Source organism: Podarcis liolepis (assembly GCF_965112155.1).
Source record: "Podarcis liolepis genome assembly, chromosome: 6".
NCBI lineage: Eukaryota > Metazoa > Chordata > Lepidosauria > Squamata > Lacertidae > Podarcis > Podarcis liolepis.
The window spans coordinates 82499860-82568794 of record NC_139559.1 but is presented as its reverse complement, the minus strand read 5'-3'; the positions used below and the strand labels follow the sequence as shown (position 1 = coordinate 82568794).

Sequence of the window (68935 nt, the reverse complement as noted above, 5' to 3'; positions counted from 1 at the left end):
GGCTTGCATTTTGTTTTTTAACCAAGCTTATTATGGCAATGTGCATAAAAGCTGATTTGCCTACTGGCACAGCGCCTTCACAATAATCAAAACAACTCCTAAGTTCCAGCTAAAACAAACTTGGTTAAGGAAAACATCAACAACTTCCAAGAAAATATTGCATCTCCATTTAAAAATATTGATACGCTCCTTGCCCGCATTTCATCCATTTGCTGCACTTACTGGAAGAGGAGGAAAACAGATCCTGCAGAGAATGAGGTCTGTATCCAGTGAGGCTAAAAATGGCAGCAAGGATCTCTGAAACAATATAATACCGATGTCAGCATTACAGCTCGTAGCAGATCTTGAACTGGATGCAACCAGTTTGTTAGTATCAAGTGTTAGCCAAAGGGAAAAAAACAGCAAGGATGTCAGGCACACAAACCGAGGGAGTCCCCTTGCACCAATAAGACAGAACCAGGCAGGTGTGGCACTGTGCTCTAAACCACTGAGCCTCTTGGGCTTGCTGATCAGAAGTTCAGCGGTTCAAATCCCCGCGATGGAGTGAGCTCCCGTTGCTCTGTCCCAGTTTCTGCCAACCTAGCAATTTGAAAGCATGCCAGTGCAAGTAGATAAATAGGTACCGCTGTGACGGGAAAGTAAACAGTGTTTCCATGCGCTCTGGTTTCCATCATGGTGTTCCGTTGCGCCAGAAGTGGTTAAGTCATGTTGGCCACGTGACCCAGAAAGCTGTCTGTGGACAAACGCCAGCTCCCTTGGCCTGAAAGTGAGATGAGCGCTGCAACCCCATTAGTCTCCTGTGACTGGACTTCACCGTCCAGGGGTCCTTTAGCTTTACCCTTTTATAATTACACATTGACCCCTAAAAAGGCTTTTGGGAGGGATTTGCTTGCTGGTTTCAGAATTTAAAGGCAGACTACATGTTACTGTAAGAGCCAGGTGCATGAGGTTTGGGGTCCCAAGTCATGTAAGAGTTCATAGTTTAAAATCGGCACATAAAACCGGGCTCATATTGGTTGCTTGTGCAGCCAGACCAGAAACAATGTGATATGTTAGGATTGTGTGATCCCCAGTGACACTGGCCACACATGATACATTACTGAACTATTTAATACTGAACTGAGGGTTTTTTCATATTAGCTTGGTCATGATCACTGCAGATGGTAACAGCAGTCACGAAATTAAAAGACGCCTGCTTCTTGGGAGAAAAGTGATGATAAACCTAGACAGCATCTTAAAAAGCAGAGACATCACATTGCCAACAAAGGCCTGTATAGTTGAAGCTATGGTTTTCCCAGTAGTGATGTATGGAAGTGAGAGCTGGACCATAAAGAAGGCTGATTGCCGAAGAATTGATGCTTTTGAATTATGGTGCTGGAGGAGACTCTTGAGAGTCCCATGGACTGCAAGAAGATCAAACCTCTCCATTCTGAAGGAAATAAGCCCTGAGTGCTCACTGGAAGGACAGATCCTGAAGCTGAGGCTCCAATACTTTGGCCACCTCATGAGACGAGAAGACTCCCTGGAAAAGACCCTGATGTTGGGAAAGATTGAGGGCACAAGGAGAAGGGGACGGCAGAGGACGAGATGGTTGGACAGTGTTCTCGAAGCTACCAGCATGAGTTTGACCAAACTGCGGGAGGCAGTGAAAGACAGGAGTGCCTGGCGTGCTCTGGTTCATGGGGTCACGAAGAGTCGGACACGACTAAACAACTAAACAAACAAAAAAGAAACAGAAATAACATTTATGGATAAAGTCATATTGATAAGATGCCTCTCGGTTGTATGGGTTCTTGCAACATTACGGTAGAAATGGATTAGTTGAGCTCTGTTAGTTGCTTTTCCTATCCTTTTACAAAAATGAAAAAGTTAACACAGCTCAACAATCCACCAACAAGCCAAAGAGCTATCCTTGCTCACCATACATGAACTACCTGCATATCACAGATGTTTACTAAACTATATATCAGGCCTGTGCTGAACTCAGGTATTTTGTTTATGACCATACACAGAAGGTGAGCAAACCTTGCTCCATACCTCTCACCTACCCTCTCCCCTTCTCCTGCTACCAACTTATTTCATTTCACTTTAGTTTGTGTTTGCCGTGTCCATGAAAACTAAAAACATTTAATAAAACACTTTAGGAAAAAGAAGAGAAAGGGAGCACAGGAGAATGGTCCAAACATATCTAGTGGTTGCTTTCATAAATGATTATAAACTATGATTTATTGTTCAGCGTACTAGCCTGGGCAAACCCCCAAGCTTATGAGCTTCTTCCTTGCCTTCTTTTCCTTTTCTGAGATGGCTGTGAGGAGATTGGAAACTTTTGCTACTGTTTTTGTCTAACCACTATTTGCATCATGTCAAAACCCAAACTGACTCAAAAGTGTTGGCTTGTTATCTGGGTATATGTTGGTGTGTATTGTGTAGTGCTCCCGAAAAGAGCCATCTCCAAACCTCAATGTAATTTAAGAGAATAACCTTGCATGGAGTCTGTGGTCTAACACAAGTGATAAATAGATTAGATTAATGAAGGACTGCTATCTTTCCCATGAATACATATGAGAAATGTCCCATTATAGTAACTGGGACTTCTCAGTAGATATGTTTAAAAGAAGGCAGCTGAATAGCTGCATTAACATATTTTAAGCAATTCACTTGCATTGCTTTGTTAACTATAAACAATCATGACAATCAACAGGAAAATAAATTTAAAATATCTATGGGGGCGGGAGAAGAAATATGTTAGTTAGAAAAGTTCACTGAGCAGGTTATTTAAAACAAATGTTTAAGACTGTCTTTCTTTGTTGTTATAACCTACCAAATACTGAACATTGTAGAAGCTGGCCTTGTCTTTCAATACAGGTAAATTGTGAAATGACGGCAACAAATTTAAATGGGCAGGGAAGAGAACAGATAGTGTATGGCACAAGATTGTTTTAGCTTGTTCTAGTTAGGACAGGGTAAGGAATATATGCTGATGGAGGAAGATTGATAATAACAGGCACTGCAAACAGTTTGGTGGACTCAACTCCTGGGAGCAGAGAACTTCAGGCATGGGATAAAATTTGCAAAATTCAGGAATGAACTATCTGCAACCATTCTTCAGAAACTGAATCCACAGATGCATTTTGCCATAAGAACCAATGTTTAAAACATCCCTGTGGGTCTCTGCAAGAGTGCTCGTCATACATCTTCTAGCAGCAGGATTTAAAATGTAAATAAACCAGTAAGCCAGGGACTTGTTCTGAACAACTGGCACAGCTGAGCTGTTGAATCGTTCAACCTTGGCTGTGGTCAGGTTGGCAACCCAACAAACTGGATATCTAATTTTAAAAAGGGCGAAGCAAATGTAATGATCGACAGGCAGGCATATTGTGGGTTGTTATATTAACTGCAGGATATGCTTTATTTTAATGCCAAGGGTGTTCCTTAAATGTTCCAGGCACTCAAAGAGAGCAACAGGGAACACACTGCATCATGTGCTCCCATTTTTATTCCCTCTGCTGTTGTGGATGTCATCAGTAGTACTAAACATGCACCACAGTCAAAAACTAGGCTGTTGTTTCATCCCACAAAGTATGTCTAGTACAGTGGAACCTTGGGTTAAGAACTTAATTCGTTCTGGAGGTCCGTTCTTAACCTGAAGCTGTTCTTAACTTGAAGCACCACTTTAGCTAATGGGGCCTCCTGCTGCCGCCACACCGCCGGAGCATGATTTCTGTTCTCATCCTGAAGCAAAGTTCTTAACCTGAGGTACTATTTCTGGGTTAGTAGAGTCTGTAACCTGAAGCATCTGTAACCCGAGGTACCACTGTACAGTGGTGACATTTTGTTGTGTAAGAAAGTTTTGCATCCCTCCCTCTGCTCTCCCCATGTGCTAACCTAAATCAGTTCTGGGCAAATTTGGGGTGGGCACAGAGGACTCGTGGGTAAAGGAGAGGGAGTGGACATTCCATTGTGCAAGTAGAAATCCTTGAACTGCTGGAAGTACTTCATTAGATGCCCCACTAGACTTTTGTGTACTCTGTTCAGAACCATATTGTGCTATCTCCATATTATCTTACATTCTTTTGAACTGGGTGTAAAGTCCATCAGTTAAGGCCAAAGATACTATGATATATGCAAAGAATTACATTCCTCTGGTGAATGAAGAAGGAAGTGAAGCTTGTGCTTTGTCTGCAGTTGACTGCAGGTCAACAATGATAAATGAACTTATGATTATTCCTGGACTAGTGATGGGAGGGTTTCTTGTTTTTGCTATTATTTGCTATTTTTCTGTGTTTTTATATTGTAAACCACTGTGTGATCTTTGGATGAAGGTTGATATGGAAATGTACCTAATAAATAAAATCTTGGTACATTGGGACACGGGTGGTGCTGTGGGTTAAACCACAGAGCCTAGGACTTGCTGATCAAAAGGTCTGCAGTTTGAATCCCCACAACGGGGTGAGCTCCCATTGCTCGGTCCCTGCTCCTGCCAACCTAGCAGTTCGAAAGCACGTCAAAGTGCAAGTAGATAAATAGGTACCGCTCTGGCTGGAAGGTAAATGGCGTTTCCGTGCGCTGCTCTGGTTCGCCAGAAGCGGCTTAGTCATGCTGGCCACATGACTCCGGAAGCTGTACGCTGGCTCCCTCGGCCAGTAAAGCGAGATGAGCTCCGCAACCCCAGAGTCGGCCACGACTGGACCTAATGGTCAGGGGTCCCTTTACCTTTACATTGGCCACACATGTCAACGGGGATGTACGGATAAAGCCCGCATTGCCAGGTCCACTTACCTGTGCTATCATCTGTTTTCAAATGGACATACTGTGGGGTGATGCAAAGTCAATCTGCAATGAGCCTTTGTTTTCAGAATGCAACCAATTGTTCAAAAAGCACGTTTCAGTTTCAGAAAATGTGGAATGGATCTAGATTACAGTTGAGCAATTTAGAAAAAAAAACCACAAGTGCTTGGACTGACAATAAAATTATATATATATATATATATATATATATATATATATATATATGTGTGTGTGTGTGTGTGTGTGTGTGTGTGTGTGTGTGTGTGTGCAACCTCAGTCTCATGATCTGATGTTTTCACTTGTTTAGCTTCCAAGTGAAGCTAAATGGTGATCAGACTACACACCTAATTAAATGGTTACATATCTCTTAACTTAAAATGGACTGCTATTCTTTCTCTTCCCCTTTTTAAAGTTTTTCTTTTACTCTGTTTGTTGATCTGTGCAAACATCAGGTTTCTCAAAACATTTAAACAGAAAACTCTAGGCTTAAAATTTCTACCTTTACCTATTGTTAAAGAAATACATCTGGGTTTAGAAAATCTTCATTGTAACAACAGTAACATACTAAAGGACGTAAAAAAAAGTTAAGAAAGCAATTTCCCCAGCCATTTATGGTACCACAAATATCTGTCTGATCTTCTGCCTCCCTACCATGCTGTCATGTCTAGTTAGCAAACATTGCAGAAGGACTGTTTGTTTTCATGTTCTTAGGCCAAAACTAACGATAAACTTAATTTCAGCTGGCCAAAGTTTAGAGGAGGCTTTAACCATAAAGCCAGCTGGAATGAGGGGCTGGATATTTATGAAAAGTGAGGAGAGAGCAAAGAACAGAGTAAGAGGGCAGAAGACTCCAAAACTCCAAAGGGGAAAGAATGGGATATTTCAGCTTCTAAGACTTCAATCCAGTGCACCCATTCAGTTTAATGGATCTCAACCTTTGGGTAAACTTATTCAAGACTGGGTTGCTGCTAAGAGGTCTTTAAAAAAACCAAACAGAATGACTACTTTTTTCTCATTTGTTCTCATTGAGGTGTATTATACCTTTGCATCTCTCTTCCCCCAAAAGAATCATACAGAGATGGTAGGAATATTTTGGGGAAAGCAGATAATTCAATCTTCTCATTAGAAGAGTGATCCTGAGCCTTGCTTTTGTACACCAAATCTACTATTCTGAAAATATAGAACATCTCTAGATGGTGGCAGAATTGGGGGGGGGGGGTAAAAGCTATTATTTCATTTTATAATGTATATAAAACAGAACGATTATAACAGACAAAAATTGGAAGATGAAATACAAAACCATAAAATAGGCATGCAGAATGAGTAGTTGCCCATGGGTTAAAATAAAGTCCAGGTAAAGATTACCAGCATTTTCAGATCATCAGACATAGCTCCAGATTCACCAGGCTTGTGAATGACGAAGGCTTGTCTTGAAAATGATGCTTCCTTTTTAATAAATAAATAAATTTAAAATTAAATAAATAACTGGATATCTTCTACAGGCCTTTTGTGCATCCCTGTGTGTGCAGGGTTCCTTCATGCAGAATTGAAAGCACAAGGAGGCTCGTTTTGCTGCCTGAAACAAAATAATAATAATAATAATAATAATAATAATAATAATAATAATAATAATAATAATTTATTATTTATACCCCGCCCATCTGGCTGGGCCTCCCCAGCCACTCTGGGCGGCTTCCATAAAAACCAAAAATACAGTAAAATATCACACGTTAAAAACTTCCCTGAACAGGGCTGCCTTAAGATGTCTTCTGAATGTCAGGTAGTTGTTTATCACTTTGACATCTGCTGGAAGGGCGTTCCACAGGGCGGGCACCACTACCGAGAAGGCTCTCTGCCTGGTTCCCTGTAGCTTTGCTTCTCGCAATGAGGGAACCGCCAGAAGGCCCTCGGCGCTGGACCTCAGCGTCCGGGCAGAATGATGGGGGTGGAGACGCTCCTTCGGGTATACTGGACCGAGGCCGTTTAGGGCTTTAAAGGCAACATTTGACTCTAAGACTTAAATGTTAAGTTCGATGGCCAGGAAATAAGTCCTAATGAATTCTGTAGAATTCACTTATGAATAAGCACACTTAGCAATAGGTAGTTGCTGCAATCTTGTGCACACTTCCTTGAGATTATGCTTCACTGTCTTTTTCCAAGGAAGCCTACATCATTGATTTGTTTAGATTGCTTTAAGCAGTTGCTTTTAAAGGTGTTCGGGAACAATGTAAACGGTGGCTTTTAATTACAGATATGAGCCTAGGCAACAATTTTATTTTCAATTATCCCCAATTTAGTATTACATCTGAACCCCCAAAAAACTGTGGTTAATATTAAGTTTCCTGAAACAAGCCAGCTTCATAAACCATGGTTTGAAATCGGCTTGTTTTAGTAAACCATAGTTCTAACTAACCACAGTTTGTCTGTGTTCAAATGTAACACTACACTGCTGTCAGTGAAATGCAAACAAAAGCTGCTGATTTCATCCTCACATACATTCTGCATGGCTGCGTGTGCTTTACTGAGGCTTGCATAGTCTTATAGTTTATCATTGCACTGAAACCATTCTTTAATGTTACAGATGCTGTCAGAGGTGGAATTGCACCCAATTTTCCCCAAGACATTTAACTTCCATTATATTTCATCCATAAAAGCAGGCCCATCTGTGCTGCTACTAGCCTTCCTTTTCTATTGCAAAGGTCTCTACTTTGTTCTCCCACGTATTGAGACCACTCCCTGAATTTTGCAATCAATTGCCCATTCAAGTCATGTGTGCACACAATGCATATACTGGTGTAAAATGTACATAACATTCATATATTAGTGAAAATAGCATATAAAATACATTTTATTAGGGAAAACTGCTTTGCAAAAAAGAAAAAAAAGTATGTTAGGCAAAAATTCATGGGGGGGGGGGAGAATAAATCCACACTAACATTCTGATGAACTTTCTGAGGGCTTTTAAAAAGAAAAGTTGCAAACTGTGGAAAACTGAACTTTTGTGGGGAAATGATAAACTGGAAGACTGGCAGATTTACCCATTCCTACCTGCTGTCTTCTGCAATTTTCTGCTGCTCCTTTACTGTTTTAGTGTTATACTTTAAGATTTATTTTAGATTGTTACTTCATTTTAAATTGTAAATACATGTTTTTATCCTTGCAGCCAGCTGCCTTGAGTTGAAATGTTTCAAATAAATAAGTACCGTACATTTACGTGCAGCACCCAACACAGTGGTACCTCGGGTTACATACGCTTCAGGTTACAGACTCTGCTAACCCAGAAATAGTACCTCGGGTTAAGAACTTTGCTTCAGGATGAGAACAGAAATCGTGCTCCGGCGGCACAGCGGCAGCAGGAGGCCCCATTAGCTAAAGTGGTGCTTCAGGTTAAGAACAGTTTCAGGTTAAGAACGGACCTCTGGAACGAATTAAGTACTTAACCCGAGGTACCACTGTACCTTGTTGACCTTATGTAAACGATGCAGGTCCCCTCCCCCAATAATATTTTCAGAAGAACTGAACAAGATGTAATGAACCATGTTTGGCGTTAGTGTTGGTGGGGAACGAGGAATAGGTGTAAATGTTAGCAGCCCATATGGTAAAATTCTGGAACCTCTGTGAAATCTGGCATCCTTTAGGCAGTTTGTAGCCCAGTGCAACTCTGTTTGAGTTTTCTGGGAAATTCCCAATGAAAATAGCCACATATGTGAAGCGTGAAAGAGTGAAAGCAAACAGAGCAGGAAGGACAGAGGCAGTTGAGAAATTGGGGAAGTATTTTCTACTTCGTTTGCATAATTCTCTGCCAAAAGAAAAGGCTGATTGTGTGCATGTTGCAACAGGGTTAGAGGGGGAAGTGATTGGCGAAGTGAGAAGAAAAAGCTTAAGCAAGGTCATTCCTTGGCACATTCAGGAGAGGCTAAGTGGATGTAGCAGAGACTAAGAGGCAACCAGGCAGAATCCGTTTGCAAAGGGTGTCAACCCTTTGCAAGGCTCGGTAACGATGCCACATTTGCTGAGCTATACTGCTCTGCTTCTGCTGTGGATATGTTGCTCTGCGCAGAAGGGTAAGTAGTTGAATTTTAAACCGATGCAGAAAATAGATCTCAGTGTTTGAATGATGTGGTTGATACGCCTGTATTTTACTTCTCTAAGGCTGCAATCCTAAATACCGTATTTTTTGCTCTATAAGACGCACCAGACCACAAGACGCACCTAGTTTTCGGAGGAGGAAAACAAGAAAAAAAATATTCTGAATCTCAGAAGCCAGAAGAGCAAGAGGGATCGCTGCGCAGTGAAAGCAGCAATCCCTCTTGCTGTTCTGGCTTCTGGGATAGCTGCGCAGCCTGCATTTACTCCATAAGACGCACACACATTTCCCCTTACTTTTTAGGAGGGAAAAAGTGAGTCTTATAGAGCAAAAAACACGGTACTCCTAATTCATTGGGATTTGGCTACAAAAGTTGTACGAGTTCCAGATTCATTCCTTTCAGATTTCCATTGTGCAGTTAAAGATGTGAGTGGTTTGACTCCGCTGTAGTTTCAGGGATGCTTGAGAAGAGAGCTGCGCAGTGTGACCCTAAACACGTTTATTCAGAAGTATGTCCCGCTAAGTTCAATGGGTTTTTTCTCTCATGTGATTGTTCTTACCATCTTATCAAGGTAGGAGTTCTACTAGAAAGGGGAGCATTGTAACCCACCCTGCCTCCAGAGAATCAGAAATGAAGACTTGGACCATATTAAGAGGCATTTTTGTGTGCATGCATGGAGATGCTTGAGCATCAGCTGTAAACCAGTTAGGAGTAAGTTCCATTGAAGACTCTGGATTGCAGCTGCAACTTCTGAGTAGACTGCAAATACTACATTGTTAGTATATACAAAATGGTAGAACCACCCAGCTGAAAATACACCATATTAAGTAGAAACCAATTTTCCATCTCACTGAACTTTGAGAGTGTGTGTTGTTATGCACAACTGAAGTGTGAACAGAAAACAGAGGGGCTAAAAGCAGGTATACGGATCCAAGAAATTTTGCATAAACATAGAAGTGGAGAGGGTTTTGCATATTCATTTGCTTTGCAAAAAAGAAGAAGAAGAAGCGGTGCATTTGATGTCATTGCTGAGGTTTTGTCTGTATAGGTATGATGGCATAGGGCAGCGTTGTTGTTGTTTAGTCGTTTAGTCGTGTCCGACTCTTTGTGACCCCCTGGACCAGAGCATGCCAGGCACTCCTGTCTTCCACTGCCTCCCACAGTTTGGTCAAACTCATGTTAGTAACTTCGAGAACACTATCCAACCATCTTATCCTCTGTCGTCGCCTTCTCCTTGTGCCCTTCATCTTTCCCAACATCAGGGTCTTTCCAGGGAGTCTTCTCTTCTCAGGAGGTGGCCAAAGTACTGGAGTGTCAGCTTCAGGATCTGTCCTTTCAGTGAGCACTCAGGGCTGATTTCCTTAAGAATGGATAGGTTTGATCTTTTTGCAGTCCATGGGACTCTCAAGAGTCTCCTCCAGCACCATAATTCAAAAGCATCAATTCTTTGGTGATCAGTGTTCCTTTACCTTTAATGGTTGTATGAAAGAAGACGTTCTTCTAGGTGTTGCTTGTTATGGTTGGGGACTGCATTTGCTGAAAGGTGGAGAAGCAAATGGTACAACATATTGGAAATGTGGCTTAACACCAGCAGACTATAATGTATGTATGGTGGTCATGTCCTGGTATAGTCACCTTTTTCTGGATCCAGTTAAAGAGAGGCATTAATAGAGCAACAAAATGCGAAATTTGTGAAAGAATTGTGCTTTTCTGTTTTTTGGAAAACAAAATACAAGCTTAAAATTAGTACTCATATCTGTTCCATTACATTGCAAGAACAGTGTCTCTTTTATATTTGTAGTGCAGAATGTCACATGTAAACATTTTGCCCTGAAACCCTGGGAAGCCACTGTCAGTCAGTGTAGCCAGTGTTTCACAAACTTGGGTCCCTTGCTGTTGTTGGACTACAACTCCCATCATCCCTGACCACTGGTCCTGCTAGCTAAGGATGATGGGAGTTGTCGTCCAACAACAGCAGGGGACTTAAGCTTGTGAAACACCGATGTGAACAATACTGAGCTAGATTGAACTACGACAGCTTACTATTCCATATTGTGTCAGAGTATTTTTTTATAAAAAGTATGCAAGCAGAAAAATATTTAGCAAGTGTCAGGGGCTGCCTCAGGTCTCAGCTCACAAAAGACCAACGCCAAGCTCTTCTTATATACAAGAATGTTTATTGCAGTTCATTATTGATTCCACAACCGAGGCGCGCAGCCCCGCATCTCTAACGTCAGACATTTGAAGTCCCCTCTGAGTCGGTCCCTCCTCTACACCAACTTAAGAGGCTTGTGCTAGACCACCTCTTCCTGTCTTTCCTTTTCCGCAGGGTCTTTCTGCCCCCCTGGGTTCCTTCCCTCCTGCTCTCTGCTGAAGCGGATTCCTCAGATGCCTGTTCCCCCCTCCTTCGTGCTTTGGGGCTAGGCTCCTCCTCCGGGCTTTCTCCATTTCCGTGCGCCTCCACATTTGAACTTGGCGCGCGTTCGCTACCCCTGACCTTCCTTTTGACACTTACACTACTCCCTGTACTACTCTCCGCCTCTTCCGGCAGGACGTCCTGCCCCGATCTCCTTCCCCTGTCTCTTTCCTGCTCCGCTCCGTGTGTCACACTGGGAACTCCCCTCTCTTCCCTTCGTTCCTGCTGGGAAGCCGGCCCCGATCTCCCACTCCCGCTCGGGGTTTCCCTGCTGCTTCCCTGCTCCTGGCAGGTCCCCCCTGTGACCCCCCTTGTCCTGACTAGGGGCGCCCCTCCTGAGAATCCTCCGATTCACTTGAGAGACTCATGGAAGATCTCAAGTCATTGTCATCCTCTTCCTCACTGTCCTGGGATTCTTCCTCGTCGCTCTCCGTCTCCTCCCTCACCTGTGCCTCTGTCTCTGAACCCCTGACAGCAAGTATCTATTGCCGCTGTTATTTCTAAAAATTAGTTACAATCCACCTTCTTAGCAATGAATGCTTATTCTGTGCATTCTTTAATAGCCCATCTTCAAAATATTTCTGTGTCACCGTGTGCTTTGTATCAACTTGAGATGTTCAAACTAGTTATTTTAGGGCTTATTGGTAACTTTCTTAATGGGTACAAAATATTGATCAGATGCCATAGCTGCCATTATGCACTATGCAATGAACATGAATGTCCCAAAGCAGGGGATATGGTTAGGATGGGGGATAACCTTAGAAAAAATATTGTTTTGGCAAGCAAATTCCAGCTGGTCGCTAACATTTGGAAGTATTTATCATACAATGTGACCCCCCCCCCCACTATACTGTGGTTATTTTAGCATCTTACATAGGAAAAAACCCATAAACACTCTCCTCTACTCTGGGAAGGAAAATGGAACAACAATAAATTAAATAACTAACCATTTGCTACCTTTTCATAGTGCCCAGTATTAGCCAGCACACTGTGCCAGACAAATGTGGTTACTGTGGGCATAGAGGGCTACTTTTGCAAATATTATGTGGCTGTTGTGTAGTCAATGCTTGAAACCTTATGAGCCATCACTGGGTAGCCATTTTTGACAGCATTCCCATGGCAACTGTAATGTGTGAACCAGTCCTAATTTGTGCACTCTGCCTCCAACCTCTCTCTCTCTCTCTCTCTCTCTCTCTCTCTCTCTCTCTCACACACACACACACACACACACACACACACACACAACACCAGCTAGATTATTCAGATCTTGCCTTGTAAATACCCTTATATTGCCATGAACTGCAAACCTCGATTGGAAGTCGACGTTGGGCAAGAATGTAGTTAATCATTAGTTACGAGAGAGTCAGGCTATGCTCCTTTTTGTCAGTGCTCAAGTCCAATTTTTCATGCTGTGCTCCCAGGTATAACAGAACAAATAATATTGTAGACTTCCATTTATATCCGTTGCTCATCGGATATTCTTGTGGGTGGTAATGGGGAAATAAGTGAGTATTTCCTAGATAAGAATTCTTCGTCTGCAGTGTTGATCAGGATTCCTGTTTAGATTAAAATAACCAGGAACAGCAATCTTTTCCATGCTGTCAAATCACAAAGAGTTTTTGCTGATAACTGTTTTGAAAACCATTCTTCACCCAGAATGTTTTCTAACATGTTCTGAAATGTTTCCATTATATAAAGGCAAAGGAAGGCATGCATGTTTGGGGATCTTTTTGAAAAGCAAAATTCATACATTTAAAATCTGAAAAGAAGCTGAAAGCCCATGGCTGTTGTGCTTCTAATGCTATTAGCCAGCAGGGCTGCATGCTATGCAACAGCACTTAGCAGGAGCTAAGCTGAAATTCCTTAGGACACTTTTTCTGAGAGAAATTTCCAAGACCCCCCCCTTTCCCCCCAACTCCTGGCAGAAAAGACAGGCACCCCCACCACCGAATTTCCTCTGAATATTCTTCACCCTATTTTTGTTGCAACTTTCACACCTCCCCCCAACCCAAAGCTCTGGCATTGTAGAGAAGGCAAAAATAGTGGGTGGGCTGTCGACACCATTGCCTCTGCTCCTGTTTAATAATAATAATAATTTATTATTTATACCCTGCCCATCTGGCTGAGTCTCCCCAGCCACTCTGGGCGGTTCCCAATCAAATGTTAAAAACAGCACAACATTAAATACACAAATATTAAATATTAAAAACTTCCCTGAACAGGACTGCCTTCAGATGTCTTTTAAAGATAGGATAGCTGCTTATTTCCTTCACATCTGAAGAGAGGGTGTTCCACAGGGTGGGTGCCACTACTGAGAAGGCCCTCTGTCTGGTTCCCTGTAACCTCACTTCTCGCAATGAGGGAACCACCAGAAAGCTCTGGGCGCTGGATCTCAGTGGGGCTGAGCGATGGGGGTGGAGATGCTCCTTCAGGTATACAGGACCGAGGCCGTTTAGGGCTTTAAAGGTCAGCACCAACACTTTGAATTGTGCTCAGAAATGTACTGGGAGCCAATGCAGATATCTCAGGACCGGTGTTATGTGGCCCCAGCGGCCAGCCCCAGTCACCAATCTAGCTGCCGCATTCTGGATTAATTGCAGTTTCCGGGTCACCTTCAAAGGTAGCTCCACGTGGAGCACATTGCAGTAGTCCAAGCGGGAGATAACTAGAGCATGCACCACTCTGGCGAGACAGTCCGTGGGCAGATAGGGTCTTCGCCTGCGTACCAGGTGGAGCTGGTAGACAGCCGCCCTTGACACAGAATTAACCTGCGCCTCTGTGGTTTAAAGTGACCACAATGAGAAGCCTAAGATATAAAGGAAGGAAAACATTGTGCTACTGCTACCAGTGAGTCTCACTCCTATTAGAGCTGAGTCCTGTTGGAAAATGTCTTCTCCCTGTGAAGAAAGTTGCTGAAATGGCCCTTCCATCTTCTTCAGCCACAAATGAAGTGGAGAATTCCAAGAGACAATTTGCACAGGGCTCTAAATTATAATGTGAGCCTGTGAGGCCCAGTAAACTAGGTCTCTTTCTCTCTCTCTCTCTCTCTCTCTCTCTCTCTCTCTCTCTCTCTCTGTATGTCACTGTATAAAATTGTACACTGTATAAAATTCCTTCTCTCCCCTGCTATCACATCATTAAGTCTGTGGTGCAAGTATGGGAACACTTCTCATGTGTACATGCCCCGAAGCCCAGTCCCTTTGGCTCTTAAGAGCTGCTGTAGGCAAAGGAAGTGTTTGCCCTGAGGGGAGTGGGAGAGAGCTGTTGAACCAGCTGCCGTTGGTAAAAGGCCATTTCTAGCCCCCAAGGCTCCCTGAGCCTCCAGTGGCCGAACTGGATGCAGACGCACCCCCCACAAACTGCAAGTCCCTTCACGGGGAGTGTGACCCCATCCAAGATAGGCAACTGACCAACTTCTCAGACATAGGAACGACTCACCCACAGTGCCAGGATTCAAGCTCAGCTTGTTTTCCCACATCCATTTCAGCACTGCATCCCGGCAGTGGTCCAGGGACTATGCAGCCTCTCCTGATTCAGAGAAATAGAACTGAGTGTCATCTGCATACTGAGGGCATCTAACCCCCAAACTCCTAATGACTGCTCCCAATGGCTTCATGTAGATATTAAATAGCACTGGAGCGTAATAGTTCCATATAACACCAGTCCTGAAAGACCTACATTGGATCCCAGTATGGTTCCAAGCACAATTCAAAGTGTTGGTGCTGACCTTTAAAGCCCTAAACAGCCTCGGCCCAGTATACCTGAAGGAGCGTCTCCACCCCCACCGTTCCGCCCGGACCCTGAGGTCCAGTGCCGAGGGCCTTCTGGCGGTTCCTTCACTGCGAGATGTGAGGTCACAGGGAACCAGGCAGAGGGCCTTCTCAGTAGTGGCACCTGCCCTGTGGAATGCCCTCCCTTCAGCTATCAAGGAAACAAACAACTATCTGACTTTTAGAAGACATCTGAAGGCAGTCCTGTTTAGGGAAGTTTTTTATGTTTGATGTGTTATCGTGTTTTTAATAATCTGTTGGGAGCCATATAAGTAATAAATTAATAATAATAATGATGATGATGATGATGATAATTTTATCCCCTGCAGCACCCCATAAATTAGCCACCAGGGCCCAAAAGCCACTCTTCTACTGCTACACTCTAGACTTGGTGCATTGGAAGCACTGTCATACCGTGGCCCCAATTCCCATTCCCCAGAGTTGGTTCAAGAGGATGTCATGGTCTATGGTCTCAAACACCGATGACTGATCCAGAAGCTGGAGCAAGGTCACAATCCCCTTGTCCCACTCTCTGCAAAAAAGGTCATTCATCAGTTTGACCGAAACCGTGGCCAGGTCTGAACCCAGATTGGAATGGATCTAAATAATCTTTGTCCTCCAAGAATGCTTGGGGCTGCCCCACCACGGTCCTCTCCACCCCCAGCCCTAAAAGGGGCTTGTGGCAGTTGGTTGCCACACCCCCTGCCCCCACCTGCCTTGCCACACTCCCGGGTCCTGGGACTCCCCATGAGGGAGCTGTCCCTGAAGGAAGAACTGTAAGAGCCTCCTTCCACCTGCCTTGCTCTACCCTCTAGTCTCTGCTTCTCAATGTGTATTGTATTATTTTATGTACTGTGGCTTGCCATTGTTTTATTGATTATAGTTTAGATATTTCTTGTAACTGTTGAGTGGATTTCTGCTCAACTTTTATATGTTGATATTATTATTTTATACTATTCTAAAGATGGTTGAATGTTCCTTTTTTGATGTAGGTTGCCTATTTTAAAGTTGTTTTCTCACATTTTTGTATTGCATTAGATTGTTATAAGATGCACATTTTTTGTTTCTTCAGCTTGTAAACCGCCTTGAGTATTGTAAAATAGAAAGACGGTATACAAATTAAAAATGATGATGATGGGCCAACTGCGTTGCAGGGGGTTAGACTAGAAGACCCTGGGGTCCCTTCAAACTCTACAGTTCTATGGTTCTATGGACAGGGGACTAGGGGGCATGTGGTCGGACACATTTCCTTGACTATATCAGCTGATTGCTGCCAGGGAACTGCCATCAGAGGCAAGAGGAGAGGTAAGACGCTCCAATGATGCAGGGGAGGGAACTAGCAAGGAGAGAGAGAGAGCTTCCGCTGGGGAAGGAAATCCAGGGGACACCAGGGAGAAAGGGGAGGCTGAGAGTACTGTGGAGAGGAGGCTCCGAGACTCTTCCAGTGAAATCAGCAGAGAGAGCACAGGACCTCCGCTTGGCACGCCCACACTGCACAGAAGGCTTCCGCGCAGAGAATCTAGGAGGAGACTTGGCGTCAAAGAATTTCTATGTTGGAGGAAGTTTAGGAGACGCCCACTCATGGATTGTGCCAGTGACTAAGACAGTCGCGTTGTAAGGGCTGTCAAACCAGGGAAAGGTTTAGCTATACAACCAGCTTGGAGCAGTTTGCAGTTTACGCACAAGCAACCCCAATTCCCATTACAATTGCATAAGGTGAAACTGCAAAACATCCTCGATAACAGCAATGCATACTGTATTGGCCCAAACAGAAGACGCACTTCAGGGTGGTAGTGCTGGGAGGCGGGTGCACCCAGTTCTGAATATAAGCCACACTTGAACTTTTCACAGTCGGAATTTGGAAACAAAAAGTGTGGCTTATATTCGGGCCAGTATGATATTTCAGCCGGAGCTTCAGTAAGTGCAGAGTCAAGATCACTCCAAAGTTGAATGACTTAATCTTCAAAGTGTAGAGCCAGTTGGTCACAGTGGGTCTTTGGGGGATCCACCGGTTTCTCCCCTACGCAACACATTCCTTCACATGATGCATATGAGCTTTCAGAGGGATATCACTGGCTGCTGTTGGATACAATGCATTCGTGCAAACAGCCCCATAGAAAAGATTCCCATCTGCCTTGCACTTTATACGCTATTGATTGCCTGCAGAATGGAATTTGGGCATTCTCAGATCGTGCCCGGAGGTGTAGCAGTGTTAGTCTCTTGCAGCAAAATCAGCAGAGAGTCTTCTGGTGACTGGATAGCTCAGTTGGTTAGAGCGTGGTGCTGGTCACACCAAGGTTGCAGGTTCGGTCCCCATATGGGACAGTTGCATATTCTGGCATTGCAGAGGGTTGGACTAGATGATCCTCAGGGTCCCTTCCATCTCTACTATTCTATGACTATCTTAAAGTATAGCATTTATAATGCCATGTACCTTTGCAGACTGAAGTCATCAAATTCATGAAGTGTCATTGAGTTGCATGGTTTGTTGGGGAGAGGTGGACCTGTAAATAGTGAGGTTGGAAGCAAAATGGTGATGATTATGCTATTGGCCAGGACAATTTGCAAAAAAAATAATTACTCACATGATTTCTCAAATCATGAAAAAGTTGGAGACTTTTTTTTTACAGAGAAATATCCGCATATCAAACAAAAGAAACAAATCTTGAAAAATAAAGAAAACAAGTTTGAATGGGTCTTTCATAGTCTTTAATCATACAGTGCATCCTTTGGATAGTATGACTGCACCCTCTAGTGGGAGCAATAGTACTATATAAAATCCAACCTCACACTTGAAAAAGAGAGAGCTGAATCTTTTTTCAATAATAGTCTGAGGCTATGCTCCAGTGACTACAAATGTAGTATTAAGTCAGATGAATCAGTTTCATTCCTAAACCACTGAGCTCACGTAGCCTTGTGTAGGATCACGCCGTTCAGTTAATTGATTGGCAGAGTTGAATTGCCTTGCACTAGTCTGGTTTTGTATGGGATGTTAGGGGAGGAAGAGTACCTCTGGTAGGGGGCCATCGTGCCTGTTCTGGGGTAGTTTGACCATAGTTGGTCTCCACCCTGCACTCAGCTCTCGCCTGTGGCTCCTAGAATAAGACAAGCTCTAATGGATTGAGTGGATGAGGTCAACAGTGGGTCCAATGGTCATGAAGGTGATTTCTGCACGTGCTGTAGAAAGAGGTGAGGGGCAATGAAGTTTGTCTAGGACAGGGGTTCTCAACCTGTGGGTCCCCAGATGTTGGACTACAACTCCCATCATCCCTAGCTAGCAAGGCCAGAGCTCAGGGATGGGAGTTGTAGTCCAACAACATCTGGGGACCCACAAGTTGAGAACCACTGGTCTAGGAGAAGGAAGTCTCTGATCCTAAACCTCCATTGCCTTGTGGGATAGCTTCAGGAGAGGGAAAGGCTAAGCAGTAAACACTACACAAATCCAGAGTAGAGTCCCTAATTTGGATGAATGGCACCTTGTACACCTCCTTATGGCAACTCCTGCAGCCAAGTTGGTGCTAAAAGTATTGCTCTGTTTTCCTTTGGACCACATCAGCATGGCTAGTCTCAGCAGCCCAGGCTTGCGCACCAGAGGTCACTTCAGTGCTGCTAAGGTAGCAGTCTGACTTCACCCCCCAGAAGCAGACTCCATTGTCTCTCGAGACAGAAGGATGCCAACAACCGTCCGGTTGTACATGGGCCACTCCCTTTAAAATGACACCAGTATCACTTCATGAGCACAAACCTCCTCCTTCCCCCTGTCATCATTAACCAAATGTTAATTCACTAATGTATTAATTCCATAAAGTTCACTATTCATCAATAATAATAATAATAATAAATTTTATTTATATCCCGCCCTCCCCAGCCGAAGCCGGGCTCAGGGTGGCTAACAACAATAAAACAGTACGAAAGTACAGCATAAACAACATTCTAAAATCATTCATTATAAAATTAATTAATTCAAGCCACTGGCAACCATTGGGCCAGAGCTCCACGAGAATTGCCGAGGGAGGGAGTCAGGCTGTGCCCTGGCCAAAGGCCTGGTGGAACAGCTGTGTCTTGCAGGCCCTGCGGAAAAATGTCAAGTCCTGCAGGGCCCTGGTCTCTTGTGACAGAGTGTTCCACCAGATCGGAGGCACAGCCAAAAAAGCCCTGGCTCTAGTTGAGGCCAGCCTAACTTCTCTGTGGCCTGGGACCTTCAAGATGTTTTTATTTGAAGACCGTAAGTTTCTCTGTGGGGCATACCAGGAGAGGCGGTCCCGTAGGTACGAGGGTCCTAGGCCGTATAGGGCTTTAAAGGTTAAAACCAGCACCTTAAACCTGATCCTGTACTCCACCGGGAGCCAGTGCAGCTGGTATAGCACCGGGTGAATGTGATCTCGCAGCGAAGACCTCGTAAGGAGTCTCGCTGCAGCATTCTGCACCCGCTGGAGTTTCTGGGTCAGTCTCAAGGGCAGCCCCACGTAGAGCGAGTTACAATAATCCAGTCTGGGGGTGACCGTCGCGTGGATCACAGTGGCTAGGTCAGGGCGAGAGAGGTAAGGAGTCATTAAAGAGAATGTATTGAACTTGAAACTTGAATCCAAACAAACAAAATGTACTTGTCAGTGTTATCTCAGTTCTTGATTACTTTTATATAGAGTTTAGAGGGAAAGTTTCAGGCTTCTAAAAGTAATTCCTCTAACCTGAATTTAAAGCTTTTAATCATTCTTCTATTACTATTTCTCCTCCTTTCTGTGCCACATTTCCACAAAATTGTGCCCCAAATGGCTTACAACATATCAGATGAACAATAACCATTCAAAACAGATAAAGACAAACAATTAGAAATAATACTAACATCAATAATAAAAAAGATCAATCTGTACAACATTGTGTAAAACAATGCAAAGGATTGCTTCAATGAAACAATATTGCATAAAACAATACAAGTTAACTAACCTAATTTAATGGCTTAAATTTGATGAAGAAACATCCACATCTCTTGACGTCACAGCCATTAACAGCAGCTCTTCAGTTGAACACCACTCAAGATATCTAACAGCCTTTCTGCAATCTGTTTCACATGTTAATCCCAGCCGTGCGCTGCTCTGGTTTTGCCAGAAGCGGCTTAGTCGTGCTGGCCACATGACCCAGAAAAACTGTCTGCGGACAAACGTTGGCTCCCTCAGCCAGCAAAGCGAGATGAGCACCGCAACCCCAGAGTCGTTCACGACTGGACTTAACTGTCAGGGGTCCTTTACTTTATTGCATTGCATCTAACTGGGTGGGGTGTAGGTCTAAGAAACTTAATTCTTCACTAAGCCTCCCTGAAGAACACTCCTGGAACAACCTTTTTAGACTCAAATTCTCTTGATCAATATTAGCCCGTTATCACTGTCACCTTCCTGGGTAAGGTATTCAAGTGATTAGTGTCCTTGCTGAATTAGCGTGTTGCCGGATAAGACCAGTATTTTGTGAGAATCCCAGCAACGGGGTATTCTGAACACTTTCCACTGAGGGACAGCAATGTACTTTCTGTTCAAACCTGATTTATAGTACAATGAAGCGAGATTAGGTAGCAATCACAGTTACGAAGCCAGAGTTTTTATCGCTTTATTCATTGCTCTTTTTTCTTCAGATACTTTAAATGTTTGTGTACAGGACCTGGAAGTCATACTTGATTGATGCTTTCCCCCCCCTCACTCGCATCTAGGTGGAAATGACTGTGGACCACCCCCAAGAAGAGACCGTGAAGAACTTGCAAAATTACCAGGCAAACCATCCTATTCCCATGGGGAAGAAGTAGTCTACAACTGCCGGCCTGGATATATCAAACTTGGGCGCCTTAAATTTCAGTGCAATGATGGAGAATGGGTGCAATCTGTACCACATGTGGAGTGCAGAAGTAAGTAAAAGCATAACTTTGCAGAATTCAGAATCACAGGCAATTGAAATATTTTGAGCAGTTAATTTTTCTCTCTCTGTGATAATCATTGGGATGACTCATTTTTTTAGCGTTCTAACAGAGACCACAAGGTTCTATTTCAGTTTGTAGGCACTATCTCCTTTTTTTGTTTGACATTTGGATTCCATTATTTGTTTCCACTCAGAGAGGTGGAGAAATATTATCATTTTCCTTTTTAACTGAAAGCTGAATACTGCCTACACTACTTCTCTTCTCCTTCTTCTTTGGTGATCACTCACAGCCAAGAAAGATTGTCTTCCATAAACACGGTTTTAAAAGTGAGTCCGTAAGTGACTGTGGAGGCCAGTTCTGGATCCACATGTCCTTCCACAGTGGGGACATAGGTTTCCGGGTGGGAGCTGATGACAGTGAGGGTTTGTCAAGCGTGCCTTCCTCTTAGTGCATTTCTCTCTTTCGTCCTGAGTTCAAGCATCTTCAAAGCCCATGACACCTTTGGGAAAGGCTGTTCTCCAATTGGAGCACTTGCAGGCCAGCGTTTCCCAGCTGTCAGTGTTTATACTACATTTTTAAAGATTTGCCTTGAGAGAGTCTTTGAACCTCTTTTGCTGACCACCAGCATTACACTTTCCATTTTTAAGTTTAGACTAGAGTAGTTGCTTTAGAAGATGATATTCAGGTATCTGCACAACATGACCAGTCCAACAAAGTTGATGTTGAAGAATCATTGCACACACAAACACGGACACACACGGAAGCTGAGGGCCAAATACAATGTTATGAAGAAAAGTTGTTTGCCACCACAAACAGCTCCGTATCTCCCTGGTTATGACTTCTAAAAGAAGGTGCTTGAAGCAACTTAAGACTTCCACCCCAATCTTTCTACGAGAGGCACCTGGTGAATCAGAGCAGGAGTGTGGGAATTTTGAGCTCAGTGATGTTGCATGCCTTCTATTTCTTCATGGAGAGACAAGGAGATGAAAGGCTGTTCTTCACTATCTCATATATTCCTCCTAACATTGCATGGTTCTCAAATGCCATGTTTTTCTAACCAGAAGTGTTATAATGCACTACATTTCACTTTTTCTTAATTTCCAGAAAAGCCATGCGGACATCCTGGAGATATTCAGTCTGGCTCTTTTGATATTGTTAATGAAAACGAATTTGTCTTTGGTGCTCGTGTTGTGTATCGATGTGATGATGGGTAAGTCTCCCCTCCCCTTCAGATATTTAATCATGGTAGTATTTTTAGGACAGCTGCTTTATGATTAAAAACTCTATTGATTTTAAAAACTCATTTTTTTAAAAAATAGAACATCAGGTGTATATTATATGCTTAAATGGGTGGTTGTACTTGGGTAGTGCTGGGGTGCCTGACTGCTCTTGGGCTAAGGCACCCATTTCACCGCAAAGTATTTCAGTCAGAACAAAACAAGTGGCTGCAAATTATTTTTGTCAACTTTGCCTAGTGTGCAAGCTGCAGCTGTTCCTGAATATCTGTGTTATCCCTAGAAACAAGTAGAAAATGCTCTTTCTTTTCCAGAAGCCTCATCATGTTTCAAAGTAATATTACAGAAGCTGATCCACTCATGTAATTCTATGGTTTTAAAAAGTTTCAGTTTATTTTTTTAAAAAATGTACTTCCAGGTACAAGATGCTCAGTCATACAAATTACCGTGATTGTCGTGCGGATGGATGGAGCAATGATGTCCCTCACTGTGAAGGTAAGTGGACCTTCAGAGATCTTGACTGAAATTCAGAGTACATCGGAATTGTCTAAGGTTCTATAAGGTAAAAAGGTAAAGGGACCCCTGACCATTAGGTCCAGTCGTGGCAGACTCTGGGGTTGTGGCGCTCATCTCGCTTTATTGGCCGAGGGAGCCGGCGTACAGCTTCCGGGTCATGTGGCCAGCATGACTAAGCCGCTTCTGACGAACCAGAGCAGCACACGGAAACGCTGTTTACCTTCCCGCTGGAGCGGTACCTATTTATCTACTTGCACTTTGACGTGCTTTCGAACTGCTAGGTTGGCAAGAGCAGGGACCGAGCAACGGGACCTCACCCCCTCGCGGAGATTCGAACCGCCAACCTTCTGATCTGCAAGTCCTAAGCTCTGTGGTTTAACCCACAGCGCCACCCGCGTCCCCGTTGTCTAAGGTAGCTTCCACCCTGTGTATATCTGGAAGTTCTTTCTATATGTGTGCGGGGACTGAATCTGAGCCTTTGTCCTTTAATTGTTTTACTTGGAGCCAGAAGCATTTCTCTTTTGTTCGCACAGCTCCCAGGATTCCATAGTGTTATAAGTTTGTTGGTGCCAGACCACCATCATCTCCAGGCTGAGCAAGTGTTAGAATTCAATGAAGGCTTGGGATGTTAAAACTGGGTTCCAGACCCATGTGTATTAGGCTGTATGCTAGGCACTTCTAATCCCCTGGAATCAGCAAGTGTTAAAAGGTAGTTAAATTCAGCTAGCCTCCTGTGTTGAGATGGGCCATTAAGACAACAAAAGTCAAAGGAGTCACCGTGAGATGGCCTCTCCCTCAAAAGATAAAGCCACAGAGCTTAGGTTAGAAAGGTTAGAGTTAGGTGTTATATGACGGAGAAGCAGAAAAGCAGGAGGGAGAGCACAATATTTGATGCCTGTTTGAATCCAAAGTTGTGTCTATGGGAGACACCAGACCCCTTTGGGTGTTGATGCTGTGAATCCCTCCATCATAGACTCAGGTTCTATGTATGTGTAAATAAACCATAGATCACAAAACAGAGCAGTCACCCCTGTGTCTCATTCCCAAATTGTGAGAATCTATGAATATTGGTCTACTTTTTTGTGGAGAAATAGCTTCTTCTTTGCTAATGGAAACATTGACATAGCTAGCAATTCATACTGTAGAGATTGAAGATTTACTGGTTTTAAAAGGAATATTTGGCTGCTGTGATAGCCAACGCTTTGGCTATAGATTGTATGTTATGGCCAATGGCAAATATAAGAAAAACTGAACAGAAAATCTTGTGTGTATTAAATCCACACACAGCCAGGTTTAATTTTGATAGATCTGCTCAATAATTCAATCTGGGCCGGGCTTCCTGTTTCCTGTGTGCAAAGGGATAGATGCCTGTCTCAACACAGTGAAGAGAGACAGACGGAAATAATCAGAAAATGATGGTGAAATTGCATTTTCTGCATTCCTCTTCAGTTGATAAATAGTACATTTGAATGTCTTCTGTTGAGTACATTCGATCCCAAATGCCCTGGAACACTTCTGAAACACCACAAAGTGTTTGTTCCAGTTTGTGAACGTTCTTTTGGAACCTGAACATCTGACGGGGCTTACAGGGCTTCTGATTGGCTGCAGGAGCTTCCTGCAGCCAATCAGAAGCTGCAATTTGGTTTTCAAATGTTTTGGAAGTTGAATGGCCTTCCGGAATGGCTCCCGTTCGACTTCCAAGGTACAACTGTATTATGGTTGTAGTAATTATGCTACTCATTTTCTGCTGTTTCTCTTTATCACCTTCAAAAAATATCTTGCTAAACTTTGCATGACGTTGTTATTTGTTTTATAGTGACGAAGTGTTTCCCAGTAAAAGCACCAGAAAATGGAAGAATCCTTATGACTGGAGTACAAGACTTAGACCAGGAATTTCTGTTTGGCCAGGTGTTACGATTTGAATGCTCTGCAAGTTTCAAAATCCAGGGGTCCGAACAAATCTTTTGCACAGCTCATGGAAACTGGAGTGACGATGTACCAAGATGTGTAGGTTAGTTGGGAGGAGGGGATAAAACGAACAATCAAAAGCAGCAGAAGATGCGTTAAAGCTCAGTGCTTAAAACCTCTTTTGCATGCCAAAAATTATCACCAAAGAGTTTGTATAAAATTATAGGGCTGTTCGTTTAAAATTAGATCCATCAATTCCATACCCTCCAACATTTCTCTGATGAAAATAGGGATGTTCCGTTGCATAATGTTAATTTTACTATTTATACCCCACATATCTTATTGGGTTGTCCCAGACACTCTGGGCAGCTTCCAACATATATAAAAACTTAATAACATTTTAAAAACTGATGAAAATAAGGACATCCTAAGGAAAAGTGGGACATTCCAGAATCAAATCAGAAACCAAGATGGCTTCTCTAAATCAGGGACATCCCTGGGAAATAGGAACATCCCTGGGAAATAGGGTCTGCAGTTCCCCTTAGCTTTACGTAACTAAATCAACAATTTAATGAGTCCTTGAATTTATTGATGGTGTGCTAACATGTGTCCCTTATCACATGTGATGTTCATGTGTACATGTGCCATCAATAGAAGCATGTCTTCCAATACTTGGGGGTCAAAAGATGGTTCACCATGGGGACATTTTATTTCTTACAGTAACAGGGGGAGATTGGCAGTAGAGGTACAAAACCGAGGCTTATACATACTTATCACAGAACAATAAGCAAGTGTGCAACTGCCTATAACTATAACCACAGAGTAGAGCCTGGAGAGAAAGAGAGGGAGGTGGGGAAAGCTACTGGCACATTATAAAGCAAGAAGAGTTTGCTAGGGATCTGGCACACTGTAATAGAGACCTAGATTTCATGGAACAACCCTGACATGTAAATTAAAAGGATTTTGTACATGCATAGGTTCCTTTGAGCCTGACATGATGTGGTTTCCAAAGCAAGCACCTTGGATTCTCCTGAACCTTCTCAGTTCATTGAAAAATAGCTTTAAAGGGGAGGTGTGAGGCTTCGTGTCCTCTCTAGGTACCTGAGTAGAATGGAAGTAAATGACAAAGATGGAGGAGAGGCAAGGGTAAAAGGTAGAGAAAGAGGTGAGGGGAAAGCTGAACCAGGCTGGAGCAATTTTGATGAGGTCCCATAAAGACTGAATGAAGATTGAACAATGGGGGCACTCTTAAATGCTTTATTTCCTTAAAAGGTGGGGGGATGTTACTTGACACAACAGACAAGCCATCTACAAAAAAGAGGTAGGGTATTTTAAGCTTCCTGTCACAGGTAGTTTAAGAAGCTGCTTGAGCACATTGTTCTCAGCCATTGGTGCTGAGTGAAAAAGTAAGAGATGAGTGTTGTTGTTTAGTCGTTTAGTCGTGTCCGACTCTTCATGACCCCATGGACCAGAGCACGCCAGGCACTCCTGTCTTCCACTGCATCCCGCAGTTTGGTCAAACTCATGCTGGTAGCTTTGAGAACACTATCCAACCATCTCGTCCTCTGTCGTCCCCTTCTCCTTGTGCCCTCCATCTTTCCCAACAGAGATGAGTACTTTCTGCAAATTGGATAGAGTACCTCTGCCATTCAGAGTATCATGTTCAAACCTGGGCAACTAGCCTTTCCAGATGCCAGCTTGTAGAGACAGTGTTTTTGGAAAGGTCATTTTTGTTCTCACCAAGGCTAATGAATGGCCAAATACTGGATTTGTGGCCAGGCAGAGAAGCAATCCAGTGTAGAGCAAGACATTTTCATGCATCCAGAATCCTTAGGCAATGAGGGCAAGCACAATTCCAGCAGGGGAGGAGAGGCAAGATTGCCACAGCTCACTTCCTTTGTTGTGCTTCTATGACATAGGCATTCACTTTTTGAGGAAACGAGTCGCGATGCTCAAGGGAAATGCTCAGGATGATAGGGAGGCAGTGCCATCACTGCCAGTTAGAGAAGAAAGGGGAAGGTCAAGGCAGTGAGGAGCTCAGTACAGTACAGTGCAGTGGCAGTGCTGGACTGACTCTGCCACTGCACCTGTCACACAACTCCCCACTGCCTTGCCCCCCACTCTTGGTAGTTGGCAGCAATGTATGATATTGGGTAGCCCAGGTGAGCAGTGCCAAACCACCCACACCAGCCGACCAGCCACAACTCTGTGTGTGTGAGAGAGAGAATACACACACACACACACACACACACACATATATATATAGTGACAAATTGTCAGTAAATGTTGGCTAACATTGTATGGCAGTTTGCCTAATATACACATTTTTGCAAAGCCATTTCCCTCTACATAATGCATTTTTGTATGCTATTTTCCAAATATGTATGTATTTTAATCCACACAGTACCCTAGCATATGCACCTTTCTACACATCAGTTGGCCAGAGAACTGCATTGCAAAATTCAGAGCAGTGAGAATTTCGAAGGTTGTCTGTGTTTTGGTTTCTGTATTTTTTTGCGAAGGCAAATAACATTCACGTTCAAATAGAGATTCAGCTTCAAATATTGATAGGATCAATTCATATTTAAGCAGCTAGGAAAGGTTGTTAAAAGAGAAAAAAGTGGTGTGTCACTGTGATGCCTAAAGATTCTTTCAACACCTAGGAAACATATGGAAGCTGTTGAGAATATTTTATGTCACTGGGCTTGAATCTAGTTCACTCCTGAATGGGAATTATGGCTTCAGTTCTGCATTTATCCTGCTCTTATGCATGATTACGTGACTCCTTCTGAGTTCTGGCACCTTAGAAATGGGAATACAGTGAATTGTTCATGGAAGGAACTTTTTAGAAACATTGGGTTACATTTCTTTTTGTTACACGTTAACACCTCGTTTCCTAATATGGAAATTTTGTTTGTATTTTGCGATAGAAATTACTTGCCAAGAAGAAAACATTGATCATGGATATATACTAAACCCAAAGAAACTTTACAAAGAGGGGGACCGAGTGCACTTCTCATGTTCTAATGGGTACAAGCATGCTGAGAGATCGGATTCTACATGCACTCGAAATGGGTGGAGTTCAAGACTTGCATGCATAGGTTTGTATGTTTCCAGTTCCTAGAGCTGTCGTCTTTTCAGTGTAACCCTGTGCATGCTTACTTTGAAGTAAGCCCACTCTGTTGCACAACTCTCTGAGGGAATTGTACACAAGATTGCAATTTTAGTCAAGTGGAATGGATTAGATGATTTAAAATAGATCAGAACGTTGTCCTTGGTGAATCGGGACAATGATTTTTACACCTTTAAAACTATGCCATTTTGTGTTTTATACCGGTATTTATTTACTCATCACTCACATCTTGCATATAGGAGGGAATGCTCCTACAGTGGTGTCCAGAAAGGCACCTATTATTATTATTATTATTATTATTATTATTATTATTATTATTATTATTATTATTATTATTATTAATTATTAGAATTTATATACTGCTCTATATCCGGAGGTTTCAGGGTGGTTCACAAAAAAGATCTATGGCAGCAGAAAGGGAAGAGAGGAACATCTAGAATGGCAGTGGCATGTTGCAGCACTGTGCTTATATTATTTTAAAGGGACTAATAATTCGGTGATCCAAGAACAGAATACGTGTGCTTTTGTTCCTTTTCAACTGGTGGCTATTGTCATCGGAGCAAAGGAAGCTGCCTTATTCCCATCTAGCTCAGTCTGGCTCTACATGGTTTCAAGACAGAGGTCTGTCCCAGCCTGATCTTCAGACAATGCCTGGGACTTTTGCATGAGCTTTGACCCCCCCCCCCCCAATTCAGACATTGGCTGATTTAAAAATACATATTGTTAATCAAGTAAGTTTTCTTTAGCAAGTTCCACTGATTCTGGTTTTGCAATCTTTTGCTAAGATGTTTAGATGTGAATTTGAACCTGTTCTTATTCTACTGTTATTTTATCTTTCTGAAAGTTTAAAATTAGTATTGTTTACTTTCTTTTTTTTGTAAATTTATTTGGGTTTTTCAAATTAAATTTTACAATAACATATCAACATACCATATAGATACAAGATTCCACAGAATCTCCTGGACTTTCCTCATCCCCATTGTGGGTCCTATTGCTAGTCCTTTCCTCCTGCATCTTTTATAATAATCCAAATCTTTTGCATCTCCATTATGTCCAAAATTCACCATTAAACTGCAAGTGTTAGTCCAACCTGACTAACGATTTTAGCTGTTTACAATGGTTTTTAAGATATAAATTTCCCCCATTCCTTATTAAGACTTTGGTCTTTGAAATTATTGCTTTTCTAGCTTATTGAAAAATGTATAAATATTTCATAAGCCACTTTGAAGTTTGTTTTTAACAAATAATAAATACGTTCTCATACCGATGTACTGAATTATATCTAGCCAGGGAAAGGGTTTGTTGCTTGATCTGTTGCTGACCAAGTGTCCTCCTTGTATTCCTCCATAGAAATTGTCTGCTCCCCACCCCAAGTAGAAAATGGCAACTTTCAGCCTAATCAGATTCAGTATGAATATCAAGACACAATCGAAACACGGTGTGAGTCTGGGTATCAGCTTCAGAGCCGCCAAGCCACTTCCACGTGTACAGAGACAGGGTGGTCTCCTCCTCCGATATGTATTCGTAAGTAGCTTTCTCTTTGCAGTTTCAAAACATGAACAACTAGCATTCAATGCATCCAACTTTGTAGTTTATGAATTATATGCCCATCACGATGATAGTTGAGGTGTGTGTGCAGGGAGAGCCATAAACTACCTATTGCTCTATTACTGGATGTGAGGGGCTGTGCATGGAGGCACATGGGGTCCCTTGGATGGAGGCTGGGTTATTCACAGTCAGAGTAAGGGGTCAGATTTTTGCCCAATGAAATGTTGTTCCCAAGTACAAAGTTTTATTGCCGTCATTCACAAATATATCGGACGAAATAATAATAATGATAATAATTTGTTATTTACACCCCGCCCATCTGGCTGAGTTTCCCCAGCCACTCTGGGCGGCGCCCAATCAAGTATTAAAAACAATACAGCATTAAATATTAAAAACTTCCCTGAACAGGGCTGCCTTCAGATGTCTTTTAAAGATAGGATTGCTACTTATTTCCTTCACATCTGAAGGGAGGGTGTTCCACAGGGTGGGTGCCACTACCGAGAAGGCCCTCTGTCTGGTTCCCTGTAACCTCACTTCTCGCAATGAGGGAACCGCCAGAAGGCCCTTGGCGCTGGATCTCAGTGTCCGGGCTGGATGATGAGGGTGGAGACGCTCCTTCAGGTATACAGAAATAGGGATGCAGGCACATCCGACTGAATGTCTGCATAGGCTCGAGCTTTTTGCAAAGATTTGATTTCAATGCTTGCTAAAATATCGGAGTTCCCTGCACCATTACCCTATGTCCTTGTTCTAAGGGCCAAAAGCTTATCTCTGGGCTGGAGAAGACTGTGGTCTTCAAGCCCCAGCAAACTGTCTTTCCCCAGCTCTGACTGTTCCTGGCAGCAAATGTGGGTCTGGGGACCACCTGCATCTTCTGCCACAGTCATCTATTTCTGTTTTCATACACAGACCAAAGAGGGAAACCCAGATAATATTCAGACACTGATACACTTGAGCCAAATGTGCATCCTCCATTAAACCAGCCAGCCAAGGAAAATAGCAAGTGGAACTTCCTGATTTATTTATGTTTGGCTTAACCTTTTTCTCATCTTCTCCAAAGCAAAGAACTGTGGCTATATTCAGATTGAGAATGGACAACTATCTTATTCCTACGAACGCTATCCAAATGACTATTTTCCAAGAAGGGTGGGACAAACAGTTGACTATCGTTGCAGTGATGGTTTTCTACCAAAAAATAAAGAAACACGGGGTAGAAGTTCATGCACCAAACTTGGCTGGAATCCAGAACCAAAATGCTTCAGTAAGTTAACATTTCCCTTGCATTCTCAACTTTGATCAGAAATGGAAACGACCATGTGCAAACACAAAATATGCCTCTTCCGAAAGATGTGGAAGGAAAATGTGTAACATGGTTAAACAGTGAGTAATCAGTGGAAAACTTTAAAATTTAATATGAAAATGTCTTCATATGACACCAAAAATATAATAAGCTGAGTACCAGGTTGACCCATTTGGTAGTGGTGATGGTGTTCCATAAATATGGGGGGGGGGCTGATGGAAAGGCTTTCTGTGTGATCACCACCCCCTGATATCAGTGGAAGATCTTGGCATTTGGGCAGGTGGCTATGGACGTAGGGGTGGGTTGAATCATCTTAATCTCTCATCCTTGTGATTGTCACATAAGTACATTGTAAGTCCCTTCTGTCAAAAGCCTGTGCAATGTTTTAAGACAAAATCCTAAAAACATGCCTATTCTTTAAGTATAAAAAAATAATAGTTAGAATGGTATTTGAAGGGGTTCCATGGTACACTTTTTCCTTTAACAAAAAATCTAACTGCTCAAGTTTGGTGTAATGAGCACCTGGCAGCCATAGTCCTTATTTTAATTGTATTGAGAGAGAAATGGCTGCCCTCCGGAGTCACCTCTCTTTTTCTCTATACCAAAAAGTCACACATCACAATGTGTCCCGTCCCCCCGCTTCCAGGGGCCTCTAGTTAGTGATGGACAAATCTGTTAGTTTTAGTTTCTTTGGGTTTCTAATTTTTCCAATCTTAAGTTCATTTCTCCACATTTCCACATCAGTTTATTGGTTTGAGTGTGTTGTTGTTGTTGTTGTTTTGTGTGTGTGCATGTGTAGTGACAAATTGTCAGTAAATGTTGCCTAATATTGTATGGCAGTTTGCCTAACATACACGTTTTTGCAAAGCCATTTCTCCCTACACAATGCATTTTTGTATGCTATTTTCCAAATATGTATGTATTTTAATCCACACAGTACCCTAGCATATGCACCTTTCTGCACATCAGTTGGCCAGAGATCTGCATTGCAAAATTCAGAGAAGTGAGAATTATGAAGGATGTCTGTGTTTTGGTTTCTGAATTGTTTTGCGAAGGCAAATAACATTCATGTTCAAATACAGATTCACCTTCAAATATGAATTGGATCAATTCATATTTAAGCAGCTAGGAAAGGTTGTTAAAAGAGAAAAAAAGTGGTGTGACACTGTGAGTCATAAAGATTCTTTCAACACATGAAAGGGTCCATAAAAGACCTATTTTATGAATCACATTGTGTGTCTATTTTCTACATCTATATGTTGCAAAAGCATATAGGAAAACTTTAAACCAAGTCTCTCGAGTAATGCACCATCTATCTTGAAAATAAGATTTCAATTGCCAAAATATATGTCAATCAATGACGTAACCTTTTTTTTTCCTTTTAGAAAAATGTGATATTCCTGGACTGCTTGCACATGGCACATTCAATGCCCATACTTGGCAGAAGTTCATAGAAGGTGATGAAATTTCGTATTCTTGTGAGCTTGGATTTGATCCTATAAATCAACAAGCTAAGGCCGTGTGCACCAAAAATGGCTGGTCACCTACTCCACGTTGTAATGTAAAAAGTAAGTGTTATTTATGGAATCCAATTTGACAATATAGAACCTGAGAACCTGGAGCCTGCCCTGCCCTGTCCTGCTATGAACAACCAGTACATTATATTATTTTCTTAGACTTCTCACAGTTATAGGAAAGCTTAAGGATGTGCATGTTTGCAAATCTCATGTTGATTTGTAATGAGTAGCAGAGGAAAGAGGCCTTTGAAGCACCTATCTCTTCTGAACGTCTCCTCTTCACTGGGTGAAGCAATCACAAGCAGTCTGGGTACTTGCAAAGCATGTGGTAGATGGAGCTGAGCCTGGAAGAACTTGTTTAATATTTGTACTCAAAGGGTGGGACTTCTGACAAGCTGTGGAATGAACCTTAAAGTCTCTCTAAAACCTGAGCTACATAACTTAACCAGACTAGATCTCAGTTGAGAAATTTATGAAACATTGTAGTGGACTTCACAAGAAGCTGATTCTTAGCTAACAAAGCTCACCATAATTTATGGGTTCATGTGTCTAATATGTTCCTTTTCCTCATTAGAAATATGTCGACCCGCGATACCACCAAACGGCTTTTTCACTGAAAGAAGAGACCAATATAATTTGAATGACAAAACATCATATCGCTGTCAGCCTGGCTTCACAACTCCACAAGGACTTGTAACGGGAGATATACAATGCCATGAAGAAGGGTGGAAGCCTGAACCAAAGTGTATCAGTAAGCAGTTTAAAGAATCATCTATTATGGATGAAAAATGGGTTGGTTTAGACCACACATTGGAAAAGTCATTAACTTAAGCTTAAAAAGCAGTCTGCTCTGATAACCGTGTGCAACCTGGCTAAACTCTACACAATACGGACTTCTTCTGTCTCCATCTTCTTTCAGTGGTAGTAATTTCGAAAGCAAAATATTGGGGAACGTATTACAGCAGGAGACTCAAACTAACAACAAGAAATTGTTTTCTTGCCAATCAATTGATGAGAGACAAAGTTATAGGCCTCAGTGATGAAATGCAAACTGTCAAATCCATCCCAGAGTAGTCAAAGAACTCAAATGTGAAATTGCTGTCCATTTAGCTACAATATGTAACTTGTCCCTTAGATTAGCCTTCATAATGAGGCCTGGAAAATAGCTAATGTATCTCCAGTTTTTAAAATGGGATCCAGGGAGAGCCTGGAAGTTATAGTAGTAGTAGTAGTAGTAGTAGTAGTAGTAGTAGTAGTAGTAGTAGTAATAATAAAAAAATTTTATTTATACCCCGCCCTCCCCAGCCAGAGCTGGGCTCAGGGTGGCTAACATGAATAAAATTACAATAAAACATAATGGGGGGGCAAACAAACAAACAAAAAACCAGTTTATTAAAATACAGGTTAAAATACCATTTATAATGCAGCATTATTTTAATAGTAGCCCATAAATTGAAAACACAAGGGGAGGGAAATATAAGGGTCAGACTGAGTCCAAACTAAAAGCCAGGTGGAACAGCTCTGTCTTGCAGGCCCTGCAGAAAGATGTCAAGTCCCACAGGGTCCTAGTCTCTTGTGAGAGAGCGTTCCACCAAGTCGGGGCCAGTACTGAACTGAAAAGGCCCTGGCCTTAGTTGAGACCAATCTAACCACCTTGCGGCTTGGGACCTCCAAAGTGTTGTTATTTGTGGACCTTAAGGTCCTCTGTGGGGCATACCAGGAGAGGCGGTCCCATAGGTACAAGGTTAAAGTTGCTTAATTTCTGCTTGCTTAATGCCTGCTCTGAGGAAATTTGTGGAAAGTATTGTGAAAAATAAAATAACCAACCATATAGAAAAAGAAATCTTGCTGAAGTCGAAACAGGCTGTCTGCTGTAAGGGCAAATCCTGTCTCACCCACCTAGTAGAGTTCTTTGAGTGTGTTAGCAGGCACATATGAATGGTGGTGATCTGGCTGACCCCTTGGACTTTGAAAAAGCTTTTGACAAGGTATCTCACCAAAGACTCCTAAATAAGCTTGGCAGTCATGAAATAAGAGGTGAAGGTCCTTTATGAACCAGGAATTGGTGAACCAGCAGGAAGAAAGAAATGGACAGTTCTCTGAATGAAGGGATTCAGAAAGTGAAGTCCCTAAGAATCAGTAATGGGACCTGTTCCTTTTAACTAGCTCATAGACAATCTAGAGTTAGAGGTGAGCAGTGAAATGGCCAAGGAAGCTGGTGATACTAAATTGTTCATGGTCACTGTAACAAAGAGAGACCGTGAAGAGCTCCAAATTGGACTCTCCAAACTGAGTTAATTGGTGGTAGAATGGCAAAGGCAATTCAATTTAAACAACTGTAAAGTGATGCATATTGGGGCAAAAAAAATCTTAACTTCATACGTATGCTCATGGAGTCTGAACTAGCAAGTTTTCAGAGCATGTAAACTGATACCATAAAACCAATCATACATAAAATTCATTCTTTATTTCCTCAGAGACATGCCAAGTGCCAACGCAAAATAATGAAATCTTTAACACAAGTCAATCGTTTTTCTTGTTTGAAGAAATACTTCATTACAAATGTAAAGATGGGTTTGAAACCATTAAAAAGGCCACAGGTGACCATGCAGTATGCACAGAGAATGGATGGAGTCCAAATCCTGAATGTCTACGTAAGTTATAAAATACCGTTGTTTAATTACCAGTATATAACACAGCCTTTGTCAATCAAACAAGGTTTGTTTCACTGATGTTTTCTATGTGGTTACATACACAGGCCACTAGTTTATAATCTTTCAGAAGCAAGGCTTCCAATTATCCTAGATATAGACTTTAGGATTATCTAGTATGTCATAACCAGCAATACTCTGGTTTCTCTTCAGATATTGCTATAACCAGCAATATCCTTTATTTTCTTGAAGTAATTTTCTCCCAGTGATTCCTAACGATTTTACATAACTAAAATACCTCCAGTTGGCATACATCCGTGATCTAATTAATAATGATCAGTAAGAATATATGTACTCATCTCGGATGTAATAAAGTAAGATGTGAAGCTGGATTTTTAGCAATCTGATTCTGTAGATGAAATTGCTACATATAGGAGTCAGGCAACTTGCTCTGTGTTTAACAATGTGTTTGGCTTGCTCAGAGTTCAGAGAAAACATCTGAGAATAAAATACCCCAACTGAAGCACCTTTTTGCAGTGGTTCCTCCATCCAGGCCGACTGATAAGAATCCTTCACCTGGAATGTAAAGAATGAAGAAAAAAACAACAGGAAAGCAAAAAGTTAATGGAATATATCCAAGCTCAGGTTGTTCAAAGAATTCACACCATCTTCTAGATCAAGTGTAGCACCAGCAACTCACCTGAGTGTGCCAGTTGTTGTTGTTGTTGTTGTTGTTGTGAGAAAATAGAATTTGACTTCTTCTAGAGAGATTTTCAGGCATGGAAATTTTGAAGGTATGGGGAAGGTGGACTCACCCAATAGCTGAGAAACATGGCATGCTGTCTTGTTAAAGATTTATTGGTCTCCACTCCCAGGGGGTCAGAGGTTATGCAAGCCTGCAATAAGTTTGATGAACATTTGCAAACATTTTGCTCAGCAGTTTAATTTCAGGCAGGTTTGTTTTGAAATGCACTTAATTATATTCAATCTGCTTTGCTCAACATTTCCTTTAGCAATACATTGTGATGGTTTACTTCTGGAGAATGGGCTACTTGACCCTAGAAAGAACCAATATCAGCACGGAGACGTGGTGAAATTTTCCTGCCGCGGAAAGCACAAAAGAGTTGGGCCTGACTCTGCCCAGTGTTATCATTTTGGATGGTCTCCACAGCCCCCAACATGTAAAAGTATGCATTTTTTTTTCATATCTTATACAAAAAGTAAACATTAGTGCGCTTGTTACTCTTAAAAATTTCCTGGCAGCCTTTTTTAGTAATGTTTCTCCCAAGTCTTACTGGGGAAGATTTCACTGGCTAGTGTATACATATATACATTTTGTTTAGTGTAGTGTGGTCAATGGAGTATGGGAAGGAGGTGATGTCGATGGCGCTGTGGTCTCAACCACTAAGCCTCTTGGGCTTGCTAATTGGAAGGTCGGAGGTTCGAATCCGCACAATGGGGTGAGCAAATTAGCTGCTGGAGTTTGGATTACATATAAATAAAGGCAGCTCCATGTATAGCAATGGAGGAAGAATGTGTTTTTAACAGATTTATGTAGGGAATTTGCTGGTTCCAACCTGACTGAGATTTGCTCACATTGCACTGCCTATTGCATCAACCAGCCAGTTATGTCCAAGCTGTCTCTGCATTGCTGAGTTTTGAAAGAGAAAGAAAATGCCTGAAATGAAATGAAACACAAAATTATATGGGAAAATATGGTATGTTATACATGCAATATACTCTGTTGTATAGTTCCATTTGATACAAGTAAATTTCATCATATGCAGGGGTTACATTCCTTGCTACCATAAGCAAAATTATGTAAAGCAGGAGTAACCCCAGAATGGCCCTGTGTGAGCATCCCTACCTATCTGTAGCTGGGGGGGGGGGGTTCATTCAGCAACATGGCAACCATTTCCCCCTGGCTTCCTCTACACAGTTGTGGGTAATGGGTGAAACTAGGAGCTACATGAGTAGTGTTGATCATTTGAGTCTTTCCCACATAAATGACACCATCCATTCCACACAACTGGCTGGAACTCAGTGCATCCAACATCATTTCATAATTATGAAAATTCTATGTGGAAGGGTGTGCTGTCTAGACTTATTTTGAGTTAACAGATACAAGACTGAAGTGATGCTCTCTTACTTCCAGCACAAGTCGATCCTTGTCAGCCACCCCCCAGCATTTCGGATGGCAGTATTAGTGGTGACCTTAAGGAAGAATATGAACATGGAGAAAAGGTGGAATACAAGTGTAATTTCGGATTTGCAATGACTGGATCAAAGTTGATTGAGTGTTTGGATGGACAGTGGACATCTTTACCACTCTGCAAAGGTAAATTACAGGTGCAACTAAGGCATGTTCACAGGGCAAATGCTATGTGCAGATAAAACCGTTTTTGTTAACTCAGCAAAGTCCACCATGTGCATATATTCCACTAGGATTTCTTTTCTATTTACATGCTGGGAATTCTGTCCCAGAAGTTTCCCAAGTTGCAGGAGAAGAAAAAGGTCTGCTGAAGGGAAAGTGGAGCGTAACATTTGATGTCTCCATATGAAGCAGAACCAGACCATCTTAAGTGTCTTCATGCTTTGCTTTATCATTGAAATGCTATGTTTAAACTAAAGCTCCCAAATGTGGTATAAAAGAATCCATTTCTAAATTCCAGCCTTAAGTTTCCAATGCTTGGAACTGGAAATAAGATCAAAACTGAACAGAGAAAAATAACAACAAATCAATGTTCAGTTATTAAGAATGAAGTTAAAATCATACTAGCCATAATAATATCAAAGTCTGCCTCTTCATTCTACTTCTGCAATATATACTGATGAGCTGAAAAATGAAGAGCTTCCCTTGGCATTTTTTATCTGGCGTGTAGGAGAGCCTGAAGAGAATGAGCAGCCAAAACAACTGGGGACTGAGATTATAGTTTTAAGAAAATTCAGAACTCATATTTTGTTTCACATCATTTCCTTCTGTTTTCAACAGAGGAACCCAGAGCTTGTGAAGTACCTCCAAATATTAGAAATGGACGCCCTGTCAATGTTGACTCAGATAGATATCTGCATGGTGAAACTGTGGAATATGAATGTAATGGAGGTTTTTTCACTGTTGGAACTAAAGAAGCTGTGTGTCTGCATGGGCAGTGGGAGTCACCAATATGTGTTGGTAAGCTATTATTGTTTATTGAATTTACCGTATCTATCACCCTACACCCAGGGGTCTCAGGGCAGTTCGCAGAATAAAATTCATATAAAACCACAAAATACTGTATTTTTCGCCCTCTTGGACGCACTTTTCCCCCTCCAAAAATGAAGGGGAAATGTGTGTGCGTCCTATGGGGTGAATGCAGGCTTTTGCTGAAGCCTGGAGAGTGATAGGGGTCGGTGCGCACCGATCCCTCTCGCTCTCCAGGCTTCGCGCAGCTCTCCGCAAGGCGCGGGAGCCCGGCGCTGGGCTCCCGCAGATTGTGGAGAGTTGCCTGTGTGCTGAAGCCTGCACACACTGAGCTCAGCACGCCCAGGCTTGGCGCGGCTCTCCGCAAGGCGCGGGAGCCGGACACTGGGCTCCCACGGCTTGTGCAGAGTTGCCTATTCTGGGGGCTGGGGTCGGGGGGAGCTTGGGCTTCCCCCGCCCCAGCCCTGCACCTGGGGGGAAACAATTTTTCCCCCTTTATTTCCCCCCCAAAAAAACTAGGTGTGCTTTATGGGACGGTGCGTCCTATAGGGCGAAAAATATGGTACATAATAAAAACAGAATCAACAAGCCAATAGCCCCCCCCCCCCAAAGAAAAACATTTTAAAAGGGTAAATCAAATCAACCAAAGGCCTGGTTAAAAAGGAACGTTTTTGCCTGGTGCCTTAACAGTGTATAATTAAGGCGCCAGGCAAACTTCCCTGGGGAGAGCATTCCACAGACAGGGAGCCACTGCAGAGAAGGCCCCGTTCTTGTGTTGTCACCCTCTGGACCTCTCGAGGAGGAGGTACATAAAGGAGGGCCTCAGAAGATGATCTTAGGTAGGTTCATAGGGGAAGAGGCGGTCCTTGAGGTATTGTGGCCCTGAGCCGTTTAAGGCTTTATAGGTCAAAACCAGCACTTTGAATCGAGCCTGGAAACTAATTGCTAGCCAGTGCAGTCAGACCATGATCAGTGTAATATGCTCAAACAGCCTTGCTCCAGCCTGGCCACTGAATTCTGCACCAGCTGATGTTTCCAAACCGTCTTCAGAGGCAGCCCTACATATAACGCATTGCTGTAATCTAACCTTGAGGTTACCAGAGCATAAACAAGAGTAGTTAGGCTATCCCTGTCCAGATAGGGGAGTAGCTGGGCCACCAGCCGAAGCTGATGGAAGGCACTCTGGGCTACCTGAGCCTTGAGCGAGAGCAAAGGATCCAGGAGTATCCCCAAGCTACGACCCTGCTCCTTCAGAGGAAGTGTAACCCCATCAAGAGCAGGCAACCTCCCACCTATCTGGTCCAGGAAACCACCAACTAACGGTAGCTCAGTCTTATCTGCATTGAGCTTCAGTTTGTTGGTTCTCATCCAGTCCATTTCCAAGGCAAGACGCTGGTCCAACACTTCCACTGCCTCACCTGGAGATGTAAAGGAGAAATAGAGCTGAGTGTCAAGCTATACCATTACAAATAAATGCCACTCATATTTATATACTTTTCATATTTAATTGCCATTTATTAACATAAGCAATTATATGCTTGTGATCCATTGGACGGGAAATTAGACCTACTGCCAGGAGACCTCTGCCACAGACATACTTTGTGGTCTTAATCAAGTCTGTTACTACTTCTTCACCTCAGCTGCCCTATAAAAAATGGCAATAATTATGGTTTCTCCTCCAAAACTGCTGCAAGGATTGACTGCAATAAAGACTGAAAGGCGTATTGGAAAATAGACGTGCATGAAAAATACCAGTGAGATTTTCTAGTTGATTAACTCCATTTGATTGTGATTTGCTAACAAACAACTTTACTTGAACAACATTTGAATTGTTAGATGTTGCAGCAAAATGTAGACGTCCACAGAATGCCAAGTTTGTACCATATGCTTCTCTGGAGAAAGTGTTTATGCACAGCAACGTTGTAACCTTCACCTGTGGTTCCAATCAACATAAAACAAAATGTGTTAATGGAAAATGGTCACCTGAGCCAGAATGCACAGGTACAGTTTTGCATGCTATATACAAATGCATGGTTTCTCAACTTGAGTGACAGATGTGGCCACTGGAAGCAAGAGTGGGACAGACCTGTTCAGGAGTGCCTTCCTGGGTAGGCTAGACTCAGCTCCTTTGGAAAGATCACATTTAAGATTGCATGAATTCTGCATGCCTTATGTACTCGGCTAGTGTGAGATCAGGATATTAGTTTATCCACTTCAGGAGCAGAAGCATTGCTGCCACATGGGAAAGGCAATCATTCGACCCAAGGACAGAATTAGCAGCTTGCAAAGCAGTCACTACAGGCTGTTGGTTCTTGCAAACAGAGGCACAGAGTGCATTTTCCCTTCTGCATCCCTGTCTGAGAGCACCATCCCTGGAGGTCAACTCAACTGTGGTGCCCAGGATTCAGAAACACATAAAACTGGATTGGGTGGCATATCTTGCTACTTTCTCAAGAGTGACCTTCCTGTAGCTTTATAATAGTAAAATCTGGGTTGAGTTCACATGTCAGATTTAGGTTGCTAGCAAGAACCTTTTTGGTATGTTCTCATGCACCACAAGAAGCATGCAAAGCTGAACTGAACTATATGCAGGTTAAAACACTGCAATAGAGGAAGGGTAGCTTGCAAATATAAATTTCAGGAGCGACAGCAACTCTCCACACTTCTGTAGACAGACACCTCACCTGCACTGAGTTTTGGAGAGCCTGATGAGGCAACATGGGGATCTCACTGGAACTAAACTGGAGAAGTTCTGCTTCTCTTGCAGGTTTTACCAGGCAGCTCTTTGCTTCAAGACCAATGCAACTAACTCATTGCAACATTGAATCCATTCAAGGGATAAGGAGGTTTGACTAGACGCTCACTTTTCATAGTTTCCTTGCATAACTTTATATCATTGAATTCTAATGGACTTTTATTTCTTTATTAAAGCATTCTGTCCACCACCACCTCAGCTTCCCAATGCCATTGACATAACTGATACGAGAAACTATAAGAGTGGTGAGGAGATAAGCTTCAGGTGTCAGGAAAACTTCTTTCTTCAAGGGCCACAAAAAATAAAATGTGACAATGGAAAGTGGCAAACCCCACCACGCTGTTTAGGTTAGTATGATCTTCCTTTCATATTTCCCTTTTTTGTTTTCAAGAAGTCAGAGAATTGAGGGTGGTGGCGGGTGATTTATAAACTAAAGAAGCATAACCTTTTTTAAAAAAAGAAAAGAAAGTAGAAAATATAAATGACATTGTGGCCTCAAAATGGCAATTCCTCTCTCAAATTATTCTAAGGACACACTTAAACTTTGGAACCTACTCATACAGAAGACATTGATAGCCACCAAGTTAGATGGCTTGAAAAGAGGACTGGAGAAATTCATGGAGAAGGCCATTGATGTCTATGCTTTGCATATACCAGTTGCTGCAAATCACAGGAAGGGAGATTGCTCTTACACTCAGATCAGGCTTGTGGGTCTTCAACAGACATTTGGCTGCCCACTTGAGGAACAGAACGCTGGCCTAGAAGGGCCATTGACCCATCAGGCTCTTCTTATGTTCTTATTTAATAATGGGGATTCAAACCAGGGTTGTGGGTGCTGCTGTGGTCTAAACCACTGAGGCTCTTGGGCTTGCTGCAATGGGGTAAGCTCCCGTTGCTCTGCCCAGCTCCTGCCAACCTAGCAAGCCAGTGCAAGTAGATAAATAGGTACCACTGCGGTGGGAAGGTAAACGGCATTTCCGTGCACTCTGGTTTTCGTCACGGTGTTCCATTGTGCCAGAAGCAGTTTAATCATGCTGGCCACGTGACCCAGAAAGCTGTCTGTGGACAAACACTGGCTCCCTTGGCCTGAAAGCGAGATGAGCACTGCAACCCATCCAGGGGTCCTTTACCTTTTTTTGTGAAATAGTAATGCACTCGTGAGGTAATAAAGATGCTTATTCAATAGATCAGTGCTTCCCAAACTGTGCTCCATGGAGAACTTGGTGCTCCACAAAGCATCTCCAAGTGCTCCGTGAAGAGATTGGAAAGGAAAATAAATAAATATTTTTCTTTGGTATAAGGGTGGAGATAGTGCTCCATGGTGAATTTCTTTCCAATAAGTTTGGGAGCCGCTCAATAGAATGGCAGGAATTAGATGTAACACGAATGGCAGCTGATGCCGTAAGGAGCAACCAAGTGTCTTACACTCTTCCCCTGTTGTCCCTTACACAGCTGATGAAGCAAAATATATGATGTGATCTGATTGATTGATTGATTGATTGATTGACTGTATATCCCACTCTTCTTTGCATACCCAGGCAGAAAAATAAAAATAAAAAAAATAAAAATAAAAATAAAAATAAAAATAAATAAATAAATAATTTCCTCGTTTTTACCCTGCCCATCTGACTGGGTTTCCCTAGCCACTCTAGGCAACTTCCAAGAGAATATTAAAAACACGATAAAATATCAAACATTAAAAACTTCCCTAAACAGGGCTGCCTTCAGATGTCTTCTAAAAATCAGATAGCTATTTATTTCCTTGACATCTGATGGGAGGGCCTTCCATAGTCCGAACGCCACCACCGAGAAGGCCTTCTGCCTGGTTCCCTGTAATCTCACTTCTCGCAGTGAGGGAACCGCCAGAAGGCCCTTGGAGGAGGACCTCAGTGTCCGGGCTGAAGGATGGGAGTGGAGACACTCCTTCAGGTATACTGGGTTGAAGCCGTTTCGGGCGGACAAACTCTGTTCAGGTATTCAGTGAACATGCATAGAGGAAGGAGGGAGTTGCCACCATCCTCCTTACACAAGCCTTCATTGCATACAGAACTTGAATGCCTGAAGGAGACCGCTTGGCTGCAAATAACTCCTCCATTCTTCAACTTTCAAGACAATAGCATTGCACCCCGCATATTTCATTGGCAACCTATAATGGGGCATAAAAGGAGAAAATAAAATCCTGCATTCCATGAAAGATAGTATGCATGGTACTGAGCTAAGCAGTCTTACGACTTGCCGCTGTGGTTTGAATTAACTAAGGCAGGGGTAGTCAACCTTTTTATACCTACCGCTCACTAATTCATCTTTCTTGATGGTAAAATTTCCTTACCGCCCACCAGTGCTCTATGGGAGGAGTATTCAGTTTGTGCCGTAGAACCCCTACCGCCCACCTAGAATCCTGAAACGCCCACTAGTAGGCGGTAGAGACCAGGTTGACAACCCCTGAACTACGGAATGGAAAGTGTAGCTGAAATCTTAAGGGCATTTTTATGAGAATAACCCCCACTGACTCACTTAACTGGAAAAAACTTCTTGGTAAACCTACTTAGGGTGTCTAGGTACCTAACCACTCTCCCATCTGCAGTGCACATATTAATAAAATAACAGATATCACAGCAATACTATAAGCCTCCAAATTTCTTTCTTCCCTGCCTCACTTTGTAAACTGACTTTGAATGGCTGCCTCTGAAACTTTCTACCAGAAGAAAAAGGAGAGAGCAGTTCTGCATATGAAACACTCTGGAAATGTTTTTATGCCATTTAATTGTATTCATGAAGACTGCATGTTATATATTTGAAAGTCATCTAATCTCCCTGTATTGTTTAATTAGTGTTTTTATGGAGCAGTCAAGTAATTTCGTTGTCCCCGAAGGGGGCAATGACAATAAATATATTATTATTATTATTATTATTATTATTATTATTATTATTATTATTATTATTATTATTACTCCCTTTCCAGATACAAGATGTGGAGATCCCCCTGCAATTGCCCATGGTGAGGTAAATAATAGTTCCCAGAAAAAGTATCTTTCTGGTGAAAGTGTGGAGTATCATTGCCATGAAGGTTTTGAACTTGGCGAATCAAGTACTTCAACATGCGAAAATAGGGAATGGTCCCCACCGCCAACTTGTAGAGGTAAGAAAATGTGCTTATGATATAATAATAATTTATTATTTACACTCCACCCATCTGGCTGTGTTTCCCCAGCCACTCTGGACGGCTCTCAATGGAATATTAAAAACACGATAAAACATTAAACATTAAAAACTTCCCTAAACAGAGCTGCCTTCAGATGTCTTCTAAAAGTCAGATAGTTGTTTATTTCCTAGACCCTCAGAGCTGGACCTCAGCTTCCATTCAAAAGTGGAGGGTAACTATATATCCAATGAAGAGCTTTCAATGAGACTTCAGTCTTGTTCCATCAAGGCTATGCATGGAAGACATTTTGCCAAACCTATAGAAATTGTGACACTGCCTCACTTGAAGTGTCCTGCCAACCAGCAAACATTCAGAGTTTTGAAATATTCTCCCTCTTGCAGAATTGAGGGTAATTCAACTTGCAGTCTAACATTTTGTTGCTTTAATATTTCAACCATGACCTTGCTTTTGGTTTTGGGCAGCACTTGAATGTCTCAGAAACTTTTCAGGGGCTCCTCAGTGAGACGCTGGTTTACTGGCTTACCATCCCTAGTCAGAACAGACAAGCGTCTGTGAAAGAAAACATGATCGATAGAACCTGATCCACATTTACTGGTTTCCCCCTGTAATGCACAGCAGCAAAAGGCATAATGTGTATTATGGGCTGCACTGTAAGATTATGTGGGGCAGTGGCAAAACCCAACAGGTACAGCCAGTGCTTATTTTCTAAGAAAATGTTTAGGGGTACTCTCATTTTGACTCAAGAAAATCACCATTTTATAGTTCAGATTGGGGAAAATAAATACAGTAAATGGACAAAAGTACAAAGATTCAGAAAATGTTTAGGGGTATGCGTACCCCAGGAAAAAAAGCACTGGGTATAGCCACTGCCCTGCTTAAACTGAGAATGTGCTTTAGGTTGTGACTCCAGAATCCTGCAGTATTTAGGATTTTTTTGGGAGTGAAATTGAAACTTGAGAGCAGGCAATTAGGAAGGTGGTATAAAAGTTTGAAAACCACTGGACTATGGACCTGGCCAGACTTAAACATGTATCTAAATTCTGTAGATTGGCCATAGCAGACATATTAAATTACTAAACCATCTGTTTTCTTTCCCGGTAATATTTATGTTCTTCAGCATTTAACCCATTGTGAAGTTCTCTGATTACTGATCCCTCTCCCCACTTTCTGCCTGTCTTCATATCTCACACTTGGGGGGGGGGGGACAACCAACAACACACAACTCCCTTCAGCCTTTGAAATGCAGCTTTGTTCAGTATTTTAGTAGGGAAATCCAGACACAGGTATGGTGACATTTTTGGGGAATCATATTTTCATTTGTATTATCTTCTCAGAAAAGTCGTGTGGGGAACCCCCCATACTCACTGATGCTGCATATGAAGGATTAATAAAAAATCACTATGAGTCTGGGGACCTATTAGCTTTCAACTGTGCACCAGGTTATGCTACAGAAGGACCACGGAATATTACATGCCACAAAGGAAAATGGTCGGAAGCTTCAGCCTGTGAAGGTATGTTGCATGTTATGCCTGGGTAACAATTCTAAAGGTAGTTTGCTTCTGGGAACAGAGCAATTCAACCACTGGTTTGAACAGCAAGGGGCATAGTGAACAAGCAAGTTCATCTCTGTAGATGTTTAGGCTCACAAATGTGGTTCTGCTTAAATCCCTTACATCTTCAGTTAAAATGATCTGGGGTAGAAAGGCTTGGAATGAACTCTGGTGATACCTTGGAGAGTTTCTGCTGATCAGCATTGGCAATACAGTGATACATCGGTTTACGAACTTAATCCATTCTGGAAGTCCGTTCTTAAACCAAAGTGTTCTTAAACCAAGATGTGCTTTCCCATAGAAAGTAATGGAAAATGGATTAATCCGTTCCAGACGATGAAAAACAACCCCTAAAACAGCAATTTAACATGAATTTTACTATCTAACAAGACCATTGATCCATAAAATGAAGGCAATAATCAATGTACTGTAGTATAAAATAAATAAGACAGTATTGTAGATGATAAAAATTAAAATTATTATTTTCTCTTACGTACACTGATGATAGTCATTGTTTGGATGGGGGGCTTTTATCCATTTCTGCAGTCACACAATCAACCAGTAGCTGAACTGGGTTCCACACAGTCACAAAAACGAAGGCACAAGCCACAGTCACAAGTCAGTCCCATAAAACGAAGAACAAGTCACAGTCAAAAAAATGTAAAAGCCACATAAACAAAAACACAGAAATATAGCAAAAACAAAAGCTCCAAATGTCAGCTCTGTATTGTGTGGGTGCTCGAGACTCAACAGGAAGCCTCCGATCAGCAGCGGCGGACTCAATTTACAAACAGAACACACTCAACAGGAAGCGGAACATGTTCAGCTTCCAAGGCAAAGTTCATAAACCAAAACACCTACTTCCGGATTTGCAGCATTCAATTTCCAATTTGTTCATAAACTAAGCTGTTTTTCAATCAAGGTACCACTGTAGTGTGCTCGATCAGGCAAGAATCAGTGAAGGTTCAGGATCAGGGCTTTCCTTCTCCTAGATGGGCTACCTAGTTGGTGAGCCCCATCTGCCCCTCATAGCATTTGCAGAAACTGCCTTCTTAACTGTTGGACCCACTGTTGGTCTTTGCATGCAGGTGTGGTAGTTAAACCAAGGTTTGGCTTTAGTTAGGCATTGGACAGCAGGATTGCAGTTAAGCTTGGTCCTCCTTAACCATGATCTGTAAACATAGGGGCCGAGACATTTGGGGGTGATTTCTTTCCCTTGCACAGGGACACGGGTGGCGCTGTGGGTTAAACCACTGAGCCTAGGGCTTGCTGATTGGAAGGTCGGCGGTTCGAATCCCCGCGATGGGGTGAGCTCCTATTGCTCGGTCCCTGCTCCTGCCAACCTAGCAGTTCGAAAGCACACCAAAAAGTGCAAGTAGATAAATAGGTATCGCTCCAGCCGGAAGGTAAACAGTATTTTTGTGCACTGCTCTGGTTTGCCAGAAGCAGCTTAGTCATGCTGGCCACATGACCCGGAAGCTGTACTCTAGCTCCCTCGGCCAGTAAAGCGAGATGAGCACCGCAACCCCGACTGGACCTAACGGGGGTCCTTTACATCTTTCCCTTGCACGGCAGCTGGCTGGGGAGGACGGGGTCCACCTGCTGCTGGGGCCATGTTGCAGCCGCATTTGGCTCCACTGCTCAGCTCTGTGTGATGTTGCACATGTGACACCAGGGCGTTGCATGGGGCCCCTGCAATGTTTTTGAAAATTTGGCGACTCTGTCTGCAAGCAAGGTTTGCTTGCATTAAGCTCTTGCACTCTTATCTTTGTGTTTGTTCACATTAGGTTCTGGCATTCTTTTTTTAAGAAGAATGATGGGTATCTATCATGCAGAAAGCACAATTTGTGGAGGAAAAGCTTATTTGTTGGTTTCCTCTCCCCATTTAGATGCAACCTGCGGAGAGCCCCCTGCAGTTGCCAGTGCTGACATTGTGGCGGGGACAGCAGAGGTCTATCTGCCTGACCACGAGGTGCATTATCAATGCCGTGAAGGTTTTGAAATCTCTGGATTGCCTAATGTAACATGTCAAAATAAAGAGTGGTCAGAACCACCAACATGTGTAGGTAAGACCTGGCATTGCAGGTGATGATGATGATGATATTTTTTATTATTTATACCTCACCTATCTGGCTGGATTTCCCCAGCTACTCTGGGCGGCTTACAAGATATCTAAAAACAAAATAAAAGCATCAGTCCTTAAAAATTTCCCTAAACAGGGCTGTCTTCAGATGTCTTCTAAAAGTTGGATAGTTGTTTATTTCCTTGACATCTGATGGGAGGGTGTTCCACAGGGCAGGCGCCACTACCGAGAAGGCCCTCTGCCTGGTTCCCTGTAACCTCACATCTTGCAGGGAGGGAATTGCCACAAGGCCCTCAGAGCTGGACCTCAGTGTCCGAGCAGAAAGATGGGTGTGGAGATGCTCCTTCAGGTATACTGGGTTCCTGATCTTCCTTCTGTGTGCCAAATATAAATGTGAAAAAGGAAGTGGAAGAAACTGGAAAGAGATTACAAAATGTCTGGTGGCCAAGGCAGATATTTTGTTTCTGAATTAAAACTGGAGGCATGCTTTACTGTTACAGCCAAAGAAGTTTATTTTTAAAGTCCTAACAAGGAGAATTATCCACCTGTGTGAGTTCCTGTTTTCCGTGTGCCCTCCTTGCTGGCTGGGGATGATGGGAGATGTAGTCCAACAACATCTGGAGGGCCACAAGATCCCTGACACAGATAAAATTGATCTAGGTGGACCTCAGTGCTTTTTGTGTTCCAGGCAGCAGGGAAGAAGAGTTGCCATATGCACCTTGACTTACCCTTAAATGACCTGATACAGCTGCCATTTCCAGGGACTTTTCTTCCTGGACTCATTTACAAAAGCACACACTTTTGACCTCTAACTTTTATAACAAAGAATGACAGCACTGGGGTTGCAAATAGCAGTCTTGAGGTTGCAACCCCACAAGCATGTGCTCTTTTCTCAGCTTCCCCCAGTGCAGGTTTACTCTGCGTCAAACAGGGCTCTTTCCTAAGTCCATGTGTTTATGGTTACAGCTGGGTAGATAGGAGCCTATACCCTCAATGGGGGTTGGAGACCAGCAATTCTCACAGTTAGGACAGTATCCTCTCTTATGACATCTGTTGTCCACTCTCAGAATGTTGGAACAAACTGGTATGTGCTATTTTGTGGGAATAGAATGCATTTTCAAGGACTGAAGTTTTATCTCTCATTTCAGATGCAACATGCCCTCCCCCACCCCAGGTTTCTAATGGTCAGATTACGACTGCTCTCAAGCAAAGGTACTTGCCTCTTGAGAAGGTGCGCTATCACTGTCGCCAAGGATACAGCCTTTTTGGATCTTTTACAGTAAAGTGTGTGAACAAAGAATGGACAGAACCACCAAGATGCACAGGTATTTGATGTCCAATTTTTTAAATAGTCTAAAAGAGATGAATATAACATTCTTCCTTTTAAAAAAATAAAGTTGTATGTTAAATTTTGCACTGTGCGGATTCTTGCATAGTCTTGGACTGTCATTTATTATTTACCTTCTGCTAATCTCTGGGCTATGAGGAATATACCAGAGGGAGTCAAGACTGAAGTGTATGCTATGGGAAAACCAACAATCTTCATCTAGAACGGGCCTGGTGGAGATTCCTATGGGATTACTCAGTAGTTGGAGGTGGTAGTTTTCCTTCATTGACCAATCATCACGATTGTGATTGGGAAGAAATCCATGCAGACCCAATTGGTCTTCCACAGCACAAGGTGGCTTGCGATGCTTATTTAAATCAATTTGAGCTACTTGCGATGTAATCATCTGTTTGTGGCACATGTTGATCTAGACTGTCTATGCCAATCTGATTCCAGTCTCCCTCCCAGATGACTGTGATTCATAGCAAAGGATAGACTATAAGTATTTTTGTCTCTTCCAGCACTAGTAGCCAGTGTCCCTTGAACTGTAATAAGTACAGAAGAACTGAGATATCTCAACCTTTCCATAATAAATTCAAGTAGAATTTATAGTACTTGATGCATTCTCAAGACACACACGTGCCCACTTGTTCTCTAGGAAATTGTTGAGTCAATTGTTCAGCTGGATTACTCAGCTCTAGATGACTGGGAGCTGCCTGTGTACCTTGAAGTATGCCATTTGAGGTGGTGAGAGTTGTGTTATTATATGTGTTGTGGATCATTTAGACATTCGTTCCACCATTTGGCTAACCCTTATAACCTCATAAGTAAGAAAATTATGGTTTTTCACACCATCAATGCATAAGGTGCTTCAAAGCATAAGAGTGGGGGTGGAGGGGAGACAATGCAGAAAAATAAGAACACGTCCGTTCCTGAAAGAGCTTACAAACTGAACTTTAGCAGACTGGAGAGGTAGGAACATAAACACAATACTGGATGAGACTAAAGATCAGGACTTGCTGATCAGAGGGTCGGCAGCTTGAATCCCCGTGACGGGGTGAGCTCCCCTTGCTCGGTCCCTGCTCCTGCCAACCTAGCAGTTCGAAAGCACGTCAAAGTGCAAGTAGATAAATAGGTACCGCTCCAGCAGGAAGGTAAACGGCATTTCTGTGTGCTGCTCTGGTTCGCCAGAAGCGGCTTAGTCATGCTGGCCACATGACCCGGAAGCTGTACACCGGCTCCCTCGGCCAATAAAGCAAGATGAGCACCGCAACCCTAGAGTCGGTCACGACTGGACCTAATGGTCAGGGGTCCCTTTACTTTTACCTTTTAAGCTTCTGTAGAATCAATTTTTACAAATAGACACTTGCAAGATACTGAAAGAGATTTTCAAAAACAGCAGAATATGATAAATTTTGATAGTGAAGAGCTGAGCAAAATTCAGAGGACAGCCAGCTCCTCCTCCCAATGAGATCCCATCCATGTCAAAATAGGTTCTAGTTGTTTTAATGATTGGTCTGTTTGACCAACTAAGGAGGTGCTGATGGAATGTCAGCCACACTTGAAGAGACATTAGAAAGACAATTTGTTCACTGATTATTTCACCAAGCAGATATACATAGCTCAATAAAACGTATATTAAAACTTTTCTTCCTTTTTAAATTAAATCTTTGCATGATACTTTTCTTTTTTCTTGATATAGAAGCTGAATTATAGAAATGCTTGTGTGCACAGCCATATGTGTAATCCTAGTAAGTGCTATGTAATAGATTCCTTTTTCTGTTTCAATGCATCACCACAGATGCTGCAGGAAAATGTGGTCCACCACCTCCTATTGAAAATGGAGACTTTCTGGGCCTGGCAAAGTCAGAATATATGCCAGGGGCATATGTAGAGTATAAGTGCCAAGCTTTCCACATACTACAAGGAAATCAATATGTACAATGTCTCAACGGTCATTGGACAGATACACCAACGTGCACAGGTACAGGAAATTTCTCTAAATCTTTGCTTTTTCTGTTCTATTGAAGGATATTCAATAAATTCAAAAACCTGTGACCTAGTGGCACCAGTGTGGTGTCAGCAGTTGGCATTGTTCTATAGGTGTTTTTGCTTTACTACACACTTTTAGTTACCCTCCATCCCAGCTCCTCCCACGAACTACAGGTAGTTCTCTCATGAAGCAAAGTGAGCCACCCACCAAACTTTGGGTGCCTTTACTGATAATAGGCAGCCTTTGCAAGGTTTTCCTCTCAGACACTGACTTTCCACTTTCCTCACAGCAGTGAATTCAAATTCCCCTCAGTGCCTCTTCCTGCAAACAGCTGCATCAACAAACTATTAGATGGGCCTTAAGGTTAATCACATCTATAACGAGCCTTCAAACTTCACGTTGTAATGTTTTGGACCAAAATCAATAGTTTAAGAAGAACATTAACAATAACCACTTGTGGAGACCATATTGTTCTTTACCCCAGATAAGGCGAAGGGACAGGAGATATCTTACAGTTGTTGCATCTTCTGACAAAATTTGGGCTGTCATTACAGGCAACCCTCACATCTTGTTCTGCTGTTACTGAATGCCCTGATAGGCCACAATAAAACGTTCCTCCATGACTTGATCATGGATGAGGGGGCTGACCTGGTATCTTCCTCTCCAGGAAGCCAGTCCACCTGGGAGCCAGGGTTGAGTTGTTCCTGCTGTTGGGCCAGAGACACAAAACAAGGATCCTGTTGGTGTACTGTTTGATCTGATGTTCACCAGCCTCTCTGTTTAAGCTAGTGGAGATGATCTGGGGAGTTGTACTGGAGACTCCCCAAGCACTTCATAGAATCATAGAATCATAGAGTTGAAAGGGACCCCAAGGGTCATCCAGTCTAAGCCCCTGCAATGCAGGAATCTCAGCATCCATGGCTATCCAACCTCTGCTTCAAAACCTCAAGGAAGCAGAGTCCACAACCTCCCGAGGGAGGTGGAACAGCTCTTACTGTCAGAAAGTTTTTTCTGGTGTTTATCCTTTCTTGTAACTTGAACTTGAAGCCATTGGTGTGAGCCAGAGCAGGAAAAAACTAGCTTGTTCCCTCTCCCATGTGACAGCCCTTGCAATATTTGTGCGTGGACACTTCATTTACATGCTGAGGCTGCATATTCTGGACTGACTCAAGGACCTCATAGCTACCAGTGTGGTGTAGTGGTTAAGAGCGGTAGTCTCACAGTCTAGGGAACTGGGTCCGCGTCCCCACTCCTCCACATGCAGCTGCTGGGTGACCTTGGGCTAGTCACACTTCTCTGAAGTCTCTCAGCCCCACTAACCTCACAGAGTATTTGTTGTGGGGGAGGAAGGGAAAGGAGAATGTTAGCCGCTTTGAGACTCCTTCGGGTAGTGATAAAGTGGGATATCAAATCCAAACTCTTCTTCTTCTTCTTCTATCATGACAACAGCCACATACTGCTATATAATGTATAATAATATTGGTATCAGACCCCAATTCAGAAAGCACCCAATTAAATGTGGACTGCTCCTGATGGTTTCTTCACATTGGCTGAATCTCAACTCAGAAAATCTAAAGCTTGTGACTCCCAATTGGTTTTAATGGGGGAAATATTTAAATTGCTATTTATTTATTTATTTATTCACTTGACAGAAGCTTTACTTATTTTTCCTCAGAGGAGACCCACTGATGGGACCACATTCTCAATCTCAATTTATTTCAGTGGGTTTGACTGAGTATGACTAACTTTGGACACAATCCAAAGGGTTGTTGGTTTTCGTTTCTCGTTTTGGTCAAGTGAATTCCTCGTTGTCAAATTAATCTCTTAGATGGCATGATTTGTGCCTTTCTACAGTTCCTTGTACAGCAACTGAAGAAGATATGAATCAAAACAATATACGGCTGAAGTGGAAACGAACTCAGAAAATCTATTCCACATCTGGAGACGAGACAGAGTTTGCCTGCAAAAAGGGCTTTCGCCCAGATCCATCCTCACCTCCCTTCAGAGCCCAATGTAGAGAGGGCAAGTTGGACTACCCAAAATGTATACCTGTAGGTACATTGCAGTTAAAGCATAATAACAGAAAAATCTGTGATTTTTGTTAAGCTATAGAAAGCAATGTGCATTACAAAATAAATGTCTTTGAAATTTTCTTGGTCTACAGCAGATTTTCGATTTTTATCCATCTATACCCGTTTTTCTCATCTCCTCCCAGAGTTACTCTTCTTTGTTGTTCATCATCTCTTATTTTCTCCTCTCACCTTCCCTTTCTTTCACTGTTTTCTCCGTTCTCAAAGTCCTAGACAGAATTAAAATGAGAAAAAAGTAGTTCTGCTGCCACAAGTAAAGCCCAAATTAAGCCATGACACAATCCACTTTTAGGTATGAAATGCCACAAGTGTTTTAGCGCTTCCTTACTCAGCCTTTAGAATAAATTCACCAGGACCATTTAAACTTCAGTGCTCCTAAGCATCAGAATCGTCACATTATGGAGTAAGCATCTCTTGTTGCTCTTTCACTCTGAATGAATGGATTCATAATATTCCCCAGGAGAGTTCCATAATTCACACACACATACCCCCACAAAATCTCAGCTGGTATCATAAATACAGCAGCAGTGTGGTGTAGTGGTTAAGAGCGGTAGACTCATAATCTGTTGAACTGGGACCACGTCTCTGCTCCTCCACATGCAGCTGCTGGGTGACCTTGGGCTAGTCACACTTCTCTGGAGTCTCTCAGCCTCACTCACCTCACAGAGTGTTTGTTGTGGGGGAGGAAGGGAAAAGGAGATTGTTAGCCGCTTTGAGACTCCTTCAGGTAGTGATAAAGTGGGATATCAAATCCAAACTACTACTACTACTACTACTACTACTACTACTACTACTACTACTATTCTTCTTCTTCTTCTTCTTCTTCTTCTTCTTCTTCTTCTTCTTCTTCTTCTTTGCGGTGCAACACTGAGTCTGTATTAGCACCTGATTTCTGGCTGGTTTTTCAACTCCCCGCGACGGGGTGAGCTCCCGTTGCTCGGCCCCTGCTCCTGCCAATCTAGCAGTTCGAAAGCACGTCAAAGTGCAAGTAGCTAAATAGGTACCGCTCCAGCGGGAAGGTAAACAACATTTCCATACACTGCTCTGGTTTGCCAGAAGTGGCTTAGTCATGCTGGCCACATGACCCAGAAAAACTGTCTGCAGACAAACGCCAGCTCCCTCGGCCTATAGAACAAGATGAGCACTGCAACCCCAGAGTCATCCATGACTGGACTTAACTGTCAGGGGTCCTTTACCTTTTTTTTAAACTTGGGTTGATTCCAACCCTTTAAATTGGTGTTAAAGTTTAGCTATCAATATCAGAAATGTTTGCCTAACAAGGCATATTTTGTACATGTGGAATGCGATTTTTAATGCCATCACTCACGGAAAATGATGTTTGACCTTTTATTGTAACACAGATAATTTGGAAAGTAATAATGGCAGCAATGATTGTGCAATGGGGTCTGTGCAGTGTCTGTTGAGTGACTCTAGACAAAAAAAAATTGAAATCATATAATTATTACATAGTGTTACTTGCATATGGAACCAGTTTAATATAATAAATTAATCAAAGACTCTTAGTAGGTATCTACACAAAGGTTAATTATGTATGTATGTAACCTTACATTTTCATTGCTTACTTTCTATTTAACAGTGACAGCAAAAGTAATTGGAAGAAGCATACAGAAGACATTTTTAACCAGCACCTGATCTTCAAAATTCATTGATGATTTATTTTTAATATTATCAAATCAAGCTACTTCTTCACAAACACCAATAGATTTTCCCATGGATTATATGCAGCTGCTCACAATGGATCATGGACCTAAAATTGGAAGCCGACTTCCTTGAAGACACACTTGCAACTTTTAAGGATTGATACAATGAGTATAGATGTAGGCCTGGTTCACTTACAATAAATTCTACTTGAAAGCATCATGGAAAATGTTATAGGAAGGAAAGAAATACACCAGGAGACAATAACCCAACAGTTTTGTATAGACATTTCCAACTCTGGACTTTAGAATTCTCAGTGAGGCCTAGCAGCTGTAAACAATACACTAGTTGTGTAAAACTGCAGTGAATTTTTGTAAGCTTGTAGGGCTATTATGTTCATTCCAAAATAAAAATAAAAGCACTTGTTCATAAAAAATTCTTTCCTTTGTTAGTATATAATAAAAATGCATAGCATACAAATTATTGTTTTTTAATGTACTAGTAGCAAGCTTACATGCCTGTGGGAGGAAACCCCATTGAGTACATTGAAACTTACTTCTGGGTTAACGTTTATAGGATTGTAGAATTACAGAGGCGGATTTAGATCAGTGTGACTGGTTCTGCTGCACTGGGCACTGAGCCTGGGGCATCACAGGGCATCACAACTATGACATGGTGAATTGAACAGAACAGAAGGGGGGGGTTTGCTGAATTTGGGCCCAACATAGGACACTGCTGAAATCTTAAAGACCAAATTATGCCCCTGGCTATTACTATTGCTTTTGAATATGCTCAGACAAGTGTATTGACACTTTGGCATATTAACATCCCCACAGATGAGATATGTGGCTGCATTGGTGGCTACTGGAATTTGGAAGTAATGATCTGTTTCTTATGTCCTTAAATCCCAATATTAACAAACCATGAAAGTATCTGTCAGATCAGCCTTCTAGTCCTGTTTTCCACAGTAAGCAATCATATACCTCTGGTACGCCCAAAATGCAATAACATTATCTTGTGCATGTTCCCTAACTAGGGATAGATTTTGTTTCTTTTGCTTCTCTGTTTCCCAGTCTTAAGTCCTCTTGCTCCCTTTATATATTTTGCTGTTTTATAAATGAATAAAAAATAATAATCAAAATGAAAACAACAACCCAATAACCCCCCCCAAAAAAAACCCCACATTTTAAAAGGGTATAGGACAGCGGTGGCAAACCTTTTGGAGACAGAGTGCCCAAACTGCAACCCAAAACCCACTAATTTATCGCAAAGTGCCAACACGGCAATTTAACATGACAAACTTAGACAGCATCTTATAAAGCAGAGACATCACCTTGCCAACAAATGTCCATATAGTTAAAGCTATGGGTTTTCCCAGTAGTGATGTATGGAAGTGAGAGCTGGACCATAAAGAAGGCTGTTCGCCAAAGAATTGATGCTTTTGAATTATGGTGCTGGAGGAGACTCTTGAGAGTCCCATGAACTGCAAGGAGATCAAACATATCCATTCTGAAGGAAATCAGCCCTGAGTGCTCACTGGAAGGACAGATCATGAAAATGAGGCTCCAATACTTTGGCCAGATCTTGAGAAGAGAAGACTCCCTGGAAAAAAGACCCTGATGTTGGGAAAGATTGAGGGCACAAGGAGAAGGGGACAACAGAGGACGAGATGGTTGGATAGTGTCCTTGAAGCTACTAACATGAGTCTGACCAAATTGTGGGAGGCAGTGGAAGACAGGAGTGCCTGGCATGCTCTGGTCCATGGGGTCACGAAGAGTCGGACACAACTAAATGACTAAACAACAATATTTAATATTCCATTAAAAATGAGCTGGGGGGGCTGCCCTGAGTTGTTGAGCTTTGGGGATTTTTGGGGGAGTGCCAAGAGTTGCAGAGCCTTTGCAGGGGCTTGGATCACTGTTCTTTTTGGGGGGTGGAACACTCACATGCATTATAAATACTTCCTGTAGCACACGGAGCAGAAACAACACATAGTCTCAACAATCACAGGCAGCAACCAATCACACGAACTACAGCCGCTGACTATCTCCAGCTCGCTGCAAAAAATCCCGCCAATCGCTGGAGGGGGGGGGAGGCAGGAAAACACCTGCTTGGCTGCCGATAGACAGTCTCTAAGCTGCTGTGGGAGCCACGGCCTTGAAGGATCGGTTTATGCACAAGGAAATGTGGGGGGAAGTGGTTGCCCAATTTGAGAACCCCAAACAACAGCACTGCTGGCACAATGACTCATGCCATATCTTTGCCACCACTAGTATAGGATATCAGTCCTTGTCAACACCATTTCACATTTTTTGAAAAAGAAAAAATCTGTTCACGCTAAACAAACCATTTTGCACCCCAAATTTGCCAGTGTATTTCACGTCTCCTTTTTCCTAATAATGAACTTGGTGACCCCGTGCCTATCAGTTTGGCAGAGGAATGTTGATCACCCATAGACAGAAGAATGCCCACAGCTCATTTCCTACATTCCAAAGCCACTTTTCACTCACACAAGTCACAAAGCCTCTTACAAACAATAAATAACAATAACAGAATGGAACATCACAAATACAACATAAAACAAATAAAATAATTAACAAACCATCAGTAAAACAGTAAAACAATTAAAAACCATCAGTGAGACAATGCCTGCAGGTCACGGATTTCGCCAAAATCCCCAAAGTGTGCGATTCACTCAAAAATGCTGCCAAAAATCTGCAAATTGCCCCCTGCAAGGCTTTTTGGTGCAAACGCCACGTTTCCATGTAAGCTGAAAAATGAGCCCTTGGTGCCCAGAACGAGGGGTCACGGTCTTCGCCAAAATACTGACATTTCCCCACAGGTTAAAGTACTGAGGGCTGATTTTTTTGGTATATAATAAAACGTGCTTTTTGCATCACCAAACCATTCAGGGGAGCATTTGCAACAGTTTGGCACCATATTTGAGTGAATTTGATAATGTCAGATTTTTGAAATTGTGACCCCAGCGGGTTAGGGTTTTTTTCAAAAAAATGTTTTTCCAAATGTGAAAGTGTCGAGGGCATATTTCATGGCCTATGATAAAAACCCTTCTGTTTCCACTGTCACACCTCTCAGGGAAGAATTTAAAACCGTTTGGCACCATTTTTGACTGAATGGGGTAACGTCAGGTTCTTGCAGAAATTGTTTGGGAGTTTAAAAAAAAAATCTGCAGCGTAAGGCATCGAGGCCTGATTTCTAAGCCTAGAATGAAAAACTTTCTCTTTCCCCCAACAAACCTTTCAGGGGAGCATTTTCAACAGTTTGGCAGCATTTTTGAGTGAATAGGATGATGTCAGAATTTTAGTGCAATTCTGACCCCGCAGGTTAGGGATTTTTCCCAAAAAATATTTTGTGCACGTTAAGTAGTCGACGCTTGATTAATTAGCCTAGCATAAAAACCGTTCAATTTTCCCCGCCAAACCTTTCAGGGGACCAGTTTCAACAGTTTGGCACAATTTTTGAGTTATTTGGATGGCGTCAGTAATTTTGGTGAAATTCTGACCCCGCGGGTTAAGGATTTTTTCAAAAAAAAGATGTTCAGCAGCATCCAGAGTTGAGGCCTGATTTCTTAACCTAGGATAAAAACCCTTCTGTTTTCACTGCCAAACCTTTCAGGGGAGCGTTTGCAACGGTTTGGCATAATTTTGGAGTGAATTGCATAAGGTCAGATTTTTTGTGAAATTCTGACACCCGAGGTCACAATTTCAGCAAAAATCTGAATTTCTCCAATTCACTCACAAATGGTGCCAAATGGTTGCAAATACTCCCCTGAAAGGTTAGGCGGCGGAAACAGAAGGCTTTTACTGACAGGACAAGAAATCAACCCTCCACAACTTAAGCTTCGGAAAAAGATTTTTTTGAAAAAGTCCCTGAGCCCCGGAGTCACAATTTCAACAAAAATCTGACGTTCTGCAATTTACTCAAAAATGGGGCCCAGCTGTTGCAAATGCTGCCGTGAAAGGTATTTCAGTGGAAACAGATTTGTTTGTATCATCGGAAAAAGAATTAGTCCTCAACAAATGAACTTGCAGAAAAACTATTTTTTAAAAAAATCCCTAAACTGCGCAGTAACAATTTTAGCAAAAATCTGACGTTCTGCAATTCACTCAAAAATGGTGCCCAGCTGTTGCGAACGCTCTCCTGAAAGGTTTTTCAGTGGAAACAGAAGGCTTTTTATCATCGGAAAAAGAATTAGCCCTCGACAACTGAACTTGCGGAAAAACTTCTTTTTGAAAAAATCCCTAAGCCGCGCGGTCTCAAATTCAGCAAAAATCTGACGTTCTCCAATTGACTCAAAAATGGTGCCAAACGGTTGCAAATGCTCTCCTGAAAGGTTTGGTGGTCGAAACAGAAGGCTTTTTATCACAGGACAAGAAATCAGCCCACAACAACTTAACCGCCAGAAAAAGATTTCTTTGAAAAAATCCCTAAGCCCCGGGGTCACAATTTAAGCAAAAATCTGACTTTCGGCTTTTCACTCAAAAATGATGCCAAAAGGTTGCAAATGCTCCCCTGAAATGTTTTTCGGTCGAAACAGAAGGCTTTTTATCACAAGACAAGAAATCAGACCTCCACAACTTACCCTGCATAAAAAGGTTTTTTTGAAAAAATCCCTAAGGTGCGCGGTCACAATTTCAGCAAATATCTGAAGTTCTGTGATTCACTCAAAAATGGGGCGCAGATGTTGCAAATGCTATCCTGAAAGGTTTTTCGATGGAAACAGAAGGCTTTTTATAACAGGGCAACAAATCAGCCCTCCACAAATTAACCTGCAAAAAAATGTTTTTTTAAAAAAAAATCCCTAAACCGCGCGGTCACAATTTCAGCAAAAATCTGACGTTCTGCAATTGACTCAAAAATGGTGCCAAACGGTAGCAAATGCTCCCCTGAAAGGGTTGGCGGTCGAAACAGAAGGCTTTTTATCACAGGACAAGAAATCAGCCCTTGACAACTTAACCGGCAGAAAAAGATTTTTTTTGAAAAAATTCCTAAGCCCTGGGGTCCCAATTTCATCAAAAATCTGACTTTCGGCAATTCACTCAAAAATGGTGCCAAAAGGTAGCAAATGCTCTCCTGAGAGGTTTGGTGGTCGAAACAGAAGGCTTTTTATCACAGGAAAAGAAATCAGCCCTCGACGGGACTTCCGGGGTGGCGCCATCGGTAATGGCGGACTCCCTCTGATCCGGAGGGACTGGCTCCCCGGAAATCGGGTCTGTTCTGCTACGGCGAAGCGGGGACCCTTTAAAAAATCACAGGCGGGTGAAGCCTGTGACCGTGGGACTCGGCGGGCACCTTTCGTGCGCCCCCAATTTACAAAGGAATCCAGTTACAGTCTCCAGAGCGAAGCGGGGCAAGTGGCGCGGTGCTGTGAGTCAACTTCTACTTCCGTGGAGCGAAGTCGCACAGCCGTTGCCGGAGAGCGCTGCCTTTTTCCTGTGACAATTTGGCTACAAAACAACTACCCGTGAGTAGGTTAAATTTGGACAATTGGACTCTAAACAACGACCCGTGAGTAGAACGGAAAATTGGACTAAGAAATTCTTTTTAATTTGGCACCGAAGTGGGAAGGTCTAAACAGGAAGTCAGCCTTCTGCTTTTTGTAGAAAGATTAAAACAAAGACATGGCAAGCTAGAGTTTAGAAAACCGTTTGTAAAAGATCAACATTCATCATCTAAAATTACTAACCCCCTTGGGAAGCAGGAGAAGAGGGGGGATTTTTTCTGGACTGCTCAAACCTGCAGAAGAGTGTGTAAAGAAAAGCAATTTTCCACCGTCTTGAACCTGGGAGCGGGGTGTCAGGACAGACGTTTTCGGAGTTCATTGACTATAGCAAACATTTTTGACAGACAGTTAAAAGAAGAGAAACATAGTGATTCCATTGTTCTCCTTCGCAGTTAAAAGGAAAAAAAAATATTGACAAAATATCTGAAAAAGGAAACTTTGTTGTTAGATCTGCTTTTTAAAAAGAGAGAGAGAGAGATGGATACAAATAGAAGTTCTTCCCCTAGAGGGAGCTTGTGAAACTGTTATTAAATCTGAACTGGGGAGCTATGCAACTGCAATAGATTAAGATCGTGGGATCAGACTTTGACCTTGTACAACAATGTATTCGGAGGCTCTGGTGCGTGCTTTCTGTAAGACAAGTGCCTTATTGGAACAGTTACATGAGAAGACGGACTTGATGATTGTTGCGTACAGAAATTTTGGGCAGGTAGTGGGTATCTATATAGAACCCACTCAGGAATCAATTCAGGAGTGTGCTCTGACAGATCAGATGAGGGAGGAGGTTGCGGCTGGACCCCGGGAGGCAGAGATGGAGGGAACTGTGGCCCAGCAGGAACATGAGTTGTTGGACCTGACGAATGAACCTGGAAAAAGCCAGATTTGGAGAGAAAGAGTCTTGTTTGGCTTGGAGATGGGGAGATGTTTTGACTCTTCAAGTCTGGCGTTGCGCCGTGAGGAGTTTGGAGTTGTGGGGACCCTCAATTTTGGAGGGACCTTGAAACATGCATTTAAATACCACATGGAGTTCAGTGTGGACTATGGGGAAGGGGTTGATCTGTCAAGAAGGGACAAAAATATTGCCAAGCTGGAGTCTCCACGAGTGAAAGGAGCAAAAGACAAAGTAAAGTGCAGGTATAAATATGAAGAAGATCTGAGGAAGGGACATGGAAGAGACTTAAGGGCCTCAGATATAAGGTTACCAGGTTAATGAACTAGACGGATGAGATAGAAAGGACTGACAAAACCCGAGACCAGGAGGAAGAGACGTTCGATAAAGATTGGAAGAAAGTTTTAAAAAATTCTAATTAGGAATGTTTCTAAAATAAATGAGTATTAGAAAAATGTTGGAACGAAATTATTTGGCTTTAGCAGAAATGTTAAATAGAACTATGTAAGAATATACTATTGTTATGAGAAATTGGTATAAATAAGATTTAAGTTTTAAGTTTTAGGGTTCTTTATGGTAAGATAAAGTTAAAATAGATTAAGGTAATTTAATGGCAGAATATTATGAAAAATGGAAAGGATTTGCTGTGACAATCAGCAACTAGACTCCAAAAAACGGGAGGTGTGAGGAGGTCAATGAAATAAGGTAATGACAGTTAAGGATTTGGGAATTTTGGATCTGTTTTTTAAATTTTTGTGGCCTATTTTTGCTTTCTGATTTTGATGTGTTATGTGTTTTGTTTTTGCTTTTGATTTTTATCGATTTGTATTATTTAATTGTTATTTGTTTCCTGTTTCTTCCTTCTTTTTCTCTTTGTCTTTTCTCCTCTAATGTTAAAATTCTCAATAAAGATTATTTAAATATATATATATAAATCAGCTCTCGACAACTTGACGAGGAGAAAAAGATTTTTTTGAAAAAATCCCTACGCCCCGGAGCCACAATTTCATCAAAAACCTGACGTTCTCCCATTGAGTCGAAAATGGTGCCAAACGGTTGCGCATGCTCCCCTGAGAGGTTTGGCGGTCGAAAGAGAAGGCTTTTTATCACAGGAAAAGAAATCAGCCCTTGACAACTTAACCGGCAGAAAAAGATTTCTTTGCAAAAAATCCCTAACCCTGGGGTCACAATTTCATCAAAAATCTGACTTTCGGCATTTCACTCAAAAATGGTGCCGAATGGTTGCAAATGCTCCCCTAAGAGGTTTGGCAGTCGAAACAGAAGGCGTTTTATCACAGGACAAGAAATCAGCCCTCAACAACTTAACCAGCAGAAAAAGATTTTTTTGAAAAAATCCCTAACCCTGGGGTCACAATTTCATCAAAAATCTGACCTTCGGCTTTTCACTCAAAAATGTTGCCAAACGGTTGCAAATGCTCCCCTGAGAGGTTTGGCGGTCGAAACAGAAGGCTTTTTATCACAGGAAAAGAAATCAGCCCTCGACAACTTAAGCGGGAGAAAAAGATTTTTTTGAAAAAATCCGAAAGACCCGGGGTCACAATTTCATCAAAAATCTGACTTTCGGCTTTTCACTAAAAAATGGTGCAGAACGGTTGCAAATGCTCCACTGAAAGGGTTGGCGGTCGAAACAGAAGGCTTTTTATCACAGGACAAGAAATCATCCCTCGACAACTTAACCGGCAAAAAAAGATTTTTTTGAAAAAATCCCTAAGCCCCGGAGTCACAATTTCATAAAAAATGTGACTTTCGGCAATTCACTCAAAAATGGTGCCAAATGGTTGCAAATGCTCCCCTGAGAGGTTTGGTGGTGGAAACAGAAGGCTTTTTCTCACAGGACAAGAAATCAGCCCTCGCCGACTTAACCAGCAGAAAAAGGGTTTTTGAAAAAATCCCTAAGCCCCGGGGTCACAATTTCATCAAAAATCTGACTTTCGGCACTTGACTCAAAAATGGAGCCAAACGGTTGCAAATGCTCCCCTGAGAGGGTTGGCGGTCGAAACAGAAGGCGTTTTATCACAGGACAAGAAATCAGCCCTCAACAACTTAACCAGCAGAAAAAGATTTTTTTGAAAAAATCCCTAACCCCGGGGTCACAATTTCATAAAAAATCTGACTTTCGGCTTTTCACTCAAAAATGTTGCCAAACGGTTGCAAATGCTCCCCTGAGAGGTTTGGTGGTTGAAACAGAAGGCTTTTTATCACAGGACAAGAAATCGGCCCTTGCGGACTTAAAGGGCAGAAAAAGATTTTTTTGAAAGAATCCCTAAGGCCCAGGGTCACAATTTCATAAAAAATCTGACTTTCGGCAATTCACTCAAAAATGGTGCCAAACGGTTGCAAATGCTCCCCTGAGAGGTTTGGTGGTTGAAACAGAAGGCTTTTTATCACAGGACAAGAAATCAGCCCTCGACGACTTAACCGGCAGAAAAATGGTTTTTGAAAAAATCCCAAAGCCCCGGGGTCACAATTCATCAAAAATCTGACTTTCGGCAATTCACTCAAAAATGGTGACAAACGGTTGCAAATGCTCCCCTGAGAGGTTTGGTGGTCGAAACAGAAGGCTTTTTATCACAGGACAAGAAATCAGCCCTCGCCAACTTTTCCGGCAAAGAAAGATTTTTTTGAAAAAATCCCTAAGCCCCGGGGTCACAATTTCATAAAAAATGTGACTTTCGGCAATTCACTCAAAAATGGTGCCAAACGGTTGCAAATGCTCCCCTGAGAGGTTTGGTGGTGGAAACAGAAGGCTTTTACTCACAGGACAAGAAATCAGCCCTCGCCGACTTAACCAGCAGAAAAAGGGTTTTTGAAAAAATCCCTAAGCCCCGGGGTCACAATTTCATCAAAAATCTGACTTTCGGCAGTTGACTCAAAAATGGACCCAAACGGTTGTAAAGGCTCCCCTGAGAGGGTTGGCGGTCAAAACAGAAGGGGTTTTATCACAGGACAAGAAATCAGCCCTCAACAACTTAACCAGCAGAAAAAGATTTTTTTGAAAGAATCCCTAAGCCCCAGGGTCACAATTTCATAAAAAATCTGACTTTCGGCAATTCACTCAAAAATGGTGCCAAACGGTTGCAAATGCTCCCCTGAAAGGGTTGGCGGTCGAAACAGAAGGCTTTTTATCACAGGACAAGAAATCATCCCTCGACAACTTAACCGGCAAAAAAAAAATTTTTTTTGAAAAAATCCCTAAGCCCCGGGGTCACAATTTCATAAAAAATGTGACTTTCGGCAATTCACTCAAAAATATTGCCAAACGGTTGCAAATACTCCCCTGAGAGGTTTGGTGGTCGAAACAGAAGGCTTTTTCTCACAGGACAAGAAATCAGCCCTCGCCCACTTAACCAGCTGAAAAAGGGTTTTTTCAAAAAATCCCTAAACACCGGGGTCACAATTTCATCAAAAATCTGACTTTCGGCAGTTGACTCAAAAATGGAGCCAAACGGTTGCAAATGCTCCCCTGAGAGGGTTGGCGGTCGAAACAAAAGATGTTTTATCACAGGACAAGAAAGCAGCCCTCAACAACTTAACCAGCAGAAAAAGATTTTTTGAAAAAATCCCTAACCCTGGGGTCACAGTTTCATCAAAAATCTGACTTTCGGCTTTTCACTCAAAAATGTTGCCAAACGGTTGCAAATACTCCCCTGAGAGGTTTGGTGGTCAAAACAGAAGGCTTTTTCTCACAGGAGAAGAAATCGGCCCCCGACAACTTAACCGGCAGAAAAAGATATTTTGAAAAAATCCCTAAACACCGGGTTCACGATTCATCAATAATCTGACTTTTGGCAATACACTCAAAAATGGTTACAAACGGTTGCAAATGCTCCCCTAAGAGGTTTGGCGGTCGAAACAGAAGGCTTTTTATCACAGGACAAGAAATCAGCCCTCAAAAATCTAACCGGCAGAAAAAGATTATTTTGAAAACATCCCTAAGCCCCGGGGTCACAATTTCATCAAATATGTGACTTTCGGCAATTCACTCAAAAGCGGTGCCGAACGGTTGCAAATGCTCCCATGAAAGGGTCAGCGGTCAAAACAGAAGGCTTTTTATCACAGGACAAGAAATCAGCCCTCGACAACTTATCCGGCAGAAAAAGATTTTTTTGAAAAAATCCCTAAGCCCCGGGGTCACAATTTCATGAAAAATCTGACTTTCGGCTTTTCACTCAAAAATGGTGCCGAACGGTTGCAAATGCTCCCCTGAGAAGATTTGCGGTCGAAACAGAAGCCTTTTTTATGACAGGACAAGAAATCAGCCCTCGACAACTTAACCGGCAGAAAAAGATTTTTTTGAAAAAATCCCTAAGCCCCGGGGTCAAAATTTCATCAAAAATCTGACTTTCGCCAATTCACTCAAAAATGGTGCCAAAAGGTTGCGCATGCTCCCCTGAAAGGGTCAGCGGTCAAAACAGAAGCCTTTTTATCAAAGGACAAGAAATCAGCCCTCGACAACTTAACCGGCAGAAAAAGATTTTTTTGAAAAAATCCCTAAGCCCCAGGGTCACAATTTCATAAAAAATCTGACTTTCGGCAATTCACTCAAAAATGGTGCCAAATTGTTATAAATGCTCCCCTGAGAGGTTTGGCGGTCGAAACAGAAGGCTTTTTATCAAAGGACAAGAAATCACCCCTCGCCAACTTATCCGGCAGAAAAAGATTTTTTTGAAAAAATCCCTAAGCCCCGGGGTCACAATTTCATCAAAAATCTGACTTTTGGCTTTTCACTCAAAAATGGTGCCAAACGGTTGCAAATGCTCCCCTGAGAGGTTTGGCGGTCGAAACAGAAGCCTTTTTATGACAGGACAAGAAATCAGCCCTCGACAACTTAACCGGCAGAAAAAGATTTTTTTGAAAAAATCCCTAAGCCCCGGGGTCAAAATTTCATGAAAAATCTGACTTTCGGCAATTCACTCAAAAATGGTGCCAAAAGGTAGCGCATGCTCCCCTGAAAGGGTCAGCGGTCAAAACAGAAGCCTTTTTATCAAAGGACAATAAATCACCCCTCGCCAACTTATCCGGCAGAAAAAGATTTTTTTGAAAAAATCCCTAAGCCCCGGGGTCACAATTTCATCAAAAATCTGACTTTCGGCAATTCACTCAAAAATGGTGCCAAACGGTTGCAAATGCTCCCCTGAAAGGGTTGGCGGTCGAAACAGAAGGCTTTTTATCACAGGACAAGAAATCATCCCTCGACAACTTAACCGGCAAAAAAAAATTTTTTTTTGAAAAAATCCCTAAGCCCCGGGGTCACAATTTCATAAAAAATGTGACTTTCGGCAATTCACTCAAAAATATTGCCAAACGGTTGCAAATGCTCCCCTGAGAGGTTTGGTGGTCGAAACAGAAGGCTTTTTCTCACAGGACAAGAAATCAGCCCTCGCCCACTTAACCAGCTGAAAAAGGGTTTTTTCAAAAAATCCCTAAACACCGGGGTCACAATTTCATCAAAAATCTGACTTTCGGCAGTTGACTCAAAAATGGAGCCAAACGGTTGCAAATGCTCCCCTGAGAGGGTTGGCGGTCGAAACAAAAGATGTTTTATCACAGGACAAGAAAGCAGCCCTCAACAACTTAACCAGCAGAAAAAGATTTTTTGAAAAAATCCCTAACCCTGGGGTCACAGTTTCATCAAAAATCTGACTTTCGGCTTTTCACTCAAAAATGTTGCCAAACGGTTGCAAATACTCCCCTGAGAGGTTTGGTGGTCAAAACAGAAGGCTTTTTCTCACAGGAGAAGAAATCGGCCCCCGACAACTTAACCGGCAGAAAAAGATATTTTGAAAAAATCCCTAAACACCGGGTTCACGATTCATCAATAATCTGACTTTTGGCAATACACTCAAAAATGGTTACAAACGGTTGCAAATGCTCCCCTAAGAGGTTTGGCGGTCGAAACAGAAGGCTTTTTATCACAGGACAAGAAATCGGCCCTTGCGGACTTAAAGGGCAGAAAAAGATTTTTTTGAAAGAATCCCTAAGGCCCAGGGTCACAATTTCATAAAAAATCTGACTTTCGGCAATTCACTCAAAAATGGTGCCAAACGGTTGCAAATGCTCCCCTGAGAGGTTTGGTGGTTGAAACAGAAGGCTTTTTATCACAGGACAAGAAATCAGCCCTCGACGACTTAACCGGCAGAAAAATGGTTTTTGAAAAAATCCCAAAGCCCCGGGGTCACAATTCATCAAAAATCTGACTTTCGGCAATTCACTCAAAAATGGTGACAAACGGTTGCAAATGCTCCCCTGAGAGGTTTGGTGGTCGAAACAGAAGGCTTTTTATCACAGGACAAGAAATCAGCCCTCGCCAACTTTTCCGGCAAAGAAAGATTTTTTTGAAAAAATCCCTAAGCCCCGGGGTCACAATTTCATAAAAAATGTGACTTTCGGCAATTCACTCAAAAATGGTGCCAAACGGTTGCAAATGCTCCCCTGAGAGGTTTGGTGGTGGAAACAGAAGGCTTTTACTCACAGGACAAGAAATCAGCCCTCGCCGACTTAACCAGCAGAAAAAGGGTTTTTGAAAAAATCCCTAAGCCCCGGGGTCACAATTTCATCAAAAATCTGACTTTCGGCAGTTGACTCAAAAATGGACCCAAACGGTTGTAAAGGCTCCCCTGAGAGGGTTGGCGGTCAAAACAGAAGGGGTTTTATCACAGGACAAGAAATCAGCCCTCAACAACTTAACCAGCAGAAAAAGATTTTTTTGAAAGAATCCCTAAGCCCCAGGGTCACAATTTCATAAAAAATCTGACTTTCGGCAATTCACTCAAAAATGGTGCCAAACGGTTGCAAATGCTCCCCTGAAAGGGTTGGCGGTCGAAACAGAAGGCTTTTTATCACAGGACAAGAAATCATCCCTCGACAACTTAACCGGCAAAAAAAAAATTTTTTTTGAAAAAATCCCTAAGCCCCGGGGTCACAATTTCATAAAAAATGTGACTTTCGGCAATTCACTCAAAAATATTGCCAAACGGTTGCAAATGCTCCCCTGAGAGGTTTGGTGGTCGAAACAGAAGGCTTTTTCTCACAGGACAAGAAATCAGCCCTCGCCCACTTAACCAGCTGAAAAAGGGTTTTTTCAAAAAATCCCTAAACACCGGGGTCACAATTTCATCAAAAATCTGACTTTCGGCAGTTGACTCAAAAATGGAGCCAAACGGTTGCAAATGCTCCCCTGAGAGGGTTGGCGGTCGAAACAAAAGATGTTTTATCACAGGACAAGAAAGCAGCCCTCAACAACTTAACCAGCAGAAAAAGATTTTTTGAAAAAATCCCTAACCCTGGGGTCACAGTTTCATCAAAAATCTGACTTTCGGCTTTTCACTCAAAAATGTTGCCAAACGGTTGCAAATACTCCCCTGAGAGGTTTGGTGGTCAAAACAGAAGGCTTTTTCTCACAGGAGAAGAAATCGGCCCCCGACAACTTAACCGGCAGAAAAAGATATTTTGAAAAAATCCCTAAACACCGGGTTCACGATTCATCAATAATCTGACTTTTGGCAATACACTCAAAAATGGTTACAAACGGTTGCAAATGCTCCCCTAAGAGGTTTGGCGGTCGAAACAGAAGGCTTTTTATCACAGGACAAGAAATCAGCCCTCAAAAATCTAACCGGCAGAAAAAGATTATTTTGAAAACATCCCTAAGCCCCGGGGTCACAATTTCATCAAATATGTGACTTTCGGCAATTCACTCAAAAACGGTGCCGAACGGTTGCAAATGCTCCCATGAAAGGGTCAGCGGTCAAAACAGAAGGCTTTTTATCACAGGACAAGAAATCAGCCCTCGACAACTTATCCGGCAGAAAAAGATTTTTTTGAAAAAATCCCTAAGCCCCGGGGTCACAATTTCATGAAAAATCTGACTTTCGGCTTTTCACTCAAAAATGGTGCCGAACGGTTGCAAATGCTCCCCTGAGAAGATT

At 42.4% G+C, this 68935-nt stretch overlaps 1 protein-coding gene across 6 annotated transcripts; it reads left to right on the top strand.

Annotated features, from left to right (window-relative positions):
* Positions 1-8504: 8504 nt before the first annotated feature.
* On the top strand, positions 8505-55009 carry CFH (complement factor H). 6 transcript variants are annotated; one of them, XM_083506729.1, is made up of 23 exons: positions 8505-8852; positions 20761-20952; positions 22069-22174; positions 22618-22694; positions 24532-24726; positions 27554-27724; positions 29107-29280; positions 30365-30565; positions 31990-32172; positions 32696-32872; positions 34599-34775; positions 35786-35959; positions 36928-37110; positions 37765-37944; positions 39790-39954; positions 40885-41055; positions 43671-43847; positions 45206-45382; positions 47311-47487; positions 48653-48829; positions 50633-50815; positions 52679-52889; positions 54512-55009. In XM_083506729.1, the coding sequence occupies exons 1-23, from the start codon at positions 8789-8791 to the stop codon at positions 54582-54584; spliced, it is 3765 nt and encodes a 1254-aa protein (XP_083362855.1). In that variant the 5' UTR covers positions 8505-8788; the 3' UTR covers positions 54585-55009. The 6 variants fall into 6 exon arrangements, with proteins under 6 accessions (XP_083362855.1, XP_083362856.1, XP_083362857.1 ...); XM_083506730.1 differs by having other exon boundaries at positions 8519-8852; positions 52679-52875; XM_083506731.1 differs by lacking the exon at positions 39790-39954 and having other exon boundaries at positions 8523-8852.
* Positions 55010-68935: the final 13926 nt, after the last annotated feature.

Bases quoted from the DNA above. Each gene is read 5' to 3' on its own strand.
- CFH (XM_083506729.1), top strand. From the start codon at position 8,789: ATGCCACATTTGCTGAGCTATACTGCTCTGCTTCTGCTGTGGATATGT. The intron at 8,853-20,760 runs GTAAGTAGTTGA...ACTCGCATCTAG, and splicing joins ATGTTGCTCTGCGCAGAAGG to GTGGAAATGACTGTGGACCA. The intron at 32,173-32,695 runs GTAAGTGTTATT...TTTCCTCATTAG, and splicing joins TCCACGTTGTAATGTAAAAA to AAATATGTCGACCCGCGATA.